Source organism: Gymnoscopelus braueri (genome assembly GCF_963280865.1).
Source record: "Gymnoscopelus braueri genome assembly, chromosome: 2".
NCBI classification, from domain to species: domain Eukaryota; kingdom Metazoa; phylum Chordata; class Actinopteri; order Myctophiformes; family Myctophidae; genus Gymnoscopelus; species Gymnoscopelus braueri.
The window spans coordinates 60,451,743-60,513,693 of NC_137604.1; the positions used below are offsets into that span (position 1 = coordinate 60,451,743).

The following is a 61,951-nucleotide window of genomic DNA, read 5'->3' on the forward strand; positions in this document are numbered from 1 at the left end:
AAATGTTGCTATCTGAAAGGTTGTGATATTGTAGATCGGCTATTTTCACTGGTTTCTGTTCCGAGGAGACGCGTAAGTCTAAGAATAGAGAGAGAGAGAGAGAGAGAGAGAGAGAGAGAGAGAGAGAGAGAGAGAGAGAGAGAGAGAGAGAGAGAGAGAGAGAGAGAGGGGGGGAGAGAGGGGGAATAGATTGAAGAGAAAGAGAGAGAGAGACATGGAAACGGAATAGATTGAAGAGAAAGAGAGAGAGAGAGACATGGAAACGGAATAGATTGGAGAGAAAGAGAGAGAGCAACATGGAAACGGAATAGATTGAAGAGAAAGAGAGAGAGAGACATGGAAACGGAATAGATTGAAGAGAAAGAGAGAGAGAGACATGGAAACGGAATAGATTGAAGAGAAAGAGAGAGAGAGAGAGACATGGAAACGGAATAGATTGAAGAGAGAGAGAGAGAGCGAGAGAGCCATGGAAACGGAATAGATTGAAGAGAGAGAGAGAGAGAGAGACATGGAAACGGAATAGATTGAAGAGAGAGAGACAAGGAAACATAATAGATTGAAGAGAGAGAGAGATGGAAGCAGAATGGATTGATTGGACGTCTCAACCTATTGCCATTAACAGGAATCGATCCCTCAACCTTCGGATTGACAGGCTGCAACACTACCTATAGTGCTATAGCTTTGTCTAGGCTGAGGTTGTCTGTTGAAGATAAAATTGAACCAGTGAAAGCAGCCGATCTAAAAGCTCAGAAACACGTTGCTATCTGAAAAGTTTTGAGATTGTAGATCGGCTATTTTCAGAATGAAGTATGTCATACATTGAAAAGACATACTCTCAAATAAGCATTTCAGGTTACCTTTAACAATTGCACTTGCATTAATTGACACAAGTAAGACGCGCGAACGCTGGAAGCGAACGCAGATTGACTGAGGCTGCTATATTTCAACCACACTGTAGTAGTGCACTCTGCCGCACTCTGCCGGCTGTATACAGGCAGTGCAGCTGCTGGCATTTCAGCACGGAGTTTCGAGTCACATGGGGGCGCGAGCCAATGAGAGCGTGAACACACGCTGTATACAGGCAGTGCAGCTGCTGGCATTTCAGCACGGAGTTTCGAGTCACATGGGGGCGCGAGCCAATGAGAGCGTGAACACACACGGAAAGACCATAAATAAGGGACAGACACACACACACACACAACCCAAGCACGGTGATATAGTAAGCTCCACTTGGTCGGAGGCCTCCTTCCGCGTTCGCAAGAATCATGTTGTGTGCAATGCAACTTAAATGAAGTCTGCATCAAGTGAGGCTTGAACTGACAACCTTGAGATTGTAAGGCACACACTTAAGCGAGAAACCATTGGAACAACAGACAGGACCTGGTGAATGAGAGAGAGAGAGAGAGAGAGAGAGAGAGAGAGAGAGAGAGAGAGAGAGAGAGAGAGAGAGAGAGAGAGAGAGAGAGAGAGAGAGAGAGAGAGAGATGGAAACGGAATAGATTGAAGAGAGAGAGACACGGAAACATAATAGATTGAAGAGAGAGAAGCAGAATGGATTGATTGGACATCTCAACCTATTGCCATTAACAGGAATCGAACCATCAACCTTCGAATTGACAGGCTGCAACACTACCTATAGTGCTATTGCTTTGTCCAGGCTGAGGTTGTCTGTTGAAGATAAAAGTGAACCAGTGAAAGCAGCCGATCTACAAGCTCAGAAAGAACGTTGCTATCTGAAAGGTTTTGAGATTGTAGATCGGCTATTTTCAGAATGAAGTATGTCATACATACTTCATACCCTCTCAAATAAGCATTTCAGGTTATCTTTATCAATTGCATTATGTATTAATTGACACAATTACTGGTAGTGTCTGTTGATATTTATAAGTATTTCCGTCCATTATGAACCAAGCCTCTGTGTCCCGAACTACTCTAGATCACTGGTTCACAAACCATTTACCAATAAAGGCATTTTTGTGTCTCCTCGGAACGAAAACTAGTGAAAGTAGCCGATCTACAAGCTCACAAAACGTTGCTATCTGAAAAGTTGTGAGATTGTAGATCGGCTATTTTCACAATGAAGTTTGTCATACATTGCAAAAACATACTCTCTCCAAGAAGCATTTCATGTTACCTTTAACAGTTGCACATGCATTAATTGAGAGAGAGAGACATGGAAACATAATAGATTGAAGAGAGAGAGAGATGGAAGCAGAATGGATTGATTGGACATCTCAACCTATTGCCATTAACAGGAATCGAACCTTCAACCTTCGGATTGACAGGCTGCAACACTACCTATAGTGCTATAGCTTTGACCAGGCTGAGGTTGTCTGTTGAAGATAAAACTGAACCAGTGAAAGCAGCCGATCTACAAGCTCAGAAACACGTTGCTATCTGAAAAGTTTTGAGATTGTAGATCGGCTATTTTCAGAATGAAGTATGTCATACATTGCAAAAACAGACCTTCTCAGATAAGCATTTCATGTTATCTTTATCAATTGCATATGTATTCATTAACACAGTCTTGTAGTTTGCAATGCACTTTAAATGAAGTCTCCACCAAGTAAGGCTTGAACCGGCAACCTTGATGTTGTGAAACATTCACTTAAGCGGGAAGCCATTGGACCAACAGACCTGATACAGTGAAAACGGAGGTCAGACAGATGATACCATTTCACGCAAATAACTGAAAAATCCTGGGTTTAAGTGTTTTTCAAACTGCTCAAAATTGCGAACAATCTAAGGGCGGAGAGAGAGACATGGAAACGGAATAGATTGAAGAGAGAGAGACATGGAAACAATAGATTGAAGAGAGAGAAGGATGGAAGCAGAATGGATTGATTGGACGTGTCAACCTATTGCCATTAACAGGAATCTAACCCTCAACCTTCGGATTGACGGGCTGCAACATTACCTATAGTGCTATAGCTTTGTCCAGGCTGAGGTTGTCTGTTGAAGATAAAACTGAACCAGTGAAAGCAGCCGATCTACAAACTCAGAAACACGTTGCTATCTGAAAAGTTTTGAGATTGTAGATCGGCTATTTTCAGAATGAAGTATGTCATACATTGCAAAAACATACCCTCTCAAATAAGTATTTCAGGTTATGTTTAACAATTGCACATGTATTAATTGACACAATCATGTTGTGTGCAATGCAACTTTAATGAAGTCCGCATCAAGTGAGGCTTGAACTGGCAACCTTCAGGTCGTGAGGCACACGTTTAAGGGAGAAGCCATTGGACCAACAGACAAGAACTTGTGAAAAAGGAGATCACACAGATGATACAGTTTCACGCAAATAGCTGAAAAATCCTGGGTTTAAGTGTTTTTCAAACTGCTCAAAATTGCGGACAATCTAAGGGCGGAGCTTACTGGTCAACGTGATACATGTGTTCCTCATGAGTCAAGGCACATGTGTAAGCAGGTTTAATGGCTGTCGGCCAAACGAGGCATGACTTTTGCCTGTTTAAAGTTTGCACTTTCAAAAAATCGCTATAGCGCCCCCCTTTGACCAATTGGAGTAAGATTGGTTTCAGTGATATTTGGAATGACCCTCAACATTAACGCAAAGTTTCAAAGAAATGTGAGTCTGCATGTATGTGTTAGGGGCAGATGAATAATTGTCATAAAACTGCAATATTCATTGGCTCATTAAAGCTTAATTTTTTCACTTATGGAAAATCTTTTGCATCAGTTTGTCGGCATAGGTCCAAAGTTCATGTGTAAAACGTTTCGTGCAGATTACTCAAAAATCCCAGGAGGAGATAGGTTTTAACTGTTTTTCATATAATTCAAAATGGTGGGAGATCTAAAGGTCAGAGGTCAAAAGTCAGAGGGTTAAAGTTGTTCATCATGAGTAGACGCATGTGTGTATTGAAGTTTTATGGCTGTAGGTCAAACAGGGCATGAGTTGTACCTGTTCAAAGTTGGCATTTTCAATTGAGTGCTATAGCGCCACCTTTTGACGAAAGATTGTGAGAATTATTTCTTGATAGTTTTTCATGACCATCTACCATATGGCCAAGTTTCGTAAAAAGCGTATGCCAAAAGTGGGAGAAGAAAAAAGAGGGGAACATTAAAACAGGTCCAGAGCTGAGAGCTCTGGCCCCGTAATTAACAAAAACAAATATTCTGGGCTGTCACATGAGGATTAGAATAAATACAGCCTTACACAAACATGACCTTTTATTTTGTTGGATGATATTAACTCAACAAAATACCGTAGGATCAAACCTATTAATAATTTCCCACCCTCAGTGAATGTAGTGGATAGATAAACTACAGCACATGTTTGAAACGTGTTCAAGTCACGTTTCTGCTCCTAAGTATGCTATACCATTCTTTAAAATATTTTATTTAATCGTAGGATGATGTTGCATGGTAAAAATGGCCGATCTACAAGTTCCCAACACATAGCATCGCGAGCTTGTATATCTGCTATTTTAGCCATTTCTGGTATTTTTTGGGAAACTCAGGGAATGCTACAGCAAACCATGCAGGGAGCGAACAGGGCAGCATTGAGCTTGATAGCTTTATTTTAGTTAGGCAATATAATATATATATATAATAATAGTTGCCCAAAGAAAGTTTAAATATGTGTAACTGCCTGACACTAAAATGTAACATTTAACTATCTAAGACTAATTTGATTGTGCCTTGCATCATAGCAAGCGTGTCTCCAATGAGCTCAGAAAGACTGCTATTACGTTTTTCTATGAATACTTGGAATAGCTTACAGGGTCGGCTCAAGCACAGCTCTCTCGTCTCTCTAGGTCATTTTCAGGCTGACACCTGTTTTAATTGATGTGTTACCTCCACCCGAAACGTTGCTATTTGCAACCCTTTCCATACTTTAAAAATGAAAAAAATGGTTGCCCCTCTCTCTGTGTTGCCCCATTTCACCCCCATTTTGCAGTGGTGTAAAGCAACAAAGTACATTTACTCAAGTACTGTACTTAAGCACACTTTTGAGGAATTTTTACTTTACTGAAGTATTTCCAATTGTCAATACTTTTACTTCTACTCCACTACATCTCAGAGGAAAATATTGTACTTTTACTCCACTACAATTATTTGAACACTTTAGTTACTTGTTACTTTGCAGATATAAATGATTGTATTATAAAACACACATTAACCACTTTATCCCCATTTTACACCTACTGTAGGCTATTTGAAAATAGCCAAACAACAAGCTCACAACGCGTTGTGAGCTTATAGATCTGCTATTTTCAAACATGTTAGTACTTTTTACTTTTGGTACTTTAAGTATATTTTGATGCCAATACTTTTGTACTTTTACTCAAGAACATTTTCAACACAGGCCTTTTACTTGTAACAGAGTACTTCTACATTGTGGTATCGATACATTTACTTAAGTAACAAATGTCAGTACTTTTTCCACCACTGATATTTTGTCACCTATTTAGTCCCCAGTGCGTGGACTGCTGTCCATGTTGGTGCCAACACAGCTCTTGGCCAGGAGACCCCTCCATAGGCATTACCCTCCACTGGCCAACAGTGGGGTCGGCGCCAACAGGGAAAGCAGCATGCATGGGGAATTGACAGTGATCTGTGTGCCAGGAAATCAAGTATCTGGGCCACATTTTTACTGACAGTCTCCAAGATGATAGAGATATCTCTAGGTAGTGCCGCATACTTTATGCCCAGGCCAATATGCTGCTTCGAAGGTTCAGTATGTGTTCTGATCCTGTTAAGTGTGCACGTTTTAAAGCATTCTGCACTCTGTATGTATATGTATACAGCCTTCTTGTGGTGCACATACTGTACAAGAAGGGTAGTATGTGGAGGCATACAATGATGCCCTGAGCTGAGGATTCTACTTAAGGTCCCTAGATGGCATAGTGCCAGCCACTTATTTGTGACATGTGGTGAGCTTTTTGAGAAATCGTGAAAATGTGTGGCAAAATCTTTGATTATTTATTTTTTAAAGCGAACATTTGTGAAATATTTAGTTCCAGGAACCCCCAGAAGCAAAGATTTGAGTTACAAATGTCCGCAAAAAACAAAACAAATATTTGCACAACTTTTCATGATTTTTTAAAAATAGCAGATCTACAAGCTCGTGCGACACTATGAGCTTGTATATTTTGCTATTTTTTATTTTTTAAAGAAATAAAAAAATGACGGAGATGCGTTCCCGGTCTTAAAGGGTTAAGACACTCCATGGCTTCATGTCTCGCCTGGATGAGTCCCGGGAACAGCATTATTGAGGATATTATAGTCAATCCTGGGAGGAGCTGTCTCCGGTACTCGTCCAGGCTGCGGAAACACTGGAGAGTCAGCCTCTATATGTATGATTTTATGTTTTTGTATTGTATTGTTGTTTATTGCGTGTTGATTTTATTTATTGTGTGATGTTTTCATTTGTGTGCTCTATGGACCCCCTGTGTGTCTGGAATAAAGTTTGAATTGAATTGACTACAATTGGGAGACGATGGGGCAAAAACTAGAAAGCTAGAAAAAAGAAGATCCCCAAACACAGCCAGTTTGAACCTTCAGCATTTTGTTGAGGCGATTGCAATCATCCAACAAAATACGAGGGTCATTTGTGTAGTTTGAGGGCTTTATGTATTCATTCTAATGGCCATGTGACAGGCCAGAGTAGGTTTATTTGCTCATGTTTGTGCATATTTGTGTTTAAGCTAAAATGTATGTTTATTGAGGAAAGGCTTGCAAACAGCCCTGAGCAATGGTTTGACACACGTAACTGCTGCTTATCTGAGCTGAAATCAAACAGGTTCTTATGTAAAGGCTTCTATTCACTGCCTTTATTCAGTGTATATCGATTTGACTTAAACGTGCTATAAGTGATTACTTGATTTAAACTATATTTTTATTGTTAAAATGTTAAAGCTCTATATTCCAATAGTAATCATTGCTATTATTGCAATCAGGAGAAAGAACCCTGCAGAGCTCATGTATCAGCTTGTGTTCCAGTTTGAATTGTGTTGAATTGCTCATTTATGTTTCATCACTTCCAGTTGCATTGTTTTATCCTGTATCCTGTGTGAGTTCTCTCTCCTGGATTAAATTGGTATCCGGAACAGAACATTTATTTTCTGTTTATTAAAGAGCTGGAGAGACAGGGGGACCTCTGTTACCGAACAAACACTCTGTAACAATGATTGCAGTGGGAATATAGAGATATTTGACACTTATTGTAACGGAAACATTATAACTTACAGAACCTTTTGAGCTCCGATCCGGAACTTAGTTTAATGAATAAACCATTACTTAAAGGGATATTTCATTTAAAAAAAAACTTTGGGTCATTTTATTGTCTACTCAGGCTTTTGTGAGCCCCCCAGACCCAGTTTTTAAGTTGCTTGATTCAGTATTTAGATATTTGATTATTAATTTTGTCAGACACGCCCCCTTCCTATACAAACCCATTATAACTTCAAACTCCGTTTTTAACATGTTAAATTCATCAAAAACACCCGTCCTTGGTTCTGGTGACTCAACCCTGCCCTCCTAATACGCGAGGGGCCGTGTTTTTTCGATTACTTTATTTATTTTAATTTTTTTTTGGGGGAAATGAAAAAAATTCAATACAATAAAAAAAGTAATCGAATCAAGCAACTTAAAAACGGTCTGGGGGGCTCTCAAAAGCCTGAGTAGACAATAAAATGACCCAAAGTTTTTTTTAAAGTGAAATATCCCTTTAATTGAATCTGCATGGTAGAGTATACCATGTATATACACTTGTATCTCCCTCTCTCTCTCTCTCTCTCTCTCTCTCTCTCTCTCTCTCTCTCTCTCTCTCTCTCTCTCTCTCTTTCTCTCTCTCTCTCTTCTTTCCCCCCCGACATGGTCGAGGCAGATGACCGCCCACCCTAGAGCCTGGGTCTGCCTGACGTTTCAATACAATTAAGTCCTTAAATAGCAGATCTACAAGCTCACAATGCATCGCGTCGCAACTCGCAACACATTGTGAGCTTGTAGATCTGCTATTTTCAAATGGCTGAAATGTATACAGGAATGAAGTGGTTAATGTATGTTTTGTAATAATAATCCAAATCTACAAAGTAATTATAGTAACTAAAGTGTTCAAATAATTGGACAATATTTGCCTCTGAGATGTAGTGGAGTAGAAGTAAAAGTGCAGAAAATTGGAAATACTCAAGTAAAGCAAAACATACCTCAAAATTGGACTTAAGTAGGCTATAGTACTAAATTAAGGGAGCGTATCTACAGTGTATGTTCCCCGGGTTCTATGTTCCCCTCTCATGACTCCCCTGCCAGGTTCCCCACCGTGAACACTGTCCATTGTGTTCATTGGAGCCCCCAGCAAAGGCAGAGGCACCGCAGCTGGGAGTTAGACCCTGGGTTTCTGCGGTGGTGGACCACCTCTATTCCACCCTGACACTCTCTGCAGAGCAGTGGTTCCCAACCTTGAGACCCCCCTAAACAATCATATTTGATCTGGGGACCCCCCCCACCACCCTGATAGTTGGAATCTATAGGGTGAGGGATTCAATTTAGTTTCCACAGATACATTTTGTTAAAATAGCAGATCTACAAGCTCACAACGTGTGAAAAAACGGCGCCCTGGTGGTCCCGAGCCACAGGTTGAGAACCACGGCTGTAGAGCACTTCTTCTAGTTTTTTATTTAACGCATCTTCTTCAAGGCATTTTCACAACTGAGTATTAATGTAAACAAAGATATACATACATTACATACAGTTGATCGTTGCTCAGGGCTATTTGCAACCATTCCCTCAACAAACGCATGTGTTATAGAGTCCTATTCCAGTAGCTACAGTAGGTCAGGTATCCAGAACCTCAGAGAATGTGAAGACACCCTCCAAGGACAAAGAACTTCCACAAACTACTGAGGGTGAGCTCAATATTGGGTTGCTAGAATGCAATGATTGCTGATGAGAATTACGAAAAATTATGTTCAATGTTCTTATAATTAATTGGCTTTGTACACTGTCTATAACAGACGCTTTTTTAACATTGTTTTAAATTCTTACAGACAATGAAGACATCGTGTTCCTGCTCTTTGCTCTGTTGGTCATTGTTAATGGTGCAGCGGTGCAAAATGTGAAAGCTGAGGATAACGCAGGTAAACTCATTTCATATGATGTCATGATGTCACTGTCACTGTCACTTCAAGTTGTGTCATGTGTATACCATGCCTATAGGTGCCTTTATACTGTTCATTAACATAAGGGAATTGACTGACAAGCCATGGCGTGTTTGAAAGCTAAAGCTTGCAGCAGTCAGGCAGTGTTTTGTGGCAGAAGCGGCTGTAATGGCCGAAATCATGTTGATAGTGTATAGCTGTAGATAATGACTATATCCTATACTGTAAACTGACACACAACTCTGTTTGTAATTATTATGTTGCTGTAGAAGGATAAGGATAAGGATAATTCCTTTTAACAGGACGTTCATGAAAGTCCTTGCAGGCTTGTTTCCAATGAGGGCCTGTGAGCAATTAGGGGTTAAGAGTCTTGCTCAGGGACAAAGTTCATTTCATCGACACATATGCTGGCGTGGCCTGGAATCGTACCTGGGGCAACCAGGGCCTCTGGCTCCCTAGGCGGGCTCACTAACCACTCAGCTATGGCCGCCCCTAAAGGAAAGTGGAGATGATGAAATGGCTGATCCAATGCACGGGGGACACCACGGGGGTGGCCATCATGGTCATTATCATGGAGATGATGAAATGGCTGATCCAAGGCATGGGGGACACCACGGGGGTGGCCATCATGGTCATTATCATGGATGAAATGACTGATCCAAGGCCACCTCGTGGTTAATCTTTTACAGGTGAAGGTGAGGACAGAAAACCTGCTAAATACAACCTAAATGTATTATAGTCAACAGGGCCTACAATTAGACTGAAACAGTTCATGGAGTTATAGCAGATGAAAATGCCAGGACTAAAGTCTTTGTAACAGCATTCACCAGTTTATACAGCCAATTTATTAGAGCAAAAAAAACAACAAAGACAAAAACAATGTTAAATAATAATTTATAATGCTATGAGTGATGTCAACAAATACTGTATCAGCATGCGCTCTTGAATCATAGCAACATTAACTGAATCGTTGACATAAAAGGTGTGAGTCAGCATATAATTTGCTGTTTGTTCTGTATCGACGTGTTTGTGTTCTTCTTCCACAGCTCCATGAGGACACCCAGAGGAACACCTAGGCTACAGTATCATCATTGTCTGGGAGATGGGAAATATGTCCAATGATAACGACTCTTACATTTTTATTTATGCCAAAAAAATTGGGAAAAAACTTCTTAAGCCCTGTTGCATACTTTCATAAACGGAATAGCCGATCTACAAGCTCACAACGGGACGCACTGTGTGCTTGTAGATCAGCTCATTTCAGATCAGATCAGCTTGTACATCTGCTATTTTTTACTACATTTGAATTAATATTTTATCAGTATGTTTGTGCTTATGACATGCCCAAGATATGGACGCCATGGTTTAAACTGGTTCATCTCAATATAAATTCACCAGTGGTGGAAAAAGTACTCTAATTTTTTACTTAAGTAAAAGTATCAATACTGCAATGTAGAAATACTCTGTTAGAAGTGAAAGTGAGACATTTAGAATTTACTTGAGTGAAAGTACAAAAGTATTGGTATCAAAATGTACTTAAAGTACCAAAGTAGAAAGTACTCATGTAGACTGTCCCATTTCACAAGTTTTCAAATGTATAAAATGTTTACAAATCATTTGAAAATAGCAGATCTACAAGCCCACAATGCATCATATCGTGACACATTGTGAGCTTGTAGATCTGCTATTTTCAAATGGTCAAAATGTATATAAGGCTGGTTAATGTATGTGTTAATAATAATCAAAATCTACATAGTAAGTTGTAAATAAAGTTTTCAAATGATTGTAGTGGAGTAAAAGTATAATATTTGCCTCTGAGATGTAGTGGAGTAGAAGTAAAAGTAATGCAAATTTGGAAATACTGCAGTAAAGTAAAAAAAGACCTCAACATTGTACTTAAGTACAGTACTTGAGTAAATGTACTTTACTTTACACCACTGAATTTCACAGCTAGAGGGTAATCCAATGAGGGAATAGCATACTATGACCATTCAGATCATAGGTTTGATGCAACATGATTGACAATTGTAGAAATAACCTAACAGTTAAAATCTTCCCTTATTATGGGGGTCCCTGGCATCAAATGTGTTCAATGTGGGGGTCCCTGGCATCAAATGTGTTCAATTTGGGGGTCCCTGGCATCAAATGTGTTCAATATCCCAGCCAGCACGCCCACGTGGGTCCCATATGGGTTCAAGGTGGGCTACACCATATGGGCCCCATGTCGGCATGTCAGCGGGATCCACTTGGGTCCCATCTGGGATGCCCATGTGGGCCTTACGTGGGTACTACCTGGGCCCCACATGGGCCCCATGTGGGCTTTTAGGTGGGTTCTACCTGGGCCCCACGTGGGCCCCATGTGGGCTTTAGGTGGGTACTACCTGGGCCCCACATGGGCCCCATGTGGGCTTTAGGTGGGTTCTACCTGGGCCCCACATGGGCCCCATGTGGGCTTTAGGTGGGTACTACCTGGGCCCCACATGGGCCCCATGTGGGCTTTAGGTGGGTTCTACCTGGGCCCCACATGGGCCCCATGTGGGCTTTAGGTGGGTACTACCTGGGCCCCATGTGGGCTTTAGGTGGGTACTACCTGGGCCCCACATGGGCCCCATGTGGGCTTTAGGTGGGTTCCACCGGGGCCCTAGGTGGGTCCCATATGGTTTCAAGGTGGGCTAAACCATATGGGCCCCATGTCGGCATGTCAGCGGGGTCCACTTGGGTCCCATCTGGGATGCCCATGTGGGCCTTACGTGGGTACTACCTAGGCCCCACGTGGGCTCCATGTGGGCTTTTAGGTGGGTTCTACCTGGGCCCCACATGGGCCCCATGTGGGCTTTAGGTGGGTTCTACCTGGGCCCCAGGTGGGCGCCAACTAGGCAAGTCTATGTGGGACCGAGGTGGGTCCCAACTGGGATGCCCATGTGGGCTTTAGGTGGGTTCTACCTGGGCCCCAGGTGGGCCCCAACTAGGCAAGTCTATATGGGACAGAGGTGGGTCCTAACTGGGTTTGTTTGTGCAATGGTTCCTTTGATTTCCAACGTGGGTCCTAATAAGATTTAAATATAAATAAAATAGATTAAGCAGCAAACATGAACCGTGTTAATTCTTGTAAACACACCTAAAATAAAAATTTGGTATAACATTTTACACGTCTTCAGTTTTACCAGGATGAAAATAGACAATATATATTTTGACAAATTTATTAAAAACAATATTACAAGATAATGAAAATACAATGAAAATACAAATGGAAATAAATATAGCAGTAGTGTAAAGGTGCAGGAAGAGAAGGCACACACATTACACGTGCAAGTGTACATACAGTATATACATAAAATCACAAAAATGCAACATAATATTCTGACAATGCTCCACAGAGACTATTAACAGAAACAAAATATAAGAATAAAAATGGTGTATAAGAGGTGCATCAAAAACTTCAATTGTCCATGTAACAGGGCAGAGGGATTCTGAGATCCAGTTTCATGTTGCAGATGAATCTGGGCCCTATGTGTACGTGGGTGTCTCTTGAGCCTTTCTGTTTAAATCCCCAGTGACAGAACCAACCAAGTATTGTGCTGCTAAGGGGAGAGAAAGAGAGACAGAGACTTTGTCTACTGGGGTGGTGCATCATCCAGTTGTGGAAGCTGTCTCTGAGCTCAAACTCTGTTTCCACCTCTATCACGAGCCCCAGTGAACCACTTGGAGAGAGCCTTCTTCTGCATCCTTGTGTTCTTCAGTCCTCCTAATAGAAATGACAAGAAGCCAACTGTTAGAAATTATAGAATTATGAAACTTTCCATTACTGTATATACTGGTATACATCAAATGTGTTGCCAAATTACATTTAAAGTTAATCACACACACACACACACACACACACACACACACACACACACACACACACACACACACACACACACACACACACACACACACACACACACACACACACACACACACACACACACACACACACACACACACACACACACACACACACACACACACACACACACAATGATTCACCAAGACAAGCAGGAAGAATGCCCAAACTGAGCAGCATAAAACAGCATGAAAATAAAGTTTAGCTTGAGAACAGAGTAATGCACAATCTACTACTTAAAGAGATCAGTACTGCATTTAAATATTTACTTACTTAGTTATGAAAGCAGAAATCCATCACAAGGCAATCCTCCTCTCTGCTTTGCTCCTTGAGTCCTTTGTCAGTTTAAATTTGAATTTAGTGGACAAACAGAGGGGGCCTTTAGGACCCAAAGCAAGCAGGACCTTTAGCTGTCCTTAGAAATGCCTGAGCAAATAAACAATAAATAAATAACAATAAAATACTAACTGAAAACTAAATACAATGGCCTTGCCTGTCTTAAGTAAAGTGTGTAATACTGCATTAAAGCAAACATCACCAGCCTTTATAAACATAACCAGTGCTGATGTAAACATTCGGCTTTCTAAATGAACACCCGAGCTCTCTCTCTCTCTCTCTCTCTCTCACACACACACACACACACACACACACACACACACACACACACACACACACACACACACACACACACACACACACACACACACACACACACACACACACACACACACAGCTCTGTTTAACACAATGCTGTACCCCCTCCAACTGTACTTCTTGTTTTCATTATGTTTTAAAAAAAGACTCTCTGTCTTTCTAAAAGGAAGATATGTGTGTCCCCACTGCTGCTTAAGCCAAGAAACAAGGCTTTACAAAAAATATAACTAACTGAAACAGGATTGTGTATTTTCAAAGTTAACTAAAACAATCTATCTGAAAAAGAGCTTGTAGATCGGCTATTTAAAAAAAAAAACGTTTCTGACTAATCCATATTATAATAAAAAATTAAAACTAAACTTTAAAGAAATAAATAAACTAAACCACCCACCCCTCCAAACCCAGACTAGTCTGGCATGCCTTGAAGTGATAATTTGAATACCCATTGTTCCATTGTTGCTATCTGTGTGTGACCCCCACAGGGTCACACTCAGATAGGGCCATTAACAGGCAGTCAGGGGGAGGGGATTTAGTCTGGACTTGAACTGGAGAATACAAATGTAGTTTGACTTGAAGCAGCACATGTAACTGAAATAAAGCAGAAAGCTCTGAATCCACAAGCTTATGAACAAATTGTATTATCATTGCTCCCTATCACAAACGACACATTTATACTTGCTAAAATCTAAGAAAAAGTGAGTTGGGCTTTAACCACTTAAACCCTTAGTAAACTTGTACTTGGTCTGCTCTTTTTCCCCTCTCTACACCAAACCTCTTTGCCAAAAATAGCCGATCTACAAGCATTGGTTTATTAGCCAGGGATCCTTTAAATGGTTACCAGTTAAACGGTTAACAGTTAAACAGTTAACCTGCCATGGCCATCTCTAATAAATAAAAACAAATACTTAAATACTTAAAAATACAATGTAATGTCCAATCTGTATGGTAGAGTATGTTCATACAATATAATTTATACTATATATATAATTGGGGTGGTTGCATTTAGTCTCCCTGCTCTTCTATTGAGACATTTCGATTGTGTCAGAGGTCATGTCTCACCTAGACACAGGATCTGACACAAATTCTGACCTGATGGTCAAGATTGAAATCATCCCCTGAGCAGACAGGCTCTATCTATGGAGGTCCCTTGCATCAAATGTGTTCAATATGGGGTCCCTGACATCAAATGTGTTCAATATGGGGGTCCCTGACATCAAATCTGTTCAATATTGGGTCCCTGACATCAAATCTGTTCAATATGGGGTCCCAGGCTGGCATGACATTGTTTGAGAAACGCTTGATGTAACAGGCTGCACTCTGCACTGTGATGCTGTTACAATCCACTAGATGGCGCAGATGCAACGCCATGAACCCGCGGTAAAAAAAACAAAAAACAAAAGAACAAAAGGAGGAGGAGAGAACAGATGATGACAGCTTCCTGCTTCCTGCGTCCAGCGCGCGATATTTACATCACATCCTGCCGGGTGTGTAACTTCACTTCACAACAACTTACAAGCTGCTGCAGCATGGAGACACATACACAACTACACACTGTGACCATGGACAGGTAACGTCATGTTTATGTCATTCACTCAGTGTGAAATGTTGTAGCCTTAGATATAGACTGTCGTAGATGTATTTGATCGAGTCTGTCTGATTTTTACTACCAGAGTCTTAGCGACCACCCATTCCAGTTTGCCCTGAAATGTCACCAGTAAAAGCCCGTATTTCTCCGAACATGTACACATACAAAATGTAAAGGTGCTTACCCGCCTGCCCCAAATGTTAACTTGGTGTCCGGCGTGTTTGTGCAATGTATTAGTCGATATTTTTTAAATAAATAAGTGTTTTAATCCCGTCTGTGGCCGAACGCCATTTCCCCCACTCTTTTACTTCCTGTTTACATTGAGTGTAATTCTAGCTTTCACCTGATGCGCCCCGTCACTACCGCCCATTGAGAACTTCCGACAGAATCGGCCACAGACGGGATTAAAACACTTCTTTATTGTGAAATATGGACTTAATACATTACACAAACACGCCGGACACCTAGTTAACATTTGGGGCACACGGGTAAGCAGACTCTCGTAGATATAAACACGTAAAAATCGATAAAGTACATCTACGATAGTCTTGATCTAAGGCTAGTGTTTTTGCAGCGTTTATGTGCGTTGTGTGTTTGCGTGCGTCTGTTAACGTTGCCTGTCTGTACAGACGGCGTGTTGACGTTGTCTCATGTGTGTGTGCGCACACACACACACACACACACACACACACACACACACACACACACACACACACACACACACACACACACACACAGTTTGCACAAGCAGTGATGTAAAGTAACTAAGAACATTTCCAAGTACTGTACTTCAGCACAAATCTGAGGTATTTTTGGGCGGTGAAACGAAACCGCCCTAGAAGTGAGGTTTGGATATTTGTACAACAAATCCTGCGCTGTGAAATGTACAAAAAAAGTACAAAACTGTACCCCGCCTAACCCTGCACCGTGATTGGCCAATCACAGTCTATTCAGGACTGTGATTGGCCAGTGTCACATGACACATGTGCATAGCCTATATAAGAAACCATAACTTAATTTGTTTTTTTTAAGTTATGGTACTTTTACTCCACTACAATTATTTGAAAACTTTAGTTACTTTGCAGTTATAATTGATTACATTTACCACTTTAGCCCTGTTGTATACCTATAGGCTATTTGAAAATAGCAGATCTACAAGCTCACAACGCATCGCGAAGCATTGTAAGCTTGTACATCTGCTATTTTCAAACATTTTAGTACTTTTACTCTTGGTACTTTTAAGTATATTTTGATGCCAATGCTTTTGTACTTGTACTCGAGTAACATTGTGAACACAGGCCTTTTACTTGTAACAGGGTATCCTTTATATTGTGGTATTGCTACTTTTACTTAAGTAAAATATCTGACTACTTCTTCCACGTGTGTGTGTGTGTGTGTGTGTTTGTGTGTGTGGCTGTCTCTGAATTTAATTGTGTGTTTGGCCATTGAACATAACAATACAAAAAAGCCTTTTTAGGCTTCCTAATAAAAAGTTGCACAGGGCAGATATGACAAATAACTTAGATATACAGAGAAATTATTGACATATTTATATACTTTATGTCAAAATAAATAGCTGATCTACAAGTTTAAAGACCTGAGGCCAATTCTAGAAATGTCTTCTAAATCAGTATAAAACAGTATTCTGAAAAACGTATGTTTCTATATCAGTGGTTCTCAAACTTTTTCATGTCAAGGACCCCCAAAACGATAGGAATTTGGCCGTGGACCCCCATCTCAAAATATTTTGTTCCAGGGACCCCCAGAAGCAAAGATTTGAGTTAAAAATGTTCGCTTTAAAACAATATATATTCAAAGATTTGCACACATTTTCAAGATTTTTCAAAAATAGCAGATCTACAAGCTCATAGCGCGGCACTCGGTGCCGCGCTATTGTCACAATGTTTGCCTCTTTCTTATATTATTTGACAATTTGGCCAATGTTGACCAGTATTTATAGTGTAGTTTGTTGATTACTTTTTACGCAGTAATGTTTTTTTTTATCATCTGGAAACCAACCAACCCCCCAAAATCATGCGTGGATCCCCCTGGAGGTCCCGTCCCACAGGTTGAGAACCACTAGGCTATAAGGGCATGCAGATATAAGGGTGGGCATGCAGATATAAGGGTGTGTGTGTGTGTGTGTGTGTGTGTGTTCTGAGTTGAGACTGGAGAGCACTTGATGCAAACACCTCCATAACACCTGACCTCCAGGCCCTCTCATCTTCTCCTCATCCCCACCAGCAGAGTGCTGCTCAGGGATGGCCTTTGGCAATGTCCTGCCCCTCTCCTCTCCTCTCCTGCACCACCTCTGCCATCCTTTATTATGAGAGTTAACCCATTCAATCCGGAAACGCATACTGTGTTGTTTTAGATTTATTTTAGCTATAACCATTATTTTATAATTTGGCTATTCAAAAATAGCAGATCTACAAGCTCGTAGTGTAGCGCTTGTAGAGCTTGAAGATTTGTAGAGCTTGAAGATTTAAAAACAAATTGCAGATCTACAAGCTCATTGCACGGCACTCTGTGCCGCGCTATGAGCTTGTAGATCTGCTATTTCCCGGTCCTTTCCCGGCCAAAATGGATTAATGCACACATATATATCAGAGGTCGGTAGAGTAGCCAAAAACTACTCAAGTACAAATATTGTTACTTTAACCCATTAAGACCTGAGGCCAATTCTACAAATGCCTTTTACATCATTAATTAACTTTTTTTCTTTTCATAGTTTAAAATTATCCAACATTTTTCAATCACTTTTCGAGATTTTTCAAAAATGTTCAAAAATAGCCAACGCTAAAGTCTAAAATGACACAGATGCTTCCCCGGTTTTAATGGGTTAAAATAATGAATTAAGTAAAAGTAGTCATCCAAATAAAGGAATAAATGATAAAATCTTACATAAGAAAGTATTTAGTGAAAAGATGATTCTTCAAGTACTGAGTTACAGTACCTCATACCATCTGTTTTATTGTTTAATTCATCAGAATGTAATTAAAATGTGTGACACACACTGATTGAGTGCTTGTCCAATAGAGAGAAACACAATTAAACAAACAGTTTCTCGGAGAGAATGAAACGCATAGACTGCATTCACTACACTTTTCTTTTTGCCAAATCATTTGAAAATAAAAATGTTTTACTCCTTTACATTTGGTCCAAATGCATTAGTTTTTTTCATATACAGTACTGTACTTGAGTTAAAGTGAAAGTATGTTGCATACAAGTACAATGTATTAAAAAAAAAGTAACTTGTTTGGGTAACTATAAACCAGTGGTGTAAAGTAACTAAGTACTAAGTACTGTCTATACTTTTACTTCTACTCCACTACATCTCAGAGGCAAATATTGTACTTTTACTCCACTACAATTATTTGAAAACTTTAGTTACTAGTTACTTTGCAGATATAAATTATTACATTATAAAACATTCATTAACCACTTCAGCCCTATTTTATACCTATTTGAAAATAGCAGATCTAAAAGCTCACAACGCGTCGCGTGCTTGTAGATCTGCTATTTTCAAACATAATACTTTTACTTTTGGTACTTTAAGTATATTTTCATACCAATACATTTATACTTTTACTCAAGTAAATTTAGAACTCCAGACTTGTATGTGTAACAGATTACTTCTACATTGCAGTATTGATACTTTTACTTAAGTAAAACATTTGAGTACTTTTTCCACCACTGACTAACTACCCACCTCTGCACATAGTCCACGGCGCGCCCACACACATGCACTCATATGTCATGTTAAGTGCACCTCCTTCCTCTCTGTCTCACACACTGTCAGAGGTCAAGTGGGGGGGGGGGGTGTAAAGTGTAGAACAAGGGTCGTTGTTCAGGCCAAGGACCCCTTAGCTGAGAGAGGGATGAAGCAGGGACCCCTCCCCCCGCTGCATGTTGTATACAATTATATTTCAGATTAAACATGTTCATATATTTCATAGATGGCTTCATACAGACTTGTTTGACAGCACTATGATCACAGTTGTGTAAATTCATGCTTTGTTTGTTGTCTCCGCCAGGCCGAAAGGCATGGCGAGAGAGTATGTTTTACCCCCTGTCCGTCCGTCCGTGTGTCATTCTGTCTGTGAACAGCTAATCTCTGGCACCGTTGGCCCGGTCGTTGCGAAACTGTGCACATACTCTCCCTGGATGCCAAATCAGAACCTCTGCCCAAATTTTTTTCACATGGGCCTGTTATAGCGCCACCAGGAGGCCGATTTGTGCAAAACACATTTTTGGATATTACTCATACAGATTTTATCCAAACATAACGCAAATCGGTACACAGTATCTCTATAGTCATGTGATCAAGACAGATCTGTCCGATATTTCATATTCCATCCTGATTGGCTAAGGTTGGCTTCCAAAGTTTGCAGGATAGGTCCGTTTTAAACAAAATGTCTGAAATCATGAACGTAGCTTGCGATTTCCGTGAAAATTTGCACTCACATTCCCACTAGGCCGAGGAAGAAATGCCCCCCTTTTCACATTGGCCTGTTATTGCGCCACCATGAGGCCACAATAACCTACGTTACCTGGCGGAGACCTGTGCTCCGAGGAGCACTTTTTCTAGTTTACACATTATTTTTATTTATGATTTCTTCTTATTTTCTATTAATATGTTGGATTCATGTTAATCTGTATTTTCAGTCATTCAACCACTTAAACCATGAGCTCTGTACTAGTTGTGCTTTTTTTCCCCTTTCTTCTTCCTACACCAAATCTCTGCTGCAAATAGCCGATCTACAAGCTCACTACGCGGCGCGTTGCGAGCTTGTAGATAGGCTACTTTCAGCGAATGTTTCCCCCAGAATATGGATGCTATCCACAAGTTTCCTAGGGCGTTGTGGCCATCCACTTCCTGTCGATTTTGATATTGGAATCAGGGATCAAGTCTGCAGGAAGTGATGCCCACAACAACGCCCTAGGAAACGTGTGGATAGTGTTATAATAATTAGCACACAAAGATGTGGTGGCCCCCCTTGTAGTAACTCTGAGGACCCCCTGGTCTACAGGGTGGGACTTCCCGTTGTACGTGTGTTTTTCGTCCGATCATATGGCATCGGTTTGCCTCTTCAAGCCGTTGGAAATGTATTCTGGAAATGGGTCTGTTGCTGCTAGTGTGAACCCAGCATAAAATGGAACATCTACAGCAGAGACATTTCATGTTTCCCCGTGGACCCAGACTAGTTATATTGCCGATCTACAAGCTCACAACACGTGTTGTGATCTTGTAGATCGTCTATTTTTTCCCGTCTAATTAATGGATTATTTTTTTTGTGTTTTATTCATGGAATTCTTTGGAAAAAACGTTTGAATTCGTTTTTTAACTTGTGAAAAATGTTGACGTTTTGGGGATTTTTTTTTTGCATGAACCATAACAATTGGTCCGTTACTCACCTGTTTGGGAAACGGTGATCTACAGTATCTCTTATGTCCTCATTGATTCCGTCTCTAACCAGTGTCACCAGGAAGAGGGACGACTACCTAGAATGGCCCGAGTATTTCATGGCCGTGGCCTTCCTGTCCGCCCAGAGAAGCAAGGACCCAAGCTCCCAGGTACACACACACACACACACACACACACACACACACACACACACACACACTTGCATTGTAATCTGCCCTCCCGTTTTGTGTAAAGAATGTAGCGCACAGAATGACACACCGAGTGCCACACTACAAGCTTGTAGATCTGCTGTTTTTGAAAAATCATGAGAACTTCTTTGAATATATATTTTTTAAAGGGAGCATTTGTAGATTATTTTGTTCCAGAGACACCCCCCCCCCCCCAGAAGCAAAGATTTGAGTAACAAATGTTCGCTTTAAAAATATATATTCAAAGTTTTTCACGATTTTTCAAAAATAGCAGATCTACAAGCTCATGATCAGATCAGATTTTTTTAATAGCCAAAGACATCTAAAATGACAGTGATGTGTTCCCGGATTGAATGGGTTAACTCATTTCCCACCATGGACGCATAAATAGCGCACTTGCCCGCCAAGACGCATAAAGTCGTTCTATTAAAATAATTAGGCACGCTGTTTTAGGCACCGTAACACAGCTCTGGGATGAGCCATCGTCACTCAGAGAAGAAGTATGTGGATGTGACATCATTCCAAAAAACGTCACTTCCACCCTGGCGATGGGATTTTCAGAAAAACACTCATTTGCTGTTTTTTGCATTGAACACCACCGTTTTCAGTGGACCACAGCCCCAAAATGGCGGAACGCGGTTGGAATGTTGTCGTTGGATATACAGATCCCTCCGCCTACCCATAGGGACTATTTTTTTTTGTTTTTTGGTACACAATGTCGCTTGCACGGCGTTTCAAAGATCATCGGATGAAGGTAGTTGGTTGAGATGGTTGAGGAGTAAAGGGTTACCACCGTGCCTCGGCCAAATCGAGGCGGGTACGGTGCGTCGCAGGAGCGGTACACACAAGCAGGGAAGATGAAGACACTGCTCCAGTGTCCGTCTTCTCTGCCATAATGTTAATCAGGTTATTATATAGCTTATTACTAATGCCATACATTAGTAAAAACACAAACATGTAGATTAGGGAGATGCAAGGTTTGTGCCCGACATGTTTCAAGACCAGGGTTTCTCAAAACTCCAGCCCGGCCCTAGCCCTGGCCCGTGGTGGTGTTCAGGGCTCTACAGCCTAGGGCAGTGGTTCTCAAACTTTTGTGTCAAGGACCCCCAAAATTATATGTATTTGGCCGCAGACCCCCATCTCAAATATTTAGTTCCAGGGACCCCCAGAAGCAAAGATTTGAGCAACAAATGTTCGCTTAAAAATATACACATTCAAAGGTTTGCACAAATGTTCAAGATTTTTCAAAAATAGCAGATCTACAAGCTCATAGCGCGGCACTCGGTACCGCGCTATGAGCTTGTAGATCTGCTATTTTTGAATAGCCCAAAGTATAAAAGGTTAAAATTATGGTGACGCTATATTACCACATTTTGCTGGGGACCCCTGGGGGTCCCGGGACCCCACTTTGAGGACCAATGGCCTAGGGTGCCATGACGCCAGTCCTGGGTTGCCGTGGCATATTTGATAATATTTGGAATTTACCAATATCAATAGTGGATAGTTATTATAAAGTGCTATCAAATATTGCAAGCGAAAGTATGCTTTAAACTTGATGCATTCATTTGAATGTAGTAGTCACCATATTTTATTTAATAATAATACAAATAAGAAAATAATAATAAATAATTATAATAATAAATAAGAAAATAACAGAAGGAAGAAAAATTATCATTATAATGAGACAAATAATTAGCATGGGCTATCATTATACTGTTATTATGTAAAATGTCAAAGTAGAAATCATATGCCATGAATATAATGTGCTAGAGTTGCAAGCAAAAATGTAAATTAGGGCTGAAAAAAATCTGTACCGAGCCTAAAAAGTTTGAGAACCACTGGGTTAAACCTGTCCTATAGGAAGCGCCTTTAGATAAACAGTTTGGAAAATAAAATCGACTTGACTTTCACGGTAGGAGAAACACTGCCTCTGGTCCGTCTATGGTGGTAGAACTGCGATTCCCGGAATTCAGTTTGAAACAAAACTACAAAAGTGCCCTCTCAAAAAAAGAGTGCTGCAGGATCCTAGCGCCCAAAGGACATTTTGGAAAGCAACAACAGCGTCACATTTCCGGCACATTTTCCTTGCCTGTGTCATTTTGGTGTGAGTGTCAGGACACTCGAAACTAAAGATTGTGCTTTAGAGAAGTTAAGAAGTTGAATCTGTAGAAGACTGATTAAAGTCTTCAAACCCTCATCAGCAGAACAAAAACCGAACTGCTCAATATACAGACTTAGTAAACAAATAACAATAGCAACACATGTGACATATCTTAATAAATCTAAATATAAAACTAATTATATAAGATAACCCACGTGCAGCACCTGCTGGAAACAAGCATAACACTATAGAAAAGCCACCAGCCAGAACATTCAATGAAAATTAATAACACGTTTGCTATGTACATAAAACATACCTGTAGAAGACGAATAGTACACAATTAGTCTTTGAATTGCCACTGCATATCTCAAACTCTGTGCAAAATTAAAAAGTACATACTTTCATTTCTAGAAAAATATGTTTTCTGAGTCTCATTCCAAAGAAAAGCAATTTATGATTCAATCCTCACTATAGTTCCAATGTGGTCAAACAAAACATGTACAAAATTATTATTTGCAATCAAATTGACACCAACATCATGAACCAACGTAATGAAATCATTCTGCATTGTGTTTCACGTTACTACTGAAATGAGCTATTCTTAATAGGGAAAACATAAAATAAAAGCGTAAAAGTGTTTTCAGAGCGCAACTTACACTCAGAAGAACAAAAACAGAACTGCTGAGGCAGCTACGGCAACACAACTAGGACATACATTGTGGTATGCAGTGGACCAACATTATACAGACTAGTGTTAAAACACTGGCACTGCTCAATACAGGAACAATTAAATCAAATTAAACTAAATACTTAAAATTCTGAATTTTCATTTCTTTTTCTTTTCTTCACCTGACATTCATTTAGCTTTCTTGTCCTTTTTCTCGAAGCGGTTAGTCCTTTGCTCAGGAGGAACGCTTCCTGATTGGGCTCACGACCCAAGAAGTTCTTCAGCATCTCTATGGCATCCTTGGAACCACCAGGCTTCAGGATGCAGTTTCTGTAGTCCAAACCCACCTTTGGGTTCATGATTCCTTCCTCTTTGAAACGGCTGTAGAACATGTCCATGGCCAACACCTCGCTCCACAGGTAGCGATAGTGCTTGGCTTGGTTGCCATCTGCCGGGTCGCCAAAGGTAGCTGATATGTTGTTCTCTTGAGAAGCAGGGACTCCAAGAACCTCCTTTCTGAGCCTGGCGTATTCCTTACCCGGGTCCAGTCCCTTCTGGGTGTGAAGAGCCTGGTCCAATTTGGCCTGGACTATCTCCTTCAGGTAGTCCATGCCGATGTTGGCGAGGCGCGACTTGATGAGTTTGTCCAACAGGTCGTCAGGAATCGGAGCTCCCGTCTTGTAGTGTTTAGACATTCTCTGTAGTGGTTCCTTCTCCCAAACCCAGTTCTCCAACATCTGGGACGGAGCCTCCATAAAGTCCCTCTCCACCTGGGATGAGCTGAACACAGCGTAGTCGACCTGAGCACAGAGGTAGTGCATGACGTGACCAAACTCATGGAAGTACGTCTCCACCTCGTCGTGATGCAGGAGGGAGGGGGTTATCTTGGGTTTGCTGAAGTTGGTCACTATGGCAGCGACGGACATCTGTCGGCTCCCATCAGACAGCAGACAGCTGGGCTGCAGGGGGAAGCAAGCTGCTTCTCTGTACTTTCCCTTTCTGGTGAACAGGTCGAGGTAGAACTGTCCGACCGTCTGTCGAGAGGAGTGGTCGGTGACACAGTACAGGGTGACGTCGGGATGCCACACGGGGGCACCGTGCACCAGGCTGAACGACAGACCCAGCAGGTCCTGGTAGATGCCCAGCAGACCCTGGGTCACGACCTCCAAGGGAAAATACTCCTTCAACTGGTCGTGATCCACTCCATACTGGTTCTTCATCACCTGGGCCATGTAGTATGGCAGGTCCCATTCGTACAGCTTTCCGTTAAACGGCAGACCTCTCTTCTGACACCTCTCCTTCTTCAGTTTGAGGAGGACCGCTCTCTCCTCGTCTCCCAGCGGCTTCAGCTTATGGGCCAGCTCCTCCAGAAAGATGGAGACCGTCTCTGCGGACTTTGCCATGTTCATCCCCAGGACAAAGTCGGCGTAGGTTTTGAAACCCAGCAAAGCGCTCCTCCGAGCATGTAGCTTCACCAGCTTCTTCAAGGTGGCCGAGTTCTGCTTCTTACAGCCGATGCATAGATTTATTAACTGTTTGTTAATGTCCTTTATTTCGTCTTGTTTGTTCTCGGGGAGATGCAGTCCGTTGCTTCTGCCCAGTTTAACCTGTCTCTCCATGTATCTCATATCCTCCGTCGTAAGACTGTCTTTATCCACCTTCGTGCTCAGAGCTTCAACCCTCTGGTAGACATCTTTTCTCATGCTCATGTCCACGTTGAACTCGGACAGCTTCTTATATGCGTGTGTGCTGGCCGTCTTCACCTTCTTATTGGGAGACACGTGTGGGATGAAGTACAACATGTTCCACAGGACGGTGTACTCTACCTCCGCGTCGGCCAGGGCCTTCAGGGTGTTGCCGAAGGTGACGCTGTCCAGGTCCAAGGAGCCCACGGCGTCGTATACCTCCTTTGTCTTGGCGATGAGCTCGTCGGAAACCTGCCGGATCTGCTTAGGGCTCAGATCCCAGCGCAGGCGGGTCTCCGTGCACACCCTGTGAGTAGGACTGCTGGTGAAAACCGCCTCTCCAGTAGCTCCCATCTGAAAAAGTGAAAATCAATCACAGCGTTGTTTTGGGCTCCATGAAAAACTGTTTTCTCAGGTGGGTTTGTTTGTGAAGCAGAGGGACCGCAGGTACATGTATTCAGCCTAAAAACTGGTGCTATGCATGTGATGTCAGGGACATGATCTTGACGGTCATGTTAGGGTTCAAGTGAGAGCCCTAACCTGAGGTTTTCCTGTTCCTTTTATATGATGTTGCTGTTGTAATCTTGTCATGACGTAGACGTCTATATAAGGTGCTGCAGATGGTAACCGGAACGCTCGCCCCAAAACACTCGCCCCAAATGTTTTTCCGTGGACCGCTCGACCCAACGGTCCTTGTATTCGTTTTACTGAGGTTAAGGTTAGGAATAAGTGTTTATGGTTATGCATAATTGTTAAGTTTAGGAATAAGGTTAGGTTCAGGCATAGTTTTACTGAGGTGACGTTTAGGAATAAGGTTAGGTTTAGGCATAGTTTTACTGAGGTTACGTTTAGGAATAAGGTTAGGTTCAGTCATAGTTTAACTGAGGTTACGTTTAGGAATACCTGGTGGCGACCGTTCCGAGGTCGCCGGATTTGACCTGAGGCGAGCATGTTTTGGGGCGAGTGTTCTTGTGTTCCTGCAGATGTGTAGCAACGCATGGCTAATGTTAACAGTGTTACTGTTTTAATCCTTAGACCACAAACTGCTCATTGGCACCCTTTTTAGTTTTCGCTTTGGTCAGTTTTCCTGATCTCAGAGACCACAACACATCAAACTGTACAGTGTTCCAGATCGACACCATGTTCACCCATTATTCTGACCATCATCCATGGTGTTGAAAGGTGCAGCGTCACTACTAAACGCTAAAATAATTGTCCCCCATGCTGATGAAATGTATATCTGTATTCGTGCACATACATGAGCTTGTGCATGAATGTGCATTTCATATAAGGGCCCAGTAACGTACGACAAGCATCTAAAAATGTTTCAAACCTGCGTTTTCATGTATGCTCTGATTTTGTGTCGTATTAAATACTGTTTACTTAATGTTAATGCTTAACCCTTTAAAACCGGGAAAGCATCTGTGTCATTTTAGCTATATTGCAACATACGTTTTTCAGAGAACTCTTATGGTTTAGAACACTGTAGTAGTGGTTCTCGGTAAGCCTGTACATCTGCTATTTTTGAAAATTGTTTTAAAACATTTTGAATAATTTTGATTAAGTCTTCTCTTCTGGGGGTCCCTGGCACAACACTTTTTCAGATGGGGAGGATGGGGGGGTCTGCGGCGTGCCAAGGGCCCAATTTGGGGGGCTTTGGCACAGAAAGGTTTTAGAAGTACTAATTTAGAAGGCATTTGTAGACTCGGCCTCATGTCTTAATGGGTAAAAAGAATGAAGATAGTTATCTAAACATTTTTTTTGTACATAAACAGGGAATCTTTAAGAACCGGAGAATTGATAAAATCCTAACGGTATGGTACCCATTCCTCGTTACTGTAGGCTGATGTAGGCGATGCACAACGCGTTGCGATGCATTGTGAGCTTGTAGATCGACTATTTTCAATACTTGTGCATCGTGAGATGCAAGTACAAAATGGGGCTTAAGTGGCTAATCGGTTTGTTGATCGACAGAATGATCGCTAAGAAAATATTCAATGGTTACAGACATAACGTGTACTATTGATATGGTCATGTCGGCTATTTTCAATGACAAATCATTGATACATGGCTTAAAGCTCTCAGTCGCCCGACTGATTTCAGTCATTTGCATTCCATAAAGGCCAGCATGTCTTTGTCTTGGCTAAACTCTTGGCTTTCTCTAAAGGATGATTTATGCTTGTGAGCTTGTAGATCTTTGATGCATGGCACAGCGCACAACCAACTACTGTATAAATCGGGAATAATTGATTGGATTTGTTAACCGTGCAGGTAGTACAGTCAAACGTTATGTTAAAAGGATAAAACAAAAAGGTCTCCTTTTGTAAGACAATTCAATGTAAGACAATACTCAGTAAGTAGCAAAAGGTATATATTTACAGAAAAAGGAGAGGCAGGAGAAAGAGAACGCTAGCCTACTACCAAGGTGTTCCAAGGTGCTATTTCACAAATCACACAACTTTTCAGTCATGAGATTTTCTATTTTTTGTTTCTTTAATCCCTGTAACCTTTGACCCCATCACCCCATCACTCGCTCTCTCTCTCCCTGACCATGCACACACACGCACACAGAGATGTGGAGAGAGAGTAACCCTTCACATATCTCTGTGTGAGATGTCAGTCCCAGTGCCTGTTGGTTGGTAAACGCCTGAATTATTAAGCACCCTGTCAAGGACCCCTGCCTTTTTTCCAGCCAGGCATCTGCACGGACACCTCAGTAGGTCGTGGCAGTTCTTTTGAGGTTTTTTGAGCTGATGCCATGTGTACGCAAACACTTTCTACCAGGTGGCGTCTTGATAGAGTACAGTTCACCTGCACAGATGCACAGTAACTAACTCTGAAATCTGTACTGTGCTGTTGACATTGACTGACACAAGACAGACACACACACAGTAGTTAAGAATTTGATGCAAGAGGTCCACTGGCCTAGCGGTCCAGGCGCATACCACTATATGCTGGTAATCCAGCTTGACAGCGTGTCGCGGGTTCGACTCCCGATCCTGACAACCTTTGCTGTGTGTCACCCCCAATCTCTCTCCCCATTTCCTGTCAGCCTACTGACCTATCAATAAAGGCAGAAAAAGCCCATAAAAATAAGAATTTAATGCAAGTTAATCTCTTCTGTTAACTCATTCACTGCCAGAGAGTCTGCAGCCTGCAGCCAGTGCCAGTGTTTTTGAGCATTTTTACTAACCTTTCTAGAGCCACAGAATATGTCCGCTCCCGGATGATCGACACTGAGTGTCGCGAAAGACAGAGGAGTGTCTCTGCTTCCATTGGGGGAAAGAAGCGTGTCACCGCGACCCTCCGTTCTTTAGTTATTGGCTGTTGAATACAGCTTGTTCTCGCCAAAAACACTGAAAAAAAACTAAGCAGAGACAAATATATTTTTCTAAATTCGTTAAAATTAGATCGGACGGGGCTGGATTGGTTGTGATCACATTATTTCCAGGGGAATACTCTTCTCCAGAAGTCATAGGATCACTCATAGGTTGGCGAAAAGTGCCATCTAGCGGTAAGACTGAAAACACTGTTTTGACGTGTTACACGTCATTGGCACTCTGGGCTGTGGAAAAAATGTACGTGTTACACGTCATTGGCAATAATATGTAACCTTTGTTTGCATAAAAAAAAATCTATATCTCAAGACGGATTCTTCTAACAGTAGAATCTGTCAAAAACAAATACAAAGAGGGCAGTGGTAAATGCCACCACACAGTGGCTGATGACTGCAGGTATAGAGGGAAATGATGGGTAAAAATAAATATTTGTTTTGTTATGTAAACACAGGGCAAAATTACATACTACACCTTTTAAGTTGATTCTCAATTAATGGTCAAAATTCTGCCTCAAACTTGCCCTGTCTGGACCATGACATACTATATTATTGAGAGCACATAAGTGGAGGATCTTTTTTAATTTCCCACAATTCTGTGTTTTCAAATCTCAAGTCATTGATTTATAATGATTGATTAATTTATATTTCAATTAGAGCCCGACCAATACTGGATTTTGGAGTAAATAAATTCTGACATCACAAGTACCTTCATTTAAAGGTAAAATGTTTAGATAACAAAGATACATTTGTTTTCTAAGCCTTAACTGAAGTAGGCTTACACCCCTGCCCGACCACTTCGGTCTGCCGCCTCGGAGCGACAGGTTTCCCCGTCACTCAGTGGTCCTTCTGGCCAATCTACGCGGTCACAGCTTTTCTCTGTTCTGGCCCCACAGTGGTGGAATGAACTCCCCACTGATGCCATGACAGCAGAGTCACTGCCCATCTTTCGCCGCAGGCTGAAAACCCACCTCTTCAGGAAACACTACCCTGACCCTTCCTCTTAAGGCCTTTGCAGACAGGGTGGGATTTTTCGCACGGAAAAAAACTGACAAAATATTTTTTAAAAGAACACATGGTTCTCTATGACCTCATGCACACCAGCTCTGAATTTGCCGTGTGGCAAGTGGCTGCGGCGCTGCGTTATTTTTTCAATCAAACCCAGTTCGACCAATCGCACCCTGTCTGCAAAGGCCTTTAGTCTTGCCTACTTGTCAATTAGTTGTACGAGCTCTTGTTTTATTGGATCTTGTTTATTTTGATGCACTTATTGGTTTTAGCTCTTGCTCAGAGAGAGAGAGAGAGAGAGAGAGAGAGAGAGAGAGAGAGAGAGAGAGAGAGAGAGAGAGAGAGAGAGAGAGAGAGAGAGAGAGAGAGAGAGAGAGAGAGAGAGAGAGAGAGAGAGAGAGAGAGAGAGAGAGAGAGAGAGAGAGATGAGAGAAGAGAGAGAGAGAGAGAGAGAGAGAGAGAGAGAGAGAGAGAGAGAGAGAGAGAGAGAGAGAAGAGAGAGAGAGAGAGAGAGAGAGAGAGAGAGACGAGAGAGAGAGAGAGAGAGAGAGAGATGAGAGAGAGAGAGAGAGAGAGAGAGTGAGTCACCTCTCATTGCCGTATCTATCTATTATACCTGCATCTATCTATTATACCTGCAGTATTCTCTAATCTCGCTTGCTTTGCTGTATCTTCCACTCTCACAGTATTCCCATCTCTGTGCTACGGCCGTCTCTATCGATAGATGGTAGGAGGGCGTCAGAACGGATGAGGTGAAAGGAAGGGTTCGGTAGGTTGATGGATGGACAGAACGGACAGATGAGGGGGGGTGAGAGGAGAGTGAGAGCGAGGGAGAGAGCCGGAGAGGAGGTGGAGGGGAGAGCCTGGCGGGGAGTCGAGGGTGTTTGAAGCGCTGAAAGCTTTCCTAGCACTCCTCTACCACTTGATCAAAGAGTGCTAGCCTGGGGAAACGTGGCGGGGGGTACGGGGAGAGTGTTATGTGTGAGAGATGGTGAAGGGCACAAAGGAAGGTGAATGTTCAGATCTTAGTTTGTAAGCAGAGTTTTGAGCACAGTCGGCCAGAGGCCACAGGTAGTTACTTGACTTCTGAGAGCGAGACAATGGAACGCACTACACTCACACACACACCACACTCACACTCACACACACACTTTCATTTCTAATATTTTGTTTGTGTGTGGGCCAGGGCAAAGAAAAGCTTGTTGATAAAAAAAAAGCAATCTTTTCACGTGGGTAGTGGAGGGTACTATAGGCTAAACAAAATCTACAATAGTGCAGTATATAGCAACTACTTTCATCAGCAGCCATTGGGACAGAAATTAGCAAGAGAACATAACGTGTAACACAAGTTAACACTCAAAATAATTCGACTAACGTAGCAAGACAACAATGACAAGAAAATATATATAACCCCTATATACTGCATTGACCTGGGGTCCCCCAGGGGTCTGTACTTGGCCCCATCCCTGTTTCCCCCTACACCAAAAAGAAAGTGGTTACATTTTACAAAACAAGACGAAACTCAACAAACATATATGCTGACTACCAGCAGTAATTGTGATTGATTGATTGAATACTTAATTAACGGTTTGCAAAAAAGTACAGAGGTACAGTTATACACTAAAACAGTGTTTAACATCTGCATTACTTAATTTGCAAGAAATCTACACTATTAGAGTATGTAGAAGGATTGTTATTTTGATCAACGTTTGCCTGTTATCTCTCCTATTGGTACCAACATCAATACAGCATGGAATTGTGATAAAATATTCTTGGGTCTTGAGAGGCTAAATCCCATCAAATGGTGGTTCCGTGGCTCAAATGCCATATAAATAATGGACCTTGATATGAAAAGGGTTGAAAAAACACTGCACTAAAAGGATAACATTAAAAAGCATGAGGGCTTGTTTCCATCGTGGTCCTTATCAATCTGTTGTGACTGTGTGTTTTTCCAGGTGGGGGCGTGCATCGTGAACCTGGAGAATAAGATCGTAGGCATCGGCTACAACGGCATGCCCAACGGCTGTGATGACGACCTCATGCCCTGGTCCCGCTCTGCTGACAACCGCCTGGACACCAAGTACCCTTATGGTGAGAACGAACACACACACACACACACACACACACACACACACACACACACACACACACACACACACACACACACACACACACACACACACACACACACACACACACACACACACCCCAGTGTTGATTTTGACAGAAGTCTTTGTCTTTGTCTTTGTCTTCGTCATAGTCTTTTGAATAAAATTCCATATAGTTTTAGTCATCATATTTTAGTCATTTGAAATGTTTTAGTTTTTGTCTAGTTTTAGTCGACTAAATATCATAAGATTATAGTCGACTAAATCTACAGCTGATTTAGTCGACTAAAATGTATTTTGGCGGTGCCTTGATGGCATCGTAATGGCTGATTTTACACAGATTTTACGCATGCTGAAAATAGCCGATCTACAAGCTCAAACCTCGTAGATCTGCTATTTTCAGAGCGCAACACCTGAGCGCAACCAAACATAAAATGACTTGTCTTTTAGTTCTACTGGATCTCTTATCCACTAGTCCCTCACTATACATTTTAGTCTACTTTTTATTTGTTGACGAAATTGTCAATATATTTAGTCTTAGTTTTAGTCTGCATAGCCTAGTTTTTATTTAGTTTTCATCAGTGAAAAAAGTTAGTCGAAGGACATTTTTCGTCATAGTTTTAGTCCATGAAATAAACACTGAGAGGACGCACACACACATACACACACAACCTAGACAATTTGCATCTCACAAGATCTTGTAGATATGCTGTTTTTGTCGACTGTTTGTCCCCAGAATAGGAACGCTAGGGTTTGTGTGGTTAAAGGTAAGGTAAGTGATCTTTTTGGTTAAAACAAAAACATTTTTTGTTAAAGCTCTATGTTTTGATAGTGACCTGAAAATGCATTGGAGGTGGCAAGACATGGAGCCTCCTGTTACTAAACAAACACTATATAGCAATGCGTAACTATCACAATATAGAGCTATTTAACACTTATTTTAACCAAAGAAAGTCACTTACCCTACCTTTTTATAATGATTAGCTGCAGCTGACACTACGGTCAGCCTTATGCAGCCTGGCATGTTTTTACGCTGCTGTAGTTTTAACCTGAATTGGAAAACAAATAGCTAAATCAGCCTATAGGGTGTTATCCCCCTTAAAGGAGTAGTTCACCAAAAAAATGTTTTTCCATCGATAACTCACCCCATGGAGCAGGGGTGTGCAAGATTTATTTCCAGGGGGCCATACTGACGTTGACAAAGTGAGTGAAGGGCCACACATTGTACAATTGAAACACATAGTGCTGAATTATGTTAAAACTGCATGAATTTGGTAGACATGCCAGACGTTACAATAAGGTACCTGCTTTCACAACAAGAATTTTCAGTTACAAAATGTTGTTTTTTACTGCTGTACTGTACTGTATCACTCCGATGTACTCTGGCCTTACAATAAAAAGAAAACTTGTCCGTATCAACTTGCTTAAAACAATCCACGTCAATGCCGTATCAACTTTTAAATTAGCCTATAAATGTATACAGTTTCTTATCTTATATGCACCACTCCATAGGTCACTGATCAAACACATTGCATTATGTTGTAAATATGGACTCAAGGTTGACTGTTTCATTGTTACATTATAAACATAAAACATTTTGTACATACGGATGGAGGAATGCAGGTATAGTACTCAAATGTTAAATATTAATTACTATTAATTGGAGTCGCGTTAACCTTTTTTTTCTCAAAACCATTAACATACGGCAGCCTTTTAGAATGTACATTATTTGGGGGGATCATTTTGTTGTTCTTTGAGGACTTGGCGGGCCGGATTAAAATGGCCAAAGGCCGGGTCCGGCCCCCGGGCCGTATGTTGCCCATGTGTGCCATGGAGCCTTGAATTCATGGAGATATTATTATATATTTTTTTGCATTCCTAAGCCAATAATTTGATGACCGGCGGAGTCTCCAGTAGGAGTCTTGGAGACTTATTTAATAACGTTGTACTTTCAAAAAAATATATAGTGGACATAGCCGATGTACAAGCTCAAAATGCTTCAAGCTCAAAAGCTTGAGCTTGTAGATTGTCGATTGTCTATTTCCTTTTTTTTTTTAAATATATGAAACATTTTCAACAATAATTGTGTAATAACTGTGACCGGCCTATTCATATGTTGAGCACTGTTTTATGTTTCTCTCCAAAGCCCCAAACGTGAGACAGTTCATTCTGGCCTGTAGGGGGAGATATTGGCTAAATAATGGCCATTATAATAAGACCACAAGTCTTATTTGTAGCTCTCTCTCTCTCTCTCTCTCTCCCTCCCTCTCTCACTTTCATATTAATGGCTTAATTAGGATGGGCTGCCATCACCATATGGTATTATTTACCAGAGCAGTAACTGCACTCGAACATTATCATTTATAAAATTGTATTCAATTCCTAAAATGGCATTTATAAAATCCCAGTATTGATATCCTCACAGGTGTGTGTGTGTGTGTGTGTGTGTGTGTGGTTGTGTCATTAATTTAAACGATCATTGGGCATAACGTGAAGCAGCTGGGGAGCAGCTGTTTGCTGGCTGTGTGTGTTATTGATCACAATGTCTCACCCCATTTTTTTTTATATAGAAATGGACTGGTCACAATACACACGCATGGGGCTCAATTGGGGCCGTGTGTGCGTATTATTGTGTGTGTGTGTGTGTGTGTGTGTGTGTGTGTGTGTATTAGGGGTGCAACAGATCGCAAAACAAGCTGTGTGTTTTGTATTACTATACTGAGGACCAAATGTCCCCACAAGTATAGTAGAATATGAGACATACATGTTGTGTTGTGCGCTCGGGTGGTGCAATGGTAAAGTCCCTGCCCACCACCACAGAGGTTGTGGGTTCGAATCCACCGTGGTGCATTGTCGGGCATCTTTGCGAACACAATTGACCCGTGTTCGGGGGAGGGAAGCCGGGCGGGGAGGAGGGTGATATTGGACATACTCCTAACGGGGGTAGGAGTATATCCAATAGGGACAGGGAGTGTTGGGAGGGAGGAGTAGGACGAAGGCTCTACGTCCTCCTGGTGGGTGCTCCTCACTGGTAGGTGAGTCAGTAGGATACAACAGCAGGGACAACACAGAAATGTGTGTGTGGAGGAATTAATTGGCATGACGACTAAATTGGGGAGAAAAAGGGGGTAAAAAACAATTGGCTACTCTAAATTCTTTAAATAAATAAATGTTATGAGGACCGTTTTCTTGGTCCTCACAATAAATGGTTATTTTATGGTTGAAAAAATATTTTTAGAGATGGGTTAGGATTAGACATTAAAAGGTTAGGTTTTGTTGGTTGCAATTAGAGTAAAACATGATTTATACATGCCATTGTCATGCACCAAAAATAGACTACTTGCAACGTGTTTTGAGCTTATAGATCTGCTATTTTTTGGCTCTAGGGTTACGGTTAAAACATTGTAATTTTGTTTGTATTGGAATGGGGGCGTGTCTGATAAAATGAATATCAAATATCTAAATTCTCAATCAAGCTACTTAAAAACTGTCTGGGGTGCTTAAAATGACCCCAAACATGCTTGAAAGTTAAATATCCCTTTAATCGGCCCAGACTCCAGACTCTTTTAATTACGCTTCTCGATTTATTCTGTTAATTGTAAAATGTGATCGATAGAATAATCAACTACGAAAATAAATAATCACTTGTTGCAGCCGTAAAAAACACATATTATTCCTTGTTTAATTTATATCATCGCTATCACTCATTATTATGATTGTCACCAACCTTCCCAGGGTGGTGGCATTTAGTGTAGCTTTTCTAATCGTCCGCCAGACGCCAGACTTCTTTTTATTGTGACATTCTCAGATGAGAGATGAAACGGCGCAGAGTTCAAGCCTATAATCTTTATTTCTTTATTTTTTTCCCCAGTCCCATGCAGAGGGGCTTTGTGGTGACATTTAACTGTCAGAACAACCTCTTAATCCATTATGACCGGGAACGCATCTGTCATTTTAAGATTTTTTTTTTTTGGCTATTAAAAAAATGGCAAATATACAAGCTCATTGCGCGGCACCGAGTGCCGCGCTATGAGCTTGTAGATCTGCTATTTTTTTTTTATTGTGAAAATGTGTGCAAATCTTTGAATATATATTTTTTTCATTTGTAACTGTCAAATGTCTCAATAAATGTCACAATTTTTCAGGGAAAAAAAAAGGTTTCTATACCAGAGGCGCTCAAACTTTTTCATGTCAAGATTATGTTTTTGGCCGCCGATCCCCATCAAAATATGTTGTTCCAGGGACCCCCCAGAAGCAAAGATTTGAGTTAAAAATGTTGTTTAAAAAAATCAAAGATTCAAAGATTTTCACAAATGTTCAAGATTGTTTTTAAAATAGCAGATCTACAAGCTCGTAGCGCGGCACTCAGTGCCGCGCTACAAGCTTGTAGATCTGCTATTTTTGAATAGTCGAAGTATAACATAATGGTTAAAAAATGACACACAGATGCGTTCCCGGCCTTAATGGGTTAAAACACTCAGTGATTATTCACTGCATGTGCCCAGGCAACAAAGATAGCGTCGTCGACAGGTGGAAACCTTGTATGTCCAATTATTGTCATTATTATTAAATGTATATATAAAAAAAAAAATAGCCCCTCACAACGCGTCGTGTGAGCTTGTAGATCTGCCTTTTTCATTTCTATTGTGTGACACTCTTATATGATGACAATAGGCCATTCATTTATGAAAAAAATATAAAAAGTTGAGATACATGGTTTCTGCCCGGCAACAAAGGCTGGCTGCTGTTGGAATTGTCACTTGTGACACACACAGCTGGAGTTCCATCTGTCTTATCTTGTTGTGTCAACAATGACACGCAACACGTCATTGTTAAGATAACATAGACGTTTATTTATCCCTCAGGGGAAATCTGATAATATATTTAATTCAACCACAGTAGTAAGTGGTATACTGTATGTACCAGTAGTTAGGAAAATGGACAACACAGAAAGACCAAATTATCGATTAACTCATTGAGTGCCAGAATTAATTAATTAAGTCAACCAGTGCCAGCGTTTTTGAGCATGTTTAATAATCTTTCAAGAGCCACAGAATATTTCGTTCCAGGACGATTGACACACAGTGTCGCAAAGAACGGAGGAGAGTCTCTGCTTCCATCAGGGGAAAAAAGCGTGTCACCGTGACCCTCCGTGCTTTAGTTATTGGCTGTTGAATATAGCTTGTTCTTGCCAAAAACGCAGAAAAAAACAAGAAAGCAGAGGAAAATGTATTTTTCTAAATCCTTTAACATTAGATCGGACAGGGCTGGGTTTGTTGTGATCACATTATGTCTCACTCATAGGTTGGCCAAGAGCACCATCTAACGTAAACACTGAAAACACAGTTTTGACGTGAACGTGTGAGCTCACTATTGATTATTTTCTTAGTGATTATTCTATAGATTCCGACTAAACAAAATAGCGAGGATATTTTTAAATACTGTATATGTTTAGTCATAGCCTAAAGACATCGAGGTGCCAATGTTGTGTTATAGTCAAAGGGCCACCTATCGCTGCCTTGAAGTTATTGTCCCTAAACTACTTACAAACTACTCCTACTGTACATTTGGAATCATGTTGCTTTGGTGGCCAGTGGCTACCGCACGTCCCGACATGGAAGTGTGAAGGCCTGGTCCTCACTGCTTGCTGCTATAACAATGTATTTATATATTTTTTTAAGAGAATATCACAAATCTTGATGACAGATCTACAACTCAACGCAGCACGATGCGTAGTCAGCTTTGTGTATTTCTGCCATGAATACAGGTGCGTGTGCCTTGAGATTCTGACTTGCCCATTGGTGTGCTTTGGGCACAAAAGTGTGTGTGTGTGGTATTGCGTGTGTGGTATCCATGCAGCTGTATATGCCTCTCCTGGCCTGCAGGGATATGCTAATCTACTGCTGACAGGGACTATTCATAACCTCATAATTAGTGCTGCAAAGAACCCCCCCCCCCCCCACACACACACACACACACACACACACACACACACACACACACACACACACACACACACAGACACACCTTAGGGATGCACGGTTTAGACATTTTGGCCCTTATCTGATAATAACCCATTAATTGCCTGGTCTAATGACTCAATCAATAACCATACCAACAAGTTTCCAGGAGGGGTTTATCTTACACTTGTGTGTGTGTGTGTGTGTGTGTGTGTGGTACAGTGACTGTGATTCTAGGTACAGATGCAGACTTCTCAAGAACAGTGCATTCTTATTTCCTGGTTTGTTTGGCCTCCGCTGAACACTGTTTAAAAGCGTATATCGTCACTATCGGGCAAAAACCTCTTATCTCTATTTTCTAACTTTTTGTGTTTTGTGTTTTATTTTTTCGTAAATGAATGCCCTACTTCAGTGGTTCTCAAAGTGGGGTCCGGGGACCCCCAGGGGTCCTTGAGGGGGTTCCAGGGGTCCCCAGCCAAGTTAATAATTATTAACCAAATTGACCCTTATGTGTCTGTAACTCTGAGTGTACAAAATGGAACCAAATGGACCCGTTAGGGTTCCATTTCAGAGTTAAATTAAATTAACATTTCAGAGTTAAATTAACACAATTAACACAATTAACACTCGGAGTTAAATGAACACTGATGATGATGATACTACAGTGTAGATTGGGACCCCCAATTAAAATGAATCCCTGGCATATCTTTTCAAATGGGGGTCTGTGTGTGCTAATATGTGTCAATTTAGGGGTCCTCAACGCGAAAAAAAAGTTTGAGAACCACTGGCGTACTTGATCATACTACAGCATCACACGAAAGCATCAAAAGTAGTAGATCTACAAGCTCGAAATGCGGCGCGAATGCGTCACTTCGCGCCGCGTTTCGAGCTTGTAGATCTACTATTTTTGATGCTTTTGAAATTGAATCCTGAAAAGTAACGGTTTTGGACATATGAGGTTTACACCCGACAGAGACAATATGCCTTCACTACTGAAGGAGATGAGCGCATACTAGCTCAAACGACAGATCTGTAAAGATGAAAATATTTTCCAACTTGTTGCTTTTATTTTTTTTCTACAAGTAGACTCTTTTGAAAGCTTCCCCAGAAAACACTGATTGATTCCTCAGCCTTCAATCATCACAAAAGGCTTTTTTTCAGCTTCACAGTCAACATTATAAAACACAATTTTTAAAGGGTAGGGTAAGTGATTTTCCTTTATTAAAATGAGTGGTAAATAGCTCTATTGTCTGATAGTAATCATTGCTATAGAGTGTTTGCTCCGTAACAGGGGGTCTCTCCAGCTCTTCAGTAAACAGAAAATAAAAATGCATTGTCAGACAGGGATACCAAATGATGACACAAAGAAATGAGCAGACAAAATTGGAACTGGAACACTATAAAAATGAACCTGATAAATGGGTACTCTCTCCTGGGGATGGGACGATAATCATTATCGTTTATCGTGATAAAAAACACAATAATCGAATTGCAGAGATTATCGTGAAATTGTCTCCATCATACAGGATGAATTAGCCTTTACAAGTTCCAAAAATAGCCGATCTACAAGCTCACAACACATTGTGAGCATGTAGATCGGCTATTTTTGGCAAACGTTCCCCCCATACTAGTGATGATGGGGTTTCAAGTGGTTAACAAAAGTGGCATTTTAAGTTTTAAGCATATTTTGATTATCACGATAATATTTTTAATCGCAATTGTTTTTGCCACAATAAAGGTGACATGTTATTTTCATATCGTCCCATCCCTACTCTACTCTCTTGGCTCAAATTTGGCCACCCACCTAAAAAATGTATTTTTCTGTTTGTTAACCCATTAACTGCCAGAGGTATTTTCATATTTTTTTAGCCAGTGCCAGACATTTTTCATTGGAAAAAAAAAAGTACTCTGGAGCCGAGATACAGAATTTTAAAGTTTTAAGTTAACAAGGAAGTGGATAGGAGTCTAGATCTTCAAAAAATCATATCTCCTTGGTCCTTGGGTCAAATTGGAAAAAAAAAAGATATAAAAAAAAAATTGATCTACACGATTGGCACGTGGCGGCTTTAAATAGGTTCGCGTAGATCTACGTGATTGGCAGTGAATCAGTTAAAGAGCTGGAGAGATAGGGAGACTCCTGTTACTGAACAAACACTCTATAACAATGATTGCTATCACAATATAGTGCTTTAACCTTTTAACAATTTTTCTTTTTTAGTTTTACAAAATATTACTTACCCTACCCTTAAGTAAATATCGGTCAATATTGATATGATATATTGTGCATTCATGATACACCTATTGAGCATTGAACATAATTGGAGACATCTTAATATTGGGTTGCACATCGGCCTGCGTTTAATTTGTTTTGGCCTCTTAAAAAGAAGAAATCTAAAGAAAAAGACGTAAGACGTGAAAACAATTTAATTAAGTGAAATGCAAATGAAACGAAAATAAAAAAAAGTTACTGAAATAGCATATTGTGTTTGCAAAACTAACTAAAATATTAAAGAAAATGCATTTTGTTTCAGCTTTGTCAATGTATATCGTACATACAGTACGGAGGGTCATAAACAAAGTTTGCGCATATAACAGTTTTTTTCAGAAAACGTTTTTCAGGTGGATATGAACATAAACATGTTTTAGCTGTGCTTTTTAAAGGTGTGTATTTTTGTTGGTGTTTCTTTTTTATTACACAGTATTTTTTCTGACCTTTTTTTAAACCTCACCACTGACAAATACCACATAATATAAAAATAAATAAATAAAACTAACACTAAAACCTTTTTTTTTTTAAATGCCAGGATGAAAGTGGTCGAGGGCTCAAATTAAACCAGTGATCACAGCATGTTTGGCTAAAAGCTGTGAAAGTAATGTTTTTGTGGAGGCGTTGCATTGACTGCTCTCTCTCTCTCTCTGTCTGTTTCTCTCTTTCTCTTTGTGTATTTCTCTGTGTGTGTGTGTGTCTCTCTCTCTGTGTATCTCTTTCACCAGTGTGTCACGCTGAGCTGAATGCCATCATGAATAAGAACAGTGCTGATGTGAAGGGTTGTTCCATGTACGTGGCCCTGTTCCCCTGCAACGAGTGTGCCAAGCTGGTCATTCAGGCTGGTAAGTGGCAACGCATGTGGCACGCACATTTTGTATTACTATACTTGTGCGAGGACATCCATAATTTTTTTTAACCCTAAAACCTGAGTTATCCTTAGTTGCACTTCGTTGTCACGCACTGAAAATAGCTGATCTACAAACTCACACTGCGTCTTGATACGCTGCGTCGAGAATTATCATCACACTTGGATATTATCGTCACAATATTGATATCTAGGTATTTGGCCATACTTGAATAACTGAAATTATTATAATATCTGTGAACGTACATTGTTTGTGTTTCATTTATTATTCTTGTTATTATATAGATGATTCTGTTGATGGCATTGCAGTCAAGAGTAAGACTATTGTTGGTTTTGAAAGTGTTTTTTCACCTAGTTTAAAATTTTCTTCAAAATAGTCGCTTAAGTAGTGCTAATTAAATTCATTGTTTTTATTGCGAATTACACTGAAGGACTTTGGCTCAATTGCCTCCTCTATTTAGTTCTTCACATCGGTGGTGTTATTTTCTTTTTATTACAATTTAGGCATTTAGCGGACGCTCTTATCCAGAGCGACTTAAAGTAAGGAAGGTAATCCAAGAACGAAGCATCAGTCTAAACTTACTATCAAAATAATAATCTTTACATTTGAAACTAATAGGATACCAGGTAAACTGTTCAAGAAAAACAAGCCTAAGTAATAAGAGACACGAGAGAAATTGACCACGGTATGTCTACATGATCGTCAAATATATTCGTTTTTGTTGTTAAACTATATTATTTTAGGGCTTGGTGGTATTGGACATGGATTTAATTGCTGTGGCTGTTCTGGTTTGACAATAATTGGGGTTGAGCAAAATGTTGTGTTTCATGCCTTTATAGCGAGCAAGCAACATAATTGTGTTTTTCACCATTTGCTCGAGATCAGTGGTTCCTAAACCTTTTAATAATATTAATATTAAAAAAAAATTATAGCGCTAAGTACCAAAGATGCTTTACATGGGGTGGGGTGGGGGGGAGGAGAAGAAAACAACAAAAGAACAACTTTACTAGGAAAAAAACACAGAGAAAAGGTTAAGACTAAGGAATAAAACTGTGGAATGATTTTAATTTCAAGAACCCCCATAACTCTAAGAGGGTTCAATTCGGTTCAATTTGTACTCAATTCTAACGATCATGCAAAAATAATTATGATAAGGTTAAACTTATTATGGAATAATTCTGACAGGACTAGTTCCTTGTTAGGGGTCCTTGAAATGGAATAAAATAAAAGGTTTGAGAACCACTGGAGTAAACATTCCTGTCTGTGTCAATAGGGGGTGCTGTGGTTTTACTGTTGAGACTGAACACTGGAATTATTATTTTGTGTCTCTTTCTCTCCATCACTTCTACATTTTTACCTGGTTCTTTTTCTCATCATTTTGCCATCATTTTTCCAGATTCACTTTTATCAAACATTAGTAGTCGGCGTCCTTCTAGCTCACCTCTTTAGATCTTGTAGCAGAGGGGTCAGGGGTCAGGAGGAGTGGGCAGCATTCTTTACCAGAGGGCCGTTACTGACTTCAATAAAGTGAGACACTTTGGACCAGTGTTGATTTTGACAGCGAATTCCATTCAGTTTATCAGTCATATTTGAGTCATCTGAAATGTTTTACTGTTTAGTCGACTAAATATCATAAGATTGTCGTATCATCATAAGATTGTAATATCATAATGGCTGATTTTACACTTGGTTGCATGCTGAAAATAGTTTTAGTCGACGAAATGAACACTGGCGCTCGTGGTAAAGTCCCTGCCCACCACCACACATAGGTTGTGGGTTCGAATCCACCGCGCTCCGGATTTGTCGGGCGTCTATGCGAACACAATTGGGTTCAGGGGAGGGAAGCCAGCAGGGGAGGGTGATATTTGTCACTCCGCGTATTCCTACAGGCTAAGGGGTGGGGTGGGTGTACCTGTCAGCAGGGAGTGCTGGGCGGGAGGAGTAGGACGAAGGCTCTACGTCCTCCCGGTGGGGGCTCCTCACTGGCAGGTGAGTCAGCAGGATACAACAGCAGTGATGTGTTTGGGGAGGAATCAATTGGCATAACGACTAAATTGGGGAGAAAAAAGGGGTACAAATATAATTGGCTCTACTCAACAATTTTGAAGGGGAAAAAAAGAGAGAAAAAAAACTAGAAACTCATATTCTTGTATATTAAAGTAGTCAGTCACCACGACTGATTTCCATCATTTAGATTCCATAGAAGCCAGCATGTGAAAATTTAAGCTCTCGCTTGTAGATCGGCTATTTTCGGTTATTATTTTAAGATTACGAGTATTTGAAGTGGTCAAACTATGTTCCGAAGCATCGTCTTTTTTTTCCTTAAATTTTTATCCCACGATTTTGCAACCCCATTTTTTGGGGTAATCTTGGGCGCTACACTCCCTCTGCCAGCCTAGGGAGAGCCCAGAGCCGAGCTCATGCCTCATTCAATGCATGAGAGCTAACAGCCTTCTTATCACCCGACAACGTTCCAAAGCATTTTTCATAAAATCCTTAATTGTCTCGGATATTTCATATAAAGCACAGGTTAAAGTCTCAAAATCTGTGATTTCTTCACCTGGTTGACAGCAGGAACAATAATACTTAAACATCATAATTTACATAATTTGTGTTCATTCTTCTTTAGGAAATGGTGTGTGTGTGTGTGTGTGTGTGTGTGTGTGTGTGTGTCCTAAAATTAGGGGGATATGAAAATACCTTTTTTAATTTTAGTGGAGTTGTTGAGTAAGAGTACAATAAAAGTACAATATTTGCCTCTGAGATGTAGTGGAGTAGAGGTAAAAGTACGGTAGCACTTGCTATGCATCCTATGTGTATAACGCATCATGAACATACTTATAAGGCATTATAATCTGCTCATAACCCTGTATAATCAGATTTGTAAGAGCTCATAAATACTCATAATGCTTTATAACCATAACCATAACACATTATAAGGCCTGTTATAATGACTTTAAGTATCAAGTGTTATAATACTTCATAATTGCTGCCAAATTGGTAACAGTTACTATGCATCCCAAATTAATTCTCATAGTTATAATCCATTATAATCAATTGATAATGCTTTATTATCACTGTTATAATGTGTCATAACCATTATAATGCATTATTATAATGCATTATACTACGATTATAAGTGGCCATTTGTTACTTTATGATAATTTTTTTATCACATTTATAATGCCTTATTATCACTTATAAGGCGTTATACTGTGATTCTAAGTTATTATAAAGTGAACATTTGTGACATTATGATCATTGTATAAGGTGTTATTATTCCATTTTAATCGCCTTTAAATCACTGTTATAATGCATTATAATTACTGTTATAATGCATAACTTATAAATTATTATAAGTGGCCATTTGTTACTTTATGAGGATTTAATAATGCTATATTATAATGTATAAAATGCCTTATACTCACTGTTATAATGCATTTTTATCACTGTTATAATGCCTTATTATGAGTTGTAATGCTTTTAACTGTGATTATAATGCATTATAGCAGTGATAATAAAGGATTGATTATAATGGATTATAACTATGAGAATACATTTTGGGTCATATAGCAAGTGTTACCAAGTGAGTAGCAATTATGAAGTATTATAATACTTGACATAAGTCATTATAACATGCTGTATAATGTGTTATGATTCCATTATACGTTGTTATGAATATTTATAACTGTAATCATCATGTGGTATAAGCATAATACAATGCATTTATACTTGAACTTATGTCATTATAACAAGCTTTATAATGTGTTATGGTTATGGTTATACAGCAGTATGATTATTTATAAGCTCTTTTAAATATGATTATAACGGATTATGATCAGATTACAATGTGTATAATGCGTTATACACATGGGATGCATAGAAAATTGGAAATACTCTGTAAAGTAAAAATACAAAAAAGAATGCACAGTATACTTGAGTAAATGTACTTAGTTACTTTACATCACTGCCAAGCAGAATGAAAACATCTTGCATTTTCCTGTCATTCTGTACCTTTTGGACCATAACAAAAAGTCACATACAAATGCATCGCATTACAACTAAATTGTATTTTAACTACAATGTAATATCACTAGTCTTTGTCGGCTGTGTAGCCACTCATGTGTGCTTTGAAAAAAAAAAAAAAAAAACTTCAGCCCTTTTTTTTCACATGCATGCACTGCATCACTGTTATATTTATTTACAGTTCAATAAATTCTATCATTTGTTCAAATGGAAGTGTATCCAAATGTAACCAGGTGGGGAAAAGGTCTCTACAAAACATGCAAATAAACTAAAATAGGCTTTTAGAATGAGACGACACATGGAACAAACGGTGAGGAATTCCTTGCACGTTCTACTGAGAAATAATCCATCTGCCTGGGAACACATACCGTGTCATTTTAGATTTATTTTGCTCTACCCATTATTTTATACTTTGGGCTATTCAAAAATAGCTTGTAGATCTGCATTTTTTGCTATACTAATCTTTGAATATATACGTTTTTTTAAAGCAAATTTTTTTTAACTCAAATACTGGCTTCTGGGGATTCTAGCTCTTTTTTTTTTGTTTTGTTAACTTACTCTTGCTATAATATCAGTGGTTCTCAAACTTTTTTCATGTCAAGGACCCCCAAACAAAATGATGTGTATTTGTCTGCGGACCCCCCGCATCTCAAAATATTTTGTTCCCCCCCCCCCCCCGAAGTAAAGATTTGAGTTAAAATATACTATATAAAAAAATGTGCACACATTTTAACTTTTAAAATGGCAGGTCTACAAGCTCATAGCGCGGCACTCGGTGCCTCGCTATGAGCTTTCATATCTGCAATTTTTTCAATAGCCAAAGAAATCTAAAATGATCCCGGATTGAATGGGTTCATTTCAAACCTGTCTATTTTTATTTAAAATAGTGTATGCTGTAGAATTTCATATAAAGGCCATAGAAAATCCATACATTTTTCCAATGGAGATTTCAGAAAATATCAATATCAATTATTTTAAGCCTGGAACCAAAAGCCATCCAGGCTCTTGGTGAATCATGACCATAAAATAAAAAAATGTCAATTTATCTTTGAATATTTAATTATATTATATAATATGTTTAATACCCTTTTTTTGGGGCGGTTTTCAAATATGTATTGACACCGAATCAAATGTTTTATGGTCATGACTCACCAGGAGCCTATAAAATAATTTATATCAATATTTTCGGAAATCTCTGTAGGAAAAATGTATGGGTGTTCTACCTGTGGCACCACAAAATGGCCGCCACTGCTATGCCATATAGGAAGCTATAGATGGGAAATACATAGGTTTGAAACGTAGTTTCTAACCTATTCATTTTTTATATAAAATATTGTATGCCGTAAAACTGTTTAAATACTGCAGACCTCTCTCTCTCTCTCTGTCTGTCTATCTCACACACACACACACACACACACACACACACACACACACACACACACACACACACACACACACACACACACACACACACCCCCAACCAACCAACCAACCAACCATGTTTGTTGCCGAGAAACGCGCTCTTATGCAAGATCAAATGAACGATTCCTACGTTATATCTATACTCTGTATCATCATTTTAATAAGGTTAGGTCATGTAATGGTTTAAATAAAAGCCCAGGATATTAATTGAAGTTTTATGGAGAGCAGACGTAAATGCTCCGAGCAATGTGCAGTGATAAAACGGGAACAATCCAGTCCTTCACATGTACTCGGTATAACCTATATTTTTGTAATGTGTTTTTTTTTGTTTAAAGCGATGAAAGAAACAAATGAGCAGACAAAACACTATAAAATGTAAGCTGAGGATTTTGCGAGAGAAATATGCAACTAGGTCTATGAAAACAAGCCCAAAAGAAGCGACTATAGGCCACATGAGCACTTCAAACCTATATACGTTGAATATAGCAGATCTACAAGCTCACGACGCGTTGAGCTTGTAGATCTGCTATTTTTAAAACCATCTTGAAGGGAAAAAAGTGCAAAATGTGGAATATTTCTTTTTAACATTTTAACACAAATCTGGTACAAGGGTCCCTGGCACAAATTATAATTTCAGATGGGGGGGGGCGGGGGGACTTAACAGAAAAACAAGCCCGAACTCGCTTATAATAAGCAGACTTGGCAACACTGGTTATTTCTCCTGATGAATGTGTTGCATCACTTCACTGACATTTCATGACTGCATTTAAATTGATGCCGTCGTCATTCTGAAATCACCGGGATTTACCGGATTACCGTTGTAGCCTACCGCCCGCCCGACAGTAATCTACAGTATCTTCACTGACGATGTGTTCTCTTCTTCCCTCTGTCCCTCACACACTGTGTGTGTGTGTGTGTGTGTGTGTGTGTGTGTGCAGGTATCAAGGAGGTTATCTACCTGTCTGATAAGTACCATGACAGCCCAGAGATGACTGCCTCCAGGAGAATGCTCGGCATGGCTGGCGTGGAATGCAGGTGTGTAACAGACAACACACACACACACACGTTACCTCTTAACTCATTCACTGCCACTGACGTAAAAAACGTATTTTTGCAAAAAACTTTGATTTGAAAAGATCTCACCGTCCTTCATCTCTCGCAGTGATACATTTCATTGTAGCACACCCGGATACGGAAATGACGTCAATCGAAGATTTCCGTTTCCGCCTGCCGCCGCTCTAAACCTTACGCTAAATCGCCATTATCTCGGCTTTGTTTTTCTCTGCCGTGGAACGCTGTTTAGACATTTTACTTGACGATTAATTGTCACTCAAATAATTATGATTAACGATGTAATTGTCTTTTTGTTGTTAAACACTATAACATGTGAATAAAAATTACGTGAGCAATCTTGAAGTGAGCAAGACACTGAGTCTCTAATGTCTCCCTATAAGCAGGCTGGTGCCTTGCATGGTTTCCGAGAGAGTGAATGTCATGCACATTGTAAAGTGCTTTTGTATAAAGGTGCTATAGAAAGGCATCATTCTTACCATTATGAAGGCCTTGGCCACTTGTACAATTACAATGTCAGTTTAGTCTTATCCAGAGCTACTTAATAAGTGTATTAAGTGTAATAAGCTACTTGGAATAAGCAGAGTTTTTTGTCATGTGATACTGGCATACGAATAAGTATACATTAAAGGGATAGTTCACCCCCAAAATGACTTTTTCTATCGATTAGTCACCCCAAGACTTACATGGATATTTTTTTTGTTTATGTCGCATTCCTAAGCCAATAATTTGATGACCGGCAGCGGTTCCGGAGGGATAAACAATTGAAAAAGGTGACAAGGGATAAACGAGCGTCTCTGGGGGAAAAATTGTGACAAGAAGGGATTCAAGGAGAAAGGAGTGTAGTTTAAAGAGGGACGTGAAGTCAAAAGAGATGGATTAGACATTAGAGGGTTGAGGGGGATGGAGAGAAAGGGGAGAGAATAGCAGAAGGAGAGGGAGCGATAGAGGAGAGGATGAGAGGGGAGTATACATACATCAATGTATTTACAGTAGCCTCCCCAGGGTCTGTCTAGTACATTCACCCAAACATGATGGATATTAACTTCTCCTTCGTGGACTGTCAATCTCTCTCTGTCTCTCTTTGAGTTCTAGGGCCCAGTTAGGCTCGGCCCGGCCCAAACAATTACCATACTTAGTTTGAGGCCCAAAAACCCAGAAAACCCGAAAAGGTGTCAATAACTGCAAAACATTTTTTTTTAAAAAACATTATATTTTCCTCTTCTAAATACTCCTACAAGACCATCTGAAAGGTTTTTAATTTTTTTTTGCAAGTACAAATATATCCGGGTCTTACAGGGTTAATGTCCTTAAAGTCACGCATCCAACAAGCTTTGAACTGAGCAGATTGGACTTTCCGTTTTTCTTTAATAACACGGGCTAGGAATGTAAATGTTTACCTGAGTAACGTTCACTTTGACCTGCTTCCAACACATCCACTGCCATTCCAGTCGGCCTTACCGTTAGGCCGCTAGAGGCAGTTGAAAGTAATCTTTTGGGGGTAATCGATTTTTTTTCGGGTATGGTCTGGTTTGGGCAGAATTTGAGAACTCTAGTCTCTCTGTCTCTCATAGCGTTTGCAACAGTTACTCAAACTAATCAATTTAATTGATTAATCGGTTTTAATAAAAGCATGAATTTTGTGGGGAAAACGCATGTTCTTTTCCTGTTTTGTATAGGTGACAAATATATTTTTTTACGATTACAAAGTTCAAAACGGGGCTTATGTGCTTAATCGGACTAAGCAATTTAGTCTGTTATAAAACATAAACATTCTATTGGAATCTTTCCACAGTGGTTCTTTGACATTACAAATACCAAAACACGTGTCTCGATTATTTGATTGATTCGGAAAAAAGTAATCAACGGTATAATTACTTTATTATCTTCAGTCAATATTTGCAGCCCTACTCTCTCTCATTTCCTGTTCAATATGACCAGAACCTGGACTACTAGAGTTTAGTAGTGGTGTGTGTTTAGCTCATTCAGACCGGGATCTCTTTTGGCTATTCAAAAATAGCAGATCTGCAAGCTCATAGCGCGGCACTTGGTTGTAGATCTGCTATTTTCTTTTTGAAAAATCGTGGAAAATGTGTGCAAATATTTGTATATATTTTATTTTTGAAAGCGAACAGTTGTTACTCAAATCTTTGCTTCTGGGGATTCTACATGTCTTCTAAATCCTAACAGTTTTTGGGAAAAAACATGTTGCTATAATATCAGTGGTTCTCAAACCTTTTCCACGTCAAGGACCACCCAAAATTGATATGTATTTGGCCGTGGACCCCCATCTCAAAGTATTTTCTTCCAGGGACCCCCACCAGAAGCAAAGATTTGAGTTAAAAATGTTCCGTTTAAAAATATATAGATTCAAAGATTTGCACGAATTTTCATGATTTTTCAAAAAAAAAATTGATCTACAAGTGTGTAGATCTGCTATTTTTTTGAATCGCCAAAGAAATCTAAAAATGACACAGATGCGTTCCCGGTCTTAACACATTGAATGCCAATCGCGTAGATCTACGCGAACCTATTTAAAGCTGCAGCGTGCCAATCGCGTAGATCTACGCGAACCGCCGATTCGCGTAGATTTTTCCCCAGGTGCACTTTCGGAATGTTTTGATCCATTTCCGGTTCCGGTTTGAAAACAGGAAACAGAATTATTTGGGATCCGGTTTTGCCGATCACGTCGGCTCTCGTTGTAATGACGAAACTGAAACTCAATTCTCTTCCTGTAGTTTTTTCTCCTCGCATATCACTGTTTAACGTAATCCGCTCTAACTACAACCATGGAGCTCCGTTTGACACGTGGTTTTCACTGGTAGATTCAGTGAGAAGTCTCCGATGTAAACAGACAGTGCACAGCTCAATCACAAGGTCTATGGCGACGTGAAAAAAACAAAAACAACAATAACACGTTGGCACTGGTGAGTACATTATGAGATTAACGTCTGGCATGGAATGTGTTAAAGGGTTAAAACATTTCATATAATGTGTGTGTGTGTGTGTGTGTGTGTGTGTGTACGTGCGTGTGTGCACGTGCGTGTGTGCGCTGCAGGCAGTTCAAACCCAGGAGGACGCAGATCGTCATTGATTTTGACTCCATCAACAAGGCTGGATCGTCGGAGGCTCTACCAGCATGCAGCCAGACTGGAACGGCTGCGCTCGCGTCAGGGAGCGAGGGAGCACCGAAGACTGTGTAAAAAGGAGAGAGAGAGAGAGAGAGGGCCATGATGGCTCTTCAAAAAAAAAATCCTTTCTCTTCCTTATTTGCTTTGTACCAAAGGCAGAATACTCAAGGATATCTTGACTTTCTATGTCTCTGATCAGCCAGACAGATATTCTCAAAGTTAAAGAAAGAAGAAAAAATATATATTTCATGCTTCGCCTTTCATGGCTGCTCGGCATGACTGAAAATGTTATTCCTTTTATTAGATTTTTTATATTTTAATCCATTCAATCCGGGAACACAGCTGTGTCATTTAGATCTCTTTTGAATATTCAAAAATAGCAGATATACAAGCTCATAGCACGGCACTGAGTGCCGTGATATACAAGCTCATAGCACGGCACTGAGTGCCGTGCTATGAGCGTGTAGATCTGCTGTTTTTTTTTATGTATTTGTGAAAATGTGTGCAAATCTTTAAATATATATATTTTTAAAGCGAACATTTGTTAAATATTTTTGTTCCAGGGACCCCCCAGAAGCAAAGATTTGAGTTACAAATGTTCGCCGCACTATGAGCTTGTATATCTGCTATTTTTGAATAGCCAAAGAAATCTAAAATGACAGACATGCGTTCCCGGATTCAATGTGTTAAATGTTCTCTTTTATTGTATTTATTTTTTTTACTTCTGACATGTTTGCTGCATGTTCTGGGTTCTGAGTCTTTTAGCCGTTCAAGGCCGATCGATTGCTTGTCTTACCAATACAACAGTTTTAAGTTTTACAGTCGTGGGAAGGACTGATTTTGTTCAGAAAAGGCTGATGTGGGTTGGTCAAAAAAATAAATGTTGGGTCAGGTACTTTGTTTCATTTGCGGTCAAGTTACAGAACTACAAACTATATATATATATAGCAGGGTCAACTAAAACTTAATTTATATTTTGTTGAAGGTGACACGTCGAATAAGTATATAGTAAAGGGATAGTTCACCCCCAAAATGACTTTTTTCCTATCGATTAGTCACCCCATGGACACTTTTGTTTTTGTCAAGCCAATGATTTGATGACCGGTAGGAGACACAGAGAGTCTCCTTTGTGTCTCCTACCGGTCCACCGGTCATCACATTATTGGCTTAGGAATTCGACAAAAAATTAAATAAAATCACACCCAGTGTGAAGTGGGCGGTGTCTTGCTAGCTAATCACAATACTGAATGGAGTCAACCATTCAGTACAAAAAATAAATACATTTATTGAAACACTCTTTATGAAAGTCATATTCCGATGTGCAACGGTTAAAAAAAGCAAGCAATCACAGCATGTGGAATTGGAGCACTATGTCACTGTTATTTAACAGTGGTCATCACGGTGATGGAAGCTCACTTAAAAGAATGTTTTTTTTAATACCCTTTCCACCCACAATGTGTGATTCACTTAAAAAAAAACATAAATGTGTTTTTTTTTAAGTGCATAGTCCTATTTATAGGGCTATGCACATGTGTCATATTTCCCTAGCCAATCACAGTCCTGAATAGACTGTGATTGGCCACAGTGGGTTAGGGGGGTACACTGGTGGCCAATCACAGCGCAGGATTTGGTGTGCAAATATCCAAACCTCACATATAGGGGCGGTTTCACCGCCCAAAAATATCCATGAATTCAAGTCTCCATGGGGTGACTATTTGCTAGAATAGGGTGAACTATCCTTTAAACATAACTTATGTTAAACTCTGTAGACCCCAGTTCTCCTCAGCTGGCTCACGTTTACATTGAAGTCAAGAAGCAATCGGTTAAAGTACACAGTATTCCTCTGGTATAGAGTTCTTTGTTCCCTGACCCTGACTGAGAATATTGTGAACCATGTCCTGAACCACAGGTTCAGAGTGTGGACCTTCTCCAAGCCTCTCCACTGAGCAAAGATTGACTGTTACACTCTTCTGCTCCACTGACTATAAAGTTTTAGTTTTTGGCAGATGGACCATGTTCTCATGCCCCTACTAGTGTTAGTTCTAGAGCCCCGACGATGCCATGTGTTTATGGCCGATACCGAGTAGGGCTGACACGATTAACACATTTAAGTGGCGATTAATTGTCACACAAATAATTGCGATTAACGATTTAGTTGGGTTTTTGCCATTAAACATTGGAACATAATATGAATACAATTTTAATTTCTGAATCGTTTGGGAACCCTTTGGCATAGAGACCACCGATTGCTGATATGTTTTGACCGATATTTTGTGATTTTTTTTTTTACTTTTGATTACTTTGGTTTCTATTTGGGAATAATTATTTTAAGTAAACAAATACATAAAAATAACCACAAATCTTATTCCAAAATATGTTTTAAAAATGGCTGATCTGCAAGCTCACACCTAGATGCTCATGGATTAAAGTTCTAAGTCGGCACGACTGATTTCATTCAGATTCCATAGAAGCCAGCATGTCCTCTATGGACGCATGTTGTGCGGCGATATCACTATTCTCGGTTATTATTTTAAGATTAGAGCATTTAAAGTGTTCATCAATATGTTCAGAAGCATCCATAAAATCTTACTAGTCTCGGATATGTCGTATACAAGCAAAAGTTCAAACCTAAAACAGCATCTGTTTGTATGGCTGGAGACTCCATCATTTTACATATTGTGTTCATTGTTTAGGAAACGGAGCATTAGGACTTCAGTCCTGAGATTGTATTTGTAGCTTACATCCATGGATGCTGTTTTTGAGAATGCTTGAAAATGTTCAAAAAAGTTAAATGATGGTCAATGGGTCAATGGGCTCTAGTTAGATCAACTCTGTGTTAGATCAACTCTGTGTTAGATCAACTCTGTGTTAGAGGTCTATTTCTACACTTAGGATTGATTGTAAAGTGTGTCTGTCCACCAGTTCTCAGCCAAGAGAGCGGGTGAGAAAACCCCATTTTATCCACAGCTTTATTAGGGTAATTTATCTCTGCAAAGTGTTTTCTTGTGGTCGTTCCACTTGATGTAATAGTTCCTTTCTGAGGGTCGTTTAGCCCAGGGGAAGCATGTATTCTCATTTAGTGGACCAAGTTGTTTTAAAGTCACATTTTATTTATTTTTTGGGGGGCGGAAATGTTCCGGAAATGTTCTCGCTGCAACGGTTTTAGTCCAAATTAAGTATATTTATAGGTGTTTCCCAATACATTCTGTGGCACGTTGATTCTCAACATGCAAGGAAACTGCAAGTCGACCTTCACACAATTGCCAAAACATTACAATTTCAATGATAACATTAAAATTTAAAAAATGTATGGGGGAAAAATGCCATGGTAGCTTTAAAACTTTGAAAATTATTTTAATGATTATACCAATTAATAGGTATTGATCCAAGCCGGCCACACAATCAATTGATTGATAATTAAAATAAACATGCTCTTAAAATTCACAAGGCCCACACATCTGACCACTTAACACAGCCGTGTTAAGTGGTCGGATGGGTGGGCCACGAATGCTTTAAAGCAGGGGTCTTCAACAGGGGGTCTGGGACTCCTAGGGGGTCCTCAGAGGTACTACAGGGGGGCCGCCAAATCTTTTTATGATTGGATTTGTTTTTTTACATTAACCACTTGAACCCTAGCATCCCTATTCTGAAGAGAACTTCAGCCAAAAATAGCAGCGTTGTGAGCTTAGAACTGCTATTTTTGGCAAAGAGGTTTGGTGTTGGTCTATGAAAATATTTGTTTAAATACAGTATGTAGTGGGGGGGTCCCTGCTTCAGCTCTCTTTCAGCTAGGGGTCCCTTGGGCTGAGAACGTTGAAGACCCCTGCTTTAAACATTATTTTTTTTAAGTGGGCCACCATCCAGAAAAGATTGAGAAGCACACTGCTGTAGCACACTGAAAATAACTTGTTTTATTTCATCGTTTTATTCTGTATTTAAATAACTGCACCACTGTATAGATAGGACGGAGGCGTGTGTGGGTGTGCATGCGTTTATTTTTTCCATCTGTCCGTTGTGTATACGTACAGTACATACCGGGGTCCGCAGGGTGTACTAATGGACTAATTACTTCTAGCATTGCCTACTGTTAATGTGTGGCTGTAGTGTGCTTAACGTTTTGGGTGCAATATGTGGAATCAATAAACCCTGCACAACTCTGCGAGCTCTTGTCTTGTCCTGGTGATTCTTTGCACACTTACGACTTCACAGCTGTTATGCTTACAGTAGCGGTCATTCAGTGCAAAAGTGAAGCCTTGTGTTGATTGAATTGTCAAATTTTATTTTGCAGATGCTTGTCTAATTTTTAAGGTTTTAAATGGGCTTGCACCGCCTCCACTGAAACAGTTCATAGAGCGAAGGGAAAGTGGTGACAGAACAACAAGGGCAACTACCGGAGGGGACTGTGAGGTACCATTCAGACGGAGTGTGTTTGGTGAAACAGTCTCCTCTGTTGGAGCTTCCCATCACTGGAATTAACCTGACACCGTCAAATGGAAGAAGCTTGCGACACTCATTTGTTTCACAGCCTACTTGCCATCTGAGACTCCGGTCGCAGAATCGATGACAGAAGGTTTTTCTTTTTTTCAAGCTACTAGGCAGGTGATTGGATGATCCCGCCCCTAGCAGCCGCTTATTGGTTCGAACACGCAGTGTTCGGGCAGCTTTACTCCCTGCGCAATCCCAGACCTCCTTCCTGAAATCAAATGCAAATGAGATTTCCGGAGGGAGGGGCGTTTACCAGGCTACACTGGAATAGTCTCCCTACCAAAGTAAGAGAGACCACCAACTATTTTACCTTTACCTAATTCAACCTTAAGAGATGGCTTAAAGCTAACCAAATGTGTAATCATGGTTAATTATCAGCTCCGTCTGTCACTGGTGTCATTTCTCATATTTTACTGTAATTGTTCCGTCTCCTCCTGGACTATGTCTACTTGTATTGATGTCTGTTTTTGTATGGATAGTTTTATTATCACTTTTTGAGGGGGACTACAGATGAAAATTTGCTTTTGGCGAACTGGCTCATTTACGTGGATGTGAAAACTGACATGTTGATTAATGTGCACTGTCTCTGATAAAAAAAATAAAAATGGAATTAGCTTTGAACAAACGCACAATGATCTGAAGACGTGTCAAAGCGGAGTTAGGATTCATAAGTATTGTTTCACACAGCATGCCGTGTGTGTGTGTGTGTGTGTGTGCACATACATACATATACACACACATACAAAGCCTATAAACATGTCCAAAATTGTGAAGTCGGTACCATTCTTTCTGTAAGGGCGGAGGCAGAGATGGCACTTTCCCCCCTCCCCTTTTGTATTTTTTTAAATTGTTATTTATTCCCCCAGACCAAACATGCAAAATTAACCTCAAAACAAATGGACTAAATAGTGAGAATGGGACCTCCTCAGTGAACAAAGACTATTTTATGTTTAATTCAGTTTTCCACTGGCATGAACAGTACTGGAGTCTTAAAAATGTAAGACCATATAAACCTTTATTGATCCCCGGAGGTCAATTTGCTTATATGGTGCATTTATATAGCGCTTTTATCCAAAGCGCTTTACATAGATTGTACATTACATTCACCCATTCACACACAAACTCTACACCGATGGCGGAGGAAACCATGCAAGGCACCAACCTGCTCATCGGGAGCAATTAGGGGTTCAGCGTCTTGCTCAAGGACACTTCGACACCAACTCTTCGTGTCATTGCTGCAACAAAATTATTTATTTTATTTTATGCTGCACACCACCTACAAGGCCCTCAGCAGCAACCCATTGCTGTTAGAACTAGTCTTCTGTCCCAGTCTTCTGCCGTAATCTGAAGACTCATCTCTTCAGACTCCACCTCAGCCTGTAGCACTTGACCTAGCCTTGGATGACCTTGCAGTCTTATGCAAAGGTTCAAATGTAATTAGATAACATGTTATGTAGACAGATGCCAGGTTCATTTGTTGACCTGGCATCCTATAGTTTTGTATAGTTTATGTTTTTATATTATGCTGTTTAGACTGATGTTAGGTTCCTGGTTTACCTATGATCCTAGATTACTATTTCTATGCATTTGGTGTATTACCTCGTGTTTAATCCCTCAAGACATAATGATAAAAAAGGAGAAAAACTAATGGGGGGGGGGGGAATCCCCTCATTTTATTTTACTGATTGGATTCCCAGATTGCCTCGTGTTTTTCTTGCTTACAGTAAATCACTCTGGAAAATGCCTGAATTGTAATTGTGTCACAGCACCTACAGTAATATCCTTGTATGAAACCTCATGCTTATTAAACCCTCACCTGCACGTTCCTCTGGATAAGAGCATCAGCTCTCTACAGGCAAAGTGATAAATAGGATTTTATCAGGCTCAGCGATACCATGTTTTAGCTGAATGCTCACCCCGGAATAGAGACGCTAAGGTCCATGTGATTAAAGGGAAATGATTGAATATAATATGCAAATATTTCACACTGCTTGGTGTTAGTATTTCAGTAAATTAAACCATCACTGTTTATCAATGATGACGAGTGATATTGGACCGTGTGTTACAACCTGACTCGCACACCTAGATTTCTATTTCATCTCTCTATGTATGTAAGCATACCCTGGTCATATTTCTAGGTGTAGCTCTTTTATAGTGTGTGGATCTTTCTTTCTTTCAGACACTCGAAGCTTACGGTGTCCCTCCTCCTATAACCTGCTCCTGAGTCCTGACCATAGGAGTCAGAATCAGCTTTATTGTCACATCAAAGGTTTACAGAAGTAAACCTGTTCATGCATAGTTCCATCGTATCGTTATTTCCATAGAAAAAAAGACCGGGAAGAAGAAGAATGGGTGGGGGGTGGGGGGGAGGAGATCAAACAAGAGAACAAAGTGAGCATAGCAGCAGACGTATACTGCTGGAAAAACTATACAAAATAAGTCAGTGCGTTGTTCATGGGATTACGTTGCAAAATGTCAGTGCGTGTCGACCACATAAAGTAGACTGACACAATCTGCAAGTAGGTCCATGAGGAAGAGCAAATAGGAAAAAGATATACACAGGTACCAGAGCCATGGTGATGAACCCAGATGGCAACACCCTGACAAGAGGTGTTGCAGGTGGACACCGTCTCTTGCATGGAGGGCTCTGAATGGCAGGGCCAGTGTGTGGAAGACCAACCTCCCCCCCACTATATCAAGATAAGCATCTTCTCAGTCCTGTTACTATCAATACTGCAATGTAGAAAGACTGTGTTACAGGTAAAAGTACGGAATTAAAGTACAAAAGAACTGGTATCAAAGTGTACTTAAAGTACCAAAAGTACTCATTATGCAAAATGTACCGTTTCACAAGTTTTCAAATGTATACATACATTTAGAAAATAGCAGATCTACAAGCTCACAATGCGTCACACCGCAACACATTGTGAGCTTGTAGATCTGCTATTTTCAAATGGATGAAATGTATATAGGGCTGAATTCGGTTAATGTATGTTTTGTAATAATCAAAATCTAAAAAGTAACTAGTAACTAAAGTTTTCAAATAATTGTAGTGGAATAAAAAGTACAATATTTGCCTCTGAGATGTAGCGGATTAGAAGTAAAAGTACTGAACATTGGAAATACTCCAGTAAAGTAAAAGTACCTAAACATTTTACTTATTCGTACAGTACTTGAGTAAATGTACTTAGTTACTTTACACCACTGGGAGCTACCAATTAAGGCTGAGTGAGAATATGGCAGCCGGGAGAATCACTGCCTTTGACACCAGGAGCTCCCAGCAGGAGAGGAAAGTAGTGGTGAAGCTATAGCCAGATGCAGTGTTGATTTCGTCCACTGAAATTGACGAAAAATGTTCGTCGACTACCTTTTATCACTGACGAAAACTAAATAAAAACTAAGCTATGATGACTAAAACTAAGACTAAATATATTGACAATTTCGTCAACAAATAAAAACTAGACTAAAATGTTATTGAGGGACTAGTGGAGAAGAGATCCAGTAGAACTTAAAAACAAGTCATTTTATGCTTGGTTGCGCTCGGATGTTGCGCTCTGAAAATAGCAGATCTACAAGCTCACGCCGCGTTGTGAGCTTGTAGATCTGCTATTTTCACCATGCAACCAAGTGTAAAATCAGCCATTACGACGCCATCAAGGCACCGCCAAAATACAATTTAGTGGACTAAATCAACTGTAGATTTAGTCGACTATAATCTTATGATATTTAGTCGACTAAAACTAGACTAACAGTAAAACATTTCAGATGACTAAAAGACTGACTAAAACTAAATGAAAATTTGCTGTCAAAATCAACACTGGCCAGATGTATGGAGGATGGAGATGACAGGAGACGTCGCTGGAGGACTCATCTGAGGATGAACTAGAGAGAGGAGCTCTATCTCTATCCATGAGTTCTAAAGGTTGACCCTGGACATCACTTACACAACTGAAGTTAAGTAGAAGACGGCTCAAGGTAGGAACCTTTTTATTTCATTTTGCTGGTGCTGCCGCTTGTGTTGTATGCTGTGTGTTTACTAATGTTATTCGAGCTGTTGTCTACTATTGTTGTCTTTTTGAGACCCCAATGAAACATGTTCAGTGTCTGTTTCTGGCTCTGGATTTGAAGGCTGATGTGAATCTAGAGAGTGTGTGTTGTGGTGTGTTGTGTTGTGTCTGCCGTTGAACTTTGAAGGTAGTGAGTTGTAACTGGTAACAGAAGATGTGTCTGTGTGGCTCTTGGTCACTTCAGTTATCCTATGGGTGAGTTTGCTAGAGGTTTTGGGCTTTGACATATAACAGCTGCAAACTTCTTCATTTGGAATTGAAGACTGATGTGGATTTTGTCTCTGCTGTGCAAAGTCAATGTAGGCCCATTTCTCATGGACATTATTCTTTCTCTCTCTCTTTCTCTCTTACTCACTCACTCACTCACTCACTCACTTCTTCACTTCTTTCTTTCTCCAGATTGTATTGCTTTGCTGATCTGTTGCTTGCGCTGTATGCTAGGCTGTGTATACAAATGTAATTCCGGCTGTTGCTCTATTGCTGTAATGCTGTGTTTTACTGATGTGATTAAAGCTGTTGCTTTTCAGTCAGTGATAACTGAAAGATGATGGGTATCGTTTATGATCATTGAAAACAACGTGGACATAGTTGTGTGTATCCCCAGATATGGACTGGTAACATATATTAATTTAATCGTGAGCTCAGTAGTGTGTATTGTATAGCCTATTGTGAAATTACCGTGACGCCTCAATTGTGTACCTAATCGAATTGAGCTTTGCCAAAGTGAAAGGGGTTGAATGTTTTTCAAATTTTCTTAAAACATATTTTGTGTTGTAAAAGGTAACTCATGTTACTTAGCAGTAACTAATTAAAAGTATTATTTTTGTAAAATAGATATCATAAAAAAAGAAGTATTAATTGCTATCCACTGGCTCAGGGGCTGATCCTGGTTCTTTTGAGAGATATAATTCACTAGAATGGGCTCCCTCTGTGTACACAACAAAAGATAACTGAAAAGCTCTACAAGTGTGTGGTTTCAGTTCACAATACCACGCGTTGTGAGCTTGTTATCAGCTATTTTGGGCGTGCGACACCGCCTGTACGACTAAGTATAAATCAGGCCGCCAGACAGATCTCTATTATCACACCTTGACATTCAGCCGTTTGCCTTCTGTGTGTTTTTTTTTCAGTGGTGGAAAGTACATTTACTCAAGTAAAATGTTGAGGTATGTTTTACTAAAATGTTGAGGTATGTTTTACTTTAGTAGAGCATTTCCAATTTTAAATACTTTTACTTTTACTAAAATATTGTACTTTTACTCCACTGCAATTATTTGAAAACTTTATAGATTTGTATTACTAAACATACATTAAGCACTTATGCTTAAGCCGATCTACAAGCTACAACGCGTCGTGAGCTTGTAGATCTGCTATTTCCAAAGGATTTGTTAACGTTTTTTATTCGAGTACTTTTACTTTTGGTACTTTAAGTACACTTTGACGCCATTACTTTTGTACTCTTTACTCAAGTAAATTTTGAACACCGGACTTTCACTTGTAACAGAGTACAGACCAGTTTCACTTTCAGAACCTTTGCATCATGCTTGTCACACAGACAGAATGCGGCACACAACATCAATGGTTTTGGATATATTCTAGTATATATCTATTCTAAGATTTAAAGACAGCTTTTAGGAAGCCCACTCGACAAGCCCATCTGGGTTTTTTTGGCCTCTCTGGCCTTGATTTTTATTTATTTTTCCCTTTTCATATAAAAATTACGTGTTATATCAACAAAATGCATCGCATTCTGTTTGTGTGACATGCATGATGCAAAGGTTTTGAAAATGAAACTGGTCAAAGTCACTGGCCACCTACTGTACTGTATTTCCACATTGTGGTATTGATACTTTTACTTAAGTAACAAAAATGTGAGTACTTCTTCCACCACTGCTATTATCACACCTTGACATTCAAGCCGTTTGCCTTTCTGTGTGTGTTTTTTCTCCTATACTCCCCGAACACAAAGAAAAAGGGAAAAGGTGTAAATTGCTGTCAGTGTGGCTTCTCCTCCTCCTCCTCCTCCCCCTGTTGGATTCAAACCCTTTAGAACAGCAGAGAGCCCGTCTGGGAGCAAGAGGAGGAGGAGAAAAGAAAGAGGAGAAAAACAACCTTGGAGGGAAATGGAAGTGAATAGAAATGAGGATGAGGAGGAAGAGAAACCCTGTAGCTGAATTGTAGCTTAGAGTTTAATCCGTTAAGACCGGGAAGGCATCTGTGTCATTTTTAGATGTCTTTGGCTATTCAAAAATAGCAGATCTACAAGCTCATAGCGCGGCACTCGGTGCCGCGCTATGAGCTTGTAGATCTGCTAGTAGATCTGCTATTTTTGAAAAATCGTGAAAATATGTGTAAATCTTTGAATATGTATTCTTTTAAAGCGAACATTTGTAACTCAAAGCTTTGCTTCATGGGGGTCCCTGGAACTAAATATTTTGAGATGGGGGTCCGCGGCCAAATACATGTAATTTTGGGGGTCCTTGACTCCTTAACATGAACAAGTTTGAGAACCACTGATATATAGCAACATAAGTTTAAAAAAAAAACTGTTAGGATTTAGAAGACATTTGTCAAATATCTGACAAATGAACATTTGACAAAAAGGAGAAATGTTTGCTTAAAAATATATAGATTCAAAGATTTTCACAATTTTTCAAAAATAGCACTCGGTGCCGTGCTATGAGCTTGTATATCTGCTATTTTTGAATAGCCAAAGAAATCTAAAAATGACACAGATGCGTCCCCGGTCCTAATGGGTTAATGTAATTAGACACAAATGAGACATGCAGAACATACTGCTGGCAGAATGCAACGTTTTGTTACTTTGTATTCATCTGCAGTATATCTGATCTACAGCATTGGTTCTCAAAGCGGTCCGGGGGGGGGGG

The 61,951-nt window shown here is 40.1% G+C and overlaps 2 protein-coding genes across 3 annotated transcripts; one reads left to right on the forward strand and one right to left on the reverse strand.

The window, feature by feature from the left end:
• Positions 1-15,122: 15,122 nt before the first annotated feature.
• Positions 15,123-50,927, forward strand: dctd (dCMP deaminase). 2 transcript variants are annotated; one of them, XM_080455226.1, is made up of 6 exons: positions 15,123-15,229; positions 20,728-20,824; positions 31,614-31,749; positions 40,721-40,837; positions 47,248-47,344; positions 50,439-50,927. In XM_080455226.1, exons 1-6 carry the CDS (start codon positions 15,189-15,191, stop codon positions 50,581-50,583), a joined length of 633 nt encoding a protein of 210 aa, XP_080311352.1. In that variant the 5' UTR covers positions 15,123-15,188; the 3' UTR covers positions 50,584-50,927. The 2 variants fall into 2 exon arrangements, with proteins under 2 accessions (XP_080311352.1, XP_080311351.1); XM_080455225.1 differs by having other exon boundaries at positions 50,443-50,927.
• LOC308073346 (thimet oligopeptidase-like) lies at positions 23,775-25,670 on the reverse strand (the record flags this gene model as incomplete). Its single annotated transcript, XM_080412218.1, has 1 exon — positions 23,775-25,670. One exon carries the CDS (start codon positions 25,668-25,670, stop codon positions 23,775-23,777), a length of 1,896 nt encoding a protein of 631 aa, XP_080268344.1.
• Positions 50,928-61,951: the final 11,024 nt, after the last annotated feature.

Coding starts and splice junctions, on each gene's coding strand:
- dctd (XM_080455225.1), top strand. CDS start 15,189: ATGGAGACACATACACAACTACACACTGTGACCATGGACAG. Junction 20,825..31,613: donor GCAAGGACCCAAGCTCCCAG/GTACACACACAC, acceptor GTGTTTTTCCAG/GTGGGGGCGTGCATCGTGAA. Junction 40,838..47,247: donor CAAGCTGGTCATTCAGGCTG/GTAAGTGGCAAC, acceptor GTGTGTGTGCAG/GTATCAAGGAGGTTATCTAC.